This window comes from Mobula birostris, chromosome 6, assembly GCF_030028105.1.
Source record: "Mobula birostris isolate sMobBir1 chromosome 6, sMobBir1.hap1, whole genome shotgun sequence".
Lineage (NCBI taxonomy): Eukaryota > Metazoa > Chordata > Chondrichthyes > Myliobatiformes > Myliobatidae > Mobula > Mobula birostris.
Window position 1 is genome coordinate 44025978 of NC_092375.1, and position 72089 is coordinate 44098066.

The window sequence follows — 72089 nt, forward strand, 5'->3', positions numbered from 1 at the left end:
CAAACTGTGCGGTCTGAAGGCCAAAAGTCCTGGAGACAGGGTGTGAGCCCACGATTCACACTGCTTCTCACCAATCTCATCGAGGAAAAATGAAATTATCTAGGCGAGAGTGGAAAGTGAGCAGGTTCAGCTCCATCTACCAGCTTCTTGCTTGGTGCTGCCAGAGCAAGGTGTCTGCATGTGACAATTCTCTCTCTCACCCTCTCATCCGCTGCTCCCAGAGGGAGGTCCCGGCATTCAAATGGTCTCTCTCTCACCCTCTCATCCGCTGCTCCCAGAGGGAGGTCCTGGCATTCAAATGGTTTCTCTCTCACCCTCTCATCCGCTGCTCCCAGAGGGAGGTCCCTGCATTCGAATGGTCTCGCTCTCACCCTCTCATCCGCTGCTCCCAGAGGGAGGTCCCTGCATTCGAATGGTCTCTTTCTCTCACCCTCTCATCTGCTGCTCCCAGAGGGAGGTCCTGGCATTCAAATGGTCTCTCTCTCACCCTCTCATCCGCTGCTCCCAGAGGGAGGTCCCTGCATTCGAATGGTCTCGCTCTCACCCTCTCATCCGCTGCTCCCAGAGGGAGGTCCCTGCATTCGAATGGTCTCTTTCTCTCACCCTCTCATCTGCTGCTCCCAGAGGGAGGTCCTGGCATTCAAATGGTCTCTCTCTCACCCTCTCATCCGCTGCTCCCAGAGGGAGGTCCCTGCATTCGAATGGTCTCGCTCTCACCCTCTCATCCGCTGCTCCCAGAGGGAGGTCCCTGCATTCGAATGGTCTCTCTCTCACCCTCTCATCCGCTGCTCCCAGAGGGAGGTCCCTGCATTCGAATGGTCTTGCTCTCACCCTCTCATCCGCTGCTCCCAGAGGGAGGTCCCTGCATTCGAATGGTGTCGCTCTCCCTCTCCATCAAAGCTGCTGGGAGATGGTGCTGGCATCCTGGTCTTGGGCAAGGTTTAACTGATGCGTTTTGTGAATTGGACTCTGTAGATCACGTTACGATGTGTTCCTGGTTTCTGGTCGCACTTTTTTTGTTGCTATTTTGATTGGAGTGGACCAGCTCTGCAACCTGAAGTTAACGGGCAACACAGAGCTGGATTGAACTGAACTGAGCTGAACTGAATATGTCTGGACTGGTTGGATGATTTGTAGTTTGGTGTTTTATATTCTGTGTTTTCACTTGTTTTCTTTTTTGCTGTTTGTTTGATGTGTTCTTTTTTTTGCATGTTGGGAGTTTGATGTTTTTCTTTGTGTGGATCCATGGTTATTCTTTGTTTTGTGGTTACCTGTAGGAAGACAAATCTCAGGGTTGTATATTGCACACATTCTTTGATAATAAATGTACCTTGAATCTTGAATCTTTGAATTTATGGTTGGAAGTCTGTCAAAGAATCATACGCTGCAGAGTTGTGCACTCACACGCCATGTGTTGTGGTGCAAGATCAGCAGTGGTGCAGATAATAGAGCTGTTGCCTTACAATTTAACTAACTAGGTTTATTCCTGACTTCTAGTACTGCCTACATGGAGGTTGCATGTTCTCCCCGTGACTGTGCATGTTTACTCTGGATTTCTCCCATATCCCAGACGAGTTGCTGGTTAGGTTAAATGACTTCTGTGTACCTGCTCCTGGTGTACAGGTGAGTTGTAGAATCTCAGGAGAGTTAACAGGGATGTGAGCACGATAAAACTTTGCATAAACACAGAAATAGTGTAAATGGGTGTTTGATGTGCAGGGGATTCAGGCATGGCGAAGACACTATGATACAGATATATACTCAGTGGTCACTTTATTGGTACAGGAGGTGCCTACTAAAGTGGCCACTGATTGAATGTCCATGGTCTTCTGTTGCTATAGCCCATCCACTTCGAAGTTTGACTTGCTGTGTGTTCAGAAATGCTCTTCTGCACACCACTTTTGAGTTATTTGAGTTACTGTCACCTTCCCATCAATTTGAACCAGTCTGGCCATTCTCCTCTGACCTCCATCACTAGCAAGGCATTTTTGCTTACAGATCTCCCTTCACTGGATGTTTTTTTTAAAAAAATATTTGTTTCTTTTTTGCACCATTCTCTGTAAACTTTGAACTCTTAAACTCTAAGAGCCTGTGTATAGAAACATAGAAAATAGGTGCAGGAGTAGGCCATTCGGCCCTTCGAGCCTGCACCGCCATTTATTATGATCATGGCTGATCATCCAACTCAGAACCCCGCCCCAGCCTTCCCTCCATACCCTCTGATCCCCGTAGCCACAAGGGCCATATCTAACTCCCTCTGAAATATAGCCAATGAACTGGCCTCAACTGTTTCCTGTGGCAGAGAATTCCACAGATTCACCACTCTCTGTGTGAAGAAGTTTTCCCTAATCTCGGTCCTAAAAGGCTTCCCCTTTATCCTCAAACTGTGACCCCTTGTTCTGGACTTCCCCAACATCGGGAACAATCTTCCTGCATCTAGCCTGTCCAATCCCTTTAGGATTTTATACGTTTCAATCAGATCCCCCCTCAATCTTCTAAATTCCAACGAGTACAAGCCCAGTTCATCCAGTCTTTCTTCATATGAAAGTCCTGCCATCCCAGGAATCAATCTGGTGAACTTTCTTTGTACTCCCTCTATGGCAAGGATGTCTTTCCTCAGATTAGGGGACCAAAACTGCACACAATACTCCAGGTGTGGTCTCACCAAGGCCTTGTACAACTGCAGTAGTACCTCCCTGCTCCTGTACTCGAATCCTCTCACTATAAATGCCAGCATACCATTCGCCTTTTTCACCACCTGCTGTACCTGCATGCCCACTTTCAATGACTGGTGTATAATGATGTGCATGAAAATCCCAGGAGATCAGCAGTTTCTGAGATGTTCAAAGTATCTCACCTGGCATGAACAATCATTCTATGGACAAAATCACTTAGATCATATTAATTCCCCATTCTGATGTTGGTCTGAGCAACAACTGAACACCTTGACCTCGTCTGCATGCTTTTATGCACTGAGTGGCTGCCACAATTGACATTAATGAGCAGGTGTACTGGTGTACCTAACAAACTGGCCACTGAGAGTAAGCGGCAAGACAAACAGAGACAAGAAATTTGCATCCATACATTCTGATAGAGAGGTTTCCAATCTAATTTGTTTCTATTATCATCTTTTGCTCTGATAAGTATACAATTTCTCATAGTCTACAAAATGGTCTGCATCCCACAGTGCTTCAGGAAGTAGCCCAAGAAATAGTGGATGCATTAGTGATAATTTTTCAAAACTCTTTAGATTCTGGACTAGTTCCTGAGGATTGGAGGGTGGCTAATGTAACCCCACTTTTTAAAAAAGGAGAGAGAAACCAGGGAATTATAGACCAGTTAGCCTAACATCGGTGGTGGGGAAAATGCTAGAGTCAGTTATCAGAGATGTGACAACAGCACATTTGGAAAGCGGTGAAATCATCGGACAAAGTCAGCATGGATTTGTGAAAGGAAAATCATGTTGACGAATCTCAGAATTTTTTGAGGATGTAACTAGTAGAGTGGATAGGGGAGAACCAGTGGATGTGGTATATATTTGGATTTTCGATAGGCTTTTGACAAGGTCCCACACAGGAGATTAGTGTGCAAACTTAAAGCACACGGTATTGGGGGTATGGTATTGATGTGGATAGAGAATTGGTTGGCAGACGGGAAGCAAAGAGTGGGAATAAACGGGACCTTTTCAGAATGGCAGGCAGTGACTAGTGGGGTACCGCAAGGCTCAGTGCTGGGACCCCAGTTGTTTACAATATATATTAATGACTTAGACGAGGGAATTAAATGCAGCATCTCCAAGTTTGCGGATGACACAAAGCTGGGCAGCAGTGTTAGCTGTGAGGAGGATGCAGGGTGACTTGGATAGGTTAGGTGAGTGGGCAAATTCATGGCAGATGCAATTTACTGTGGATAAATGTGAGGTTATCTACTTTGGTGGCAAGAACAGGAAAACAGATTATTATCTGAATGGTGGCCGATTAGGAAAAGGGGAGGTGCAACGAGACCTGGGTGTCATTGTACACCAGTCATTGAAAGTGGGCATGCAGGTACAGCAGGCAGTGAAAAAGGCGAATCGTATGCTGGCATTCATAGCAAGAGGATTAGAGTACAGGAGCAGGGAGGTTCTACTGCAGTTGTACAAGGCCTTGGTGAGACCACACCTGGAGTATTGTGTGCAGTTTTGGTCCCCTAATCTGAGGAAAGACATTCTTGCCATAGAGGGAGTACAAAGAAGGTTCACCAGATTGATTCCTGGGATGGCAGGACTTTCATATGAAGAAAGACTGGATGAACTGGGCTTGTACTCGTTGGAATTTAGAAGATTGAGGGGGGATCTGATTGAAATGTATAAAATTCTAAAGGGATTGGACAGGCTAGATGCAGGGAGATTATTCCCGATGTTGGGGAAGTCCAGAACGAGGGGTCACAGTTTGAGGATAAAGGGGAAGCCTTTTAGGATCGAGATGAGGAAAAACTTCTTCACACAGAGAGTGGTGAATCTGTGGAATTCTCTGCCACAGGAAACAGTTGAGGCCAGTTCATTGGCTATATTTAAGAGGGAGTTAGATATGGCCCTTGTGGCTAAAGGGATCAGGGTGTACGGAGAGGAGGCAGGTACAGGGTTCCGAGTAGGACGATCAGCCATGATCATACTGAATGGCGGTGCAGCCTCAAAGGGCCGAATGGCCTACTCCTGCACCTATTTTCTATGTTTCTAAAAAAGTAATTTTGTATCTGCAGTTGTGAATGCCTTGGACCACATCTAATAAACCAATGTATAAAGAACGTCTTGAAATGTGTCTGTCTTCATCTTTACTGACAGAGTGGTAAGCTTGGTCACCTTTCATCAGACAACATCTTATTAAACAGGAGGAGGCAGGAGAACACTGGTTTGCGTGGCCAAAGTAGAACCCTGGGTTAAATTTAAAAACAGCTGAGAGTTGAATCAATGAATGCACAGTTGAAAGAAGTTATACTTACTATAAATTCTGATGTAAAATTGCTTGATTTACCTACCACACAGGACATGCTGTCTTCACGCTGCTGCCTTCAGGAAGAAAGTACCTCAGGACTCACATCACCAGGTTCAGGAACAGGTATTACTCCACAACCACCCCTTGACCCAAAGGGAATAACTTCACTTGCCCCATCATTGAAACGTTCCCACAACCAATGCCACACTTTCACGACTTTTCATCTCACATTCCCGATATTTATTGCTTTTTGATCATTTTTAAATTATCATTATTATTTCTCTCTACCTACATTTGCACAGTTCATTGTCTTTTGCACATTGGTTGAAAGGCCAATTTGGCGCAGTCTTGTTTCTATTATGGTTATTATTCAATGGATATTCTGGGTATGCCTGCAAGAAAATGAATCTCAGGGTTGTAAATGTACTTCATTAACAAATTTACTTTCAACTTCAAAGACCAATGTTTAGATTTTATATTATTCTACAGCTGAGTCTTGCTAAAATGTGATTTTCTTGAATTGAGGAAGATGGAATCATCAAGAACCAGGTTGACTTTGTAAGTGATTAGATACGATCTAAGAGATAAAAGGTAATTAAACCCTTTTATTTATTGGTTGGAGAAAGCAGCGTTCACTGTTTGTTTTCCATGCTGCATGCCAAATAATTGCAAAGTTCCCAGCCTGGGTCATTTTTCCCCTTTGGGGTGTGAATCGGAAAATTTTAATCTGAGTAATATTCTGCAGTGATGACCAGTACCCAAAGGGATATCCCTTGTTACTAAGGAGACAGCTGGATTATTTCCTTCTTCCTAAAACAAGCTAGAATGCTGACATTCTTTAAAATGTAATGGGAGCTTTCTGTAATATGTAAAATAATACATTGCTGGTTACTCACCTGGGAAATGCTGGAAGTCCAGAATTCCTTGTGATTTATAAAATGCACTGTGACCTGGGAGTCTATTCAGCTCGAATTTATATCGTGACCTAAGAGTTCACGAGTCAAGTTCATCCACTTTGATCAGTAACAAAATCTATTATTACATAGGTATTTTCCTTCTATTTTACTCTCTCTGCATCCTGTTGGTTGTGTGTAGAAAATTCTTTAAGTATTCTATAAAAGCCAGATAGCTTGGCTGTAAACAGGCCAGATTGAGTTTATACTTGAGCAGATTCTAGGTCAGGGATTTCCCTTGTGATGGTGAAAACATTTCATGATCCTGTCATTCATTTAACAACCGGCTCCATGTATCCATGGTGTCAATTATGGACAGCAGCAGTAGTTCAGGCTCATCCATGGGACGAAATTCGATGGCAATATATTCAGAATGAACTTGAGCATTGCTTGAGAGTCTTCAGGAGTTGAATTACAGATACAAGAACACAGCTGCAGTCCTTTTCTTCAGGGCTGTTTTCATAGAAACCAATGGCTGGTTCTCTCAATGTCCTTGGATTTTTTCAACCTGTCTTTCACAGCCTGAATGTCAATCTCAGTGATATGAAATATGGTTTGCAAAGTAAGTTCACTGTATCTTTCCTGCATTGGTGTTCTTTGACATTTTGTTTTAGCTCCAGTTACAGTATTCAGTGCCTACTTAACATTGTTCCCTGGTTCTAAGTGTTCACTAAGCTGCTTCTCCCGTGAGGAACATATGTGATTCCATTTCAAAGTGGCTTATTGTAACTATCAAATAATGGAGATGATGATCAGATTCTGATGTATTTTTCTTTATTCATTTATATGATGAAGGCATTAGTGACAAAGATCAACGTTTACTGCAACACTAACTACTTTTGAAAAGGTACTCTTCTAGTTAGGGTTTATGCTGGTAAAAAGAGATTGTAGGCAAGATCATCATCCAGAAAACTGCACAATGGATTTATGGGCATTTGTGTATACATGCTCAGTCTACAACATTAAGGATGTACTTATGTACTGCTCTCTAAAGCAAGAAAATCTCAGTGCCTGCTTCAGATATTGAACATTCCAGAAACTAGACTTTGCAATGATAATACAGGAGGAATTAAATCATCAGGGTGGTGTGCAACCTGCCTTTTCAAAATTCCCTCTCTTAATACATGAGGGTTTTGCATTTGGACCTGGAGATTTTCATGTAATTGAAGACATTAATCAAAATAACACCTGATCCTTGTATTAATCATTTCACAATCCTATTCAATTAATTAATTCAATTATTTTTATTAATCACTTAAATACAGGAAAAGAGGAAAGGAATTAAAATGAAGTAAAATAAAATGCCTCATGTTTGCATCTTTGCAAATAATTGTAGACTGAACTTTCTTCAGTAATAATCGTAGAAACAGTATACAGCATATAGCTATGGCTATGTACACTTGTACATACCACCAAGCAGTATTTTTACTTGCTCTTACCTAACAGTCTTCAGATATACACAAATCACAATACTTGATTCACAGAGTTGGTTCCAACCCGAAAAATTTACCCCACTTTAGAGACCACTCACTGACCATGATTCAAATGAGTGGTCTTCCTGAAAATCTATCACCTCTTCCAGTTTTGTTTTCATCTACCAGAGATATAAAATCACATTGCTCTAATTTTGGTTAATTACAGTCACTTATAGTAGGAACACTACAGCACAGAGACATGTCCTTCAGCCTATCTAGACCAGACCAATTTATTCTGTCTAGTCCCATCAATGTGCCATGGCCCTCCGTGCACCTCCCATCTATACACATATACAAAATTCACCTAAATATTGAAACCAAACCTACATCTACCAATTCCACTAGCAGTGGTAATTCCTTAATCCCTTACTCCAATGCTGCAACAACACCTCTAAGGGTCTTACTATGTGACCATAAAATCCAGCAAGAAAACTAGTTTTAGTTCAACCTTAACATATATTGGATTAGCCATTTTGATTAACAAAGCTGCAAATGTTTTTAAACCAAAAAACCAGAAATAAGAAAACAGTAAGTCAAATAATATCACTGAGCAGAGAGACATATCCAGCCATCCCTATTAAGGTTCCAAAACCGGAAAAAATAACAAACTAAGCAGAGAGTGGAGAGAAGGGAGGGGCAGACAGGGTGGAGAGAAGGAAGGGGCAGGCAGGGTGGAGAGGAGGGAGGGGCAGGCAGGGTGGAGAGAAAGGGAGGGGCAGGCAGGGTGGAGAGAAGGGAGGGACAGGCAGGGTGGAGAGGAGGGAGGGGCAGGCAGGGTGGAGTGGAATGTCCATGGTAGGTTGGAGACAAAAGTTGCTCACGTAACAACTAACTTTTTAAAAAGGGCTGTTGGAGACAAAAAGGAAGTAAGTTGAATCAGTAAGATCCCAGCTGCAGAGAGAAAGGGTAAGTAAGGTTGGCCAGGGTTAAAATCTCTTCCTTTAATGTATCAAAAGAAGTAGTAACTGGTGGGAGAAATTCAACTTATGATCTGTAGACCACAAGTTCTCTGCATGTTGCTCTTTGCCTGTCTGAAATTCAAGCATCATTAAAACGGACAAGCTCCAGAGTATGAAGAGTTTACAGTCATCCCTCAGTATCCGCAGGGGACTGGTTCCAGGACCACACTACCCCCCCCCCCCCCACCCCAGCTAGCCATCCCTTACTAGCCTTAAACTCCTTCCTCTCACTCACTACACAAGTAGCAAAACAAACGAGACGCAGAGTAAACAGTGCACAACTGAGTGCTGGACAGAGACTGAGGATCTGTGAAATGGCAGAAGGCTACAGCAGGGCATATCACTTCATTCACGTGGATTCGCATAATGCTCGGTGCGCAGCAAATTCAAATTTTGCTTTTTGGAACTTTCTGGAATTTTTTTCGAGTATTTTCAATCCACGGTTGGTTGAGTCCGCGTATGCGGAACCTGCGGATACGGAGGGCCGAATGTACTCTGAATCAAGTTTAGGTAAAAGATGGACATTCCTTGTTACATTTCTCCCTTGTTACATTTCCCCCAAATTCAGCCTTAGATACATCCAACCACCGAAAGGATTTATTATAGTTAAGAAGCAATAAACTTTGGAAGTTTTGCTGCGAGCGTATGACTGTTTCGAGAAACACATCTTTTCAATTATAAATCTGATGGCTTCTCTCCATTATCCACACGGATAAGGTGTTTTCCATCTGAAAATACAAATGGGAACAAAAGTCAACATTTATTCTGCTAATACTGTGTATACATCAGCAGGGCTATCATAATGAAATAATCTTAAATTGATTGTAATTCTGTATCTTTTATTTAGCCTTAGATTATTTCATATTCAGGTTTAAAATAAGCATTGATCATTCTAAAACACAGTACAACAATTGCACTCAATTTTACACTGTGCACTTCCTCAGTTTTCTGCATTCCTACCAACAAAATCGTTACCTTACCTGAAAATTCTCAGTGATGGAAACCACTTGGTTAGTGAAAACCAGAAAACAGTTGTCAGTCATTCTGCATTACTAACAATTTCTAAAGTTTCTCATGATCTACAACCAGATAATTGTGCCAAATTTAGTTAATCCATCTCTGCAGTACTGTATTCAAGTGGAATTATTTTCCCAAAATAGGTTCATTTGTATTTACTCAAAGTTCTATATATGCTTAATTTAATGTACCAAGTCAAAATGGTGCCAAGCAATGATGTCTGTCAAGTTGTGGCTCAGACTTATTCCTTTGAGGCTAAGGAATGGTTTTGGGGACATTGAGCAATTACAGGTCAGGTTTGGGTTTCGGGGCATAGATGCCGGGGAGATAAAGGTTAGGGCCTGTAAATGAAGAGTGAGGGCAGGAGTTGGTGGTCATAGTCCAGGCTGAAGCACTGAGGATGAAGATCAGCTATCCCCATGGTCAAGGACTGTGGTTGGCTGGTCCCAAAGATGTAGGGTTGGTGACCCTCCCAGGCCGCCAAGCCCTGGGTTCGGAAGTCCATGCGAGTCTGGAGGTCTATGCTCAGAGTTGAACATCCCATGTGATTGGTCAACCCTGGGGTCAACACCAAAGGTCAAAGAGCAAAATCAGCGAGTTCAAAAATTGGGGCCTGAAGGTTGAAGCCCTGAAATTTGAAGCCCCTTGATCAGTGTGTTCGGAAGTTGCTGGCTCAACATTCGTGAGTCTAGGCTAGGGACTAGGGTTAGAGGCACAATGTCTATGCCTGCTGAGTGTTCGAGGCCAAGGACTGGGGTCAAAGGCTCAGAGGTGGCCAGTCCTGGGGTTGGAGGGGGGTGTGTGTGTGTGTGTGTGTGTATTGATAGGTGAGAAAGGGACTTCTCTTGCTGTGTTTTTTTGCTTTGTTGTTGGTGTTGTTGCTTGGGTTGTTCTGCTGATCATAGTGAACATACTATATTGGTGCCGGAATGTGTGGCAACACTTGTGGGCTGCCCCAACACAACCTTGGGTCGTGTTGGTTGTTAACACAAACGACAAATTTCATTGTATGCTTCGATGTACATGTGATAAATAAATTAATCTGAATCTGAATGTACTTCTTGTTTCTTGATGTTCCTCCTCCAAAACTGTTAGAGCGTGCAACAGTTTAATCTCAGCATGCAAAAAAATCTAGTTTTTAAATTATAATTAGAAATAACAAATAAGCTTTCTAACTCAATACAAAATAAAAACAGCAAGTGCCAGAAATGTGCTGCAGATCAGGAAAGTGGAAAAAGGATTAATATATAATTGTGAAGACCCTTTGTTGGAACTGGAGAAGGGGAGAACACAGTTTGGTGTCAAGGTATGGGATAAGTGACAGAGGGATGAACAGAACAAAGGGAGTATATAGGGTAAGAGGAGGCCAGGGTAAGATGATTCAATGGGTGCAGTTAGGAAGAGATAACAAAGTCTTCTGCTCAAAATAACCCAATGCATGATTAGGGAGCAACACCTCATCTTCTATCTGGGCATGTGCCGACTCAAAATTGAATCCTACCACTTTGGGTAACACACTTTATCCATGTAAAATCAGGCCAGGTGGCTCTGGGATATTGGTTCATTTTCTTTTGTCTGTCCATAAGCCTGACCTAGGCTTGTTCTATTGGATGGCATCTCCTTTGTGTTCTCACATTCCAACGGCTCCCATATTGTAGCTTTTATGCCATTTTCTTTGTTTTTGTTCCAACCAATACTGGGTAACAGAACACCTTCAATAGCAGCATTATAACCAAATTCCCATGATTATCTAATTGTGAACTTGTAGTGATGCTCATTGAAGCTGCACTTATTGCGCTAGCATACCCTCATCATTCACAAGAATGATGTCCTAAAAAATATTTTCTCTTTAGGTCACGCTAAGAGCTTCATAAAGCCTGAACCATAGTTAAATTTACAAAGTGTGCTTCTGTCAATCATGTTCACCCGCCAGAAATGGAAGGCAGCGTCCAGACTGCTATGTGGGAAACTGGAAAAGAACAAAAACTGAGTGTGTAACAGAGGCATGTTCAGCAATGGTAAAAGCTGGAATACCTGTGAATGAATGAGGATGGTCATTTCGGACAAATCAAGTTACAACACTGGAAAATGACATTGCAATATTAACCTACAAGTGCAAATTCCAACAGAAAGTCTGGTTACAAATTCCTGATGTAATGCAATGCAATGTAACCTGGAAACAATCACTAATATACTCAGCACAAAATTAAATCTATGTTCAATAACACTGTGCTGTTTTTCTAATGATTTACTTGAACTTAAGCCAGCTCTGCACTGACTTTAAATAACTATTGTAATTAAACATTAATCCAGTTACTTGTGAAATTGTCAAGAATTCTCCCAAAACTATCACTTAATTCTTAATAAGCATTATTTAATTTGCCCTTTTCTTAACATTTCAAGCTGGGCTTTAATTTCTGATTTAAAAATCTATGGAATGCAATTTCTAGTGATTGTACTAAAAGGTTATGATTAAATAACACAACATTACTTAAAATATTTCCAGATTTCCTCTATTTTCAGCCTTGCTCAGTTTCTACACTTTTGTTCTTCCTTTGTTTCTCCTTGTACAATGGGTTCCATTAATTGGGGCACATCACGATCAGTACATTTTAGCCCAATTAACCTGCTGCCCCAATTAGCCGAGGTTTCATGGAAATCATTAAAAAGGTGTAAAAAACACAAACTGAGTAACAAATTATGTATTTAACTGAAATATGGAACAAATTGGAAGACTACCAATGCTACTACAGTACTATAAAACTCTGTATTGGTTCTTAATAGTTATCAACAGAGGAATTCATTCAGTGTATGCAATGAACAAAATCAGTGCGGACACCTACTGCAGATGATGAACTGCCTTCATACAATGTTTTTGCTGAATGGATACTCCAAATCTTCATTTGCATTGTAACATTCAAGATGACTGCCCATACCTTCAAATTCTCAGTAGTTCCTAACTTGTTGAAGTAATGAAATAATTTCATTTTTCACTCCCACCATTTCTTGCTTGACACCTCACTGATCAAAATAGTTCTGAATTGCCTGACTGCTTATTTCTTGACAACTATCAGTGACAAAAATCACTGATTTTTGAACACAAACACACAAAACTGATGCTATTTAAAAACAGTTCACCCTTAAGCATGATGTAGCGTCTAACAACCACACAAGTGCTAGTTAGAACCTGTTCAGCAAGTCTCCTGTCCTAATTAAGGGGCATGGTGTCACAAATAAACAAAGGGTACCTGGCTATTTTCTCAATTAGTTTTTGGTCTTAATAGTTGTCCTAAATAAACAGCTGCCCTAGTTAACTGAAAGCCCAATTAACTAGAATCCACTGTATAATTTTATAAGATGTACTGATATACTTACTGCTTATTATGTTCATTTAACACTTTCAAAAGTAACAATTTTAGAAATAAACCTACCTGAGAATATCACTCGAGTCTGCGTAGGCTTGACCATCCATCGATGAGTCATGGAGCAGATATAGTGATTCACCTTATCAATTACTTTCAAATCATTTGTCACGTTGAAATATCCATCACTTTCCCTCAATTTTATTTCATTATGCACTGCCAATGCATTCCCACGCTGGTCCCTCCACGTAACTTCTGGAGCAGGGTACCACCCTGAAGACCGGCATGACAGCACATCTGAATCGGAATCCCAGAAAACATGGATGCCATCTGTACTAGCTACCAAGATAAAAGTAACACAAATTACAGCTAGTCAACAAGAACACAAATCACACAGAAATGCTTCAATACAAAATGTTACAGTTTTTAGAAAAGCAATAACCCTCTGCAAAATTATATATTTAAGATATTCCCTATACTTTGCTGATAATCAAGATCTGTATATTCTGGAGAAAATAAATATCTATTGGAATGAGTTGAAAGTTACCCAAAATGTGCAACAAAATAAGACAATGGTCTGACTCCTTTCCATTGGCTTACTTTGTTTTCATAAACACATTGTTCCGTGAGCATCGTAGGTACATAAAGTTTATAAATAAATAAGATGGCACTTTTTCTATATTGATTCCACATGCATTCTCAGGCAGATTTTCTTGATAGAGGAATTAAGTTTAAATAAACTGGGCTGCAACTGAAAATAACCTGCACATCTTAGCTTCCTTCTTATAACAAATGAAGCAATGACTGAGCAAGCACCTTCATTGGTGAATAATCCTCCAAACTCTTTTCTTCTGTGCTGTGCTGAAGTGATCCGATGCATTCAGCACACACAGGAAAATAATAATCTTGCCAAGTAAGTATGCAGATACCAGTTTAGAATAACATTAAGCTATACTTCATCCCTTGTAATAGTTTAAATGAATGAAATTGAGCTTTCAACATTCACCTGGGCCAACTTGGAAGATTCACTTGTCAGGTCCTACTGAAGAAACTGACCATGAGTTATCAGAAAACAACAGGAATTCTGCAGATGCTGGAAATTCAAGCAACACACATCAAAGTTGCTGGTGAACGCAGCAGGCCAGGCAGCATCTCTAGGAAGACGTCAGGACGTCCTGACGAAGGGTCTCGGCCTGAAACGTCGACTGCACCTCTTCCTAGAGATGCTGCCTGGCCTGCTGCGTTCACCAGCAACTTTGATGTGTGTTGCATGAGTTATCAGAAGAGTGTTCGATGTATTTGAGCCAGGATCACTCACAAGATGTTCAAGGAACATTTCATCAATTTTTTTTTAAGACTCCTCGTCAAGTAGCCATACTAAATAGCCAGTTCAAATAGAAATGGAAGTTATACAATATACAAATCAGTAATAGTCACTAGATGCAGTGCCAGGGAATAGTTGGTGCCATGTGGGTTCCAGTCAAACCAAACAGTGAATTCTGCAATCACCATTCCTTCGGGACTAGAGACTAGCAATAGTTGTTCTATAAAAGGCTGTTATGTGATGGTGTTATAAATAAATTTAATAGCTACTGGGCAGAACTCCATCTTTGTCGTCACTTCATATCTGATCTGGTACTGCTATAATATTAAATACTGCATTTTCACACCTTTAGCTAGAAGCCTTAGCTATTCGTATATTGTTTAACAGTTTTGGTTTTCCATCCATTGCCATCAAACCAAAATATAGTTCTATTTTTACTCATAAAACTATTTCTAAGTGTGTTTTTCTTGTAGAAATGCTACTAATGCCAAGGTATCAGGGAAGAGTCATAAGCTTTACAGAATTATGTGATTGTTCTTATACCGTTCAGTCTATGGGGAAATGTTTGTCACTTTATTACCTAAAGATGATAGGGTGTAATTTCTGCAAATGTCTCTCCACTTTGCCCTCAGCTGCGGTAGAGAGCCTGGGATTTGGCATATTTACCATCATTGCCCATCAACTTAATTGAATGAAGAAATGAATGAAAATAACCGAAGACTAGTTTACAGATGGTAAAGACCTCAAGAGGAGGCAGAGAAGAATCATACACGTGCTATTTCAGAAGATGACCGTAGATGGTTCAGTATTGTCTTTGGTCTTCACAGTTGCCTTCTCATCAAGGATGGTGATATTCATGATGTATGATGTAAAACTACAAAGACTTTTACTTATCTCAGAAAAAGGCCATTCAGCCCCACTGGTCCATGCTGACCAATATGCTCCCTCCAAGCTAAACCAGTTTTGTCTTTGGTCCATAAACTTCTAAACCTTTCCAATCTGTGCACCTGTCCAACTGTTTCTGAAGAGATATAACTGTGTTCTATCAAGTGATAACTTAATACTGTCTGTAGCATATGACCTAGCCCACATTCCTATATTGTATTTTCACCTGATGGATGTTTCCTTTTGAGCTCTACCTAATAATATTCTGGGATGTCCATATCCATCACTCACTGAACATAGGTTGGTCCTTAGGTTAAAATACAACGTTACTGATTCTGGTGGAACATAATCCTAGCACTCTGAAAGCTGGCAGTGCTTACAACTGGGCAGATTTGAACTGTGGTAACACAAACAAGAGACAATCTGCACATGCTGGAAATCCAAGCATCGCACACACAATGCTGGAGGAACTCAGCAGGCCAGGCAGCATCTATGGGAAAGAGAAAAAAAAGAGTACAGTTGACATTTTGGGCCCAGGACCTTCATCAGGATTGAAGGGTCTGGCCCCAAAACGTCGACTAGGTGCTGCCTGGCCTGCTGGGTTTCACCAGCATTTTGTGTGTGTTGCTTGAACTGTGCTAAGGCTGCCCAATTTAATGTTATAGAACTACGGAACATGCAACATAATTGTATCCTCAATCTGAACACAGGGCTTTGTCACCAACAGCTTATAAACTGTATCAGCAACAAATAGACTGGTTACAGGAAGGTCAGGTGGGTTGCTCACTTGACCTGCAAAAGATCTAGTAACTATGTCTGTCAGGACTTGATTAGCTCTGTCAGCTATGATGCCACTGCATCAGTCTAGATGATAAGACCCGTAAGATATAGGAGCAGAAATAGGACATCAAGTCAGCTCCGCCATTCCAGCATACAACATCCATTTCCCAGTATCCCTTCATGCACTGACTAATCTATCAACCTCTACCTTGACTATACCCAATGATGGCATTGATAAACTCAGGAAAAATGTGTTTTACTGCTACAAGTGATGTTTTTTTTAATTGCCAGAGCCTAACAGCAGAGTGCTGCTACTTTTTCCAACACTGTGCAATTGAAAATTGATTTAACAAGGAGTAAATTGCATTTGGTACTATTTCCAGGAAAAACCACGCTGACCTTCAACTGATAATTCTGGCCAAGTCACCCTATTTCAAATTCAGAGACTTGGTTACAATGAGCTTTAATGCAACACAATGCTTTAATATTTTTAGGCTGCTGTCTTCTGTAAAAGGTAGTGTTAATCAGTAAAACATACCCTTTTATTTCTTGCCACTATTGTCATTACAATTTAAAAAAATGAAACTAAAGTGTATTTCACCCTCACTGAGAGCAGAGCAAGATATGTGGCATACCCCAAACAGGCAGATGAACAACTGCTTTTCCATATCCACCATCAGTGCTAACAAACAACATGTAATCTCCTTCATCCCAAAGATTAACATTCTTCAATGTAAGAAATGCTTTGCCGTTATTGATTGAATTTTCATCAACTTGAATTCTTTTTGAGTAGTTGGCATGCTGGTTGCTGAAATCACTTTTACTTTCTTTGTACTCATATAAAATTTCAGAGCCAGGATTCTTCTCCCATTTCACTGCTGGAGTACATTGGCCATTGCAATCAAATGAACACTCGAAGGTGACAGATCCTCCAATTTCTGCAGCTGGTTCCTGCTCACACTCAACTCTGAATGCACCTGAATAAAGGATAGAAATAGTTATAAACAAAACCTTCTCGAAAAAAAAAATTCAAATGTTCACTTACGTTTCAGCTGATCAGCTTTTCTATTGTTAACACAAGTCTGAAAAAGGTATATTTTTCCACTTACAAATTGCTTTCAGAAAATTCCTTGCCTGATATTCATCTCACTTTAAGAACTTGGGCAATGGACGAGGATGGTCTGCAGAATTTTCCAGTTTCTCCAATTTGATTGATTCCATTTATCTTTAAAAAGTTAATTGTATCCATCCAACACCTTCTTGTCTAAATATTAGTCTGTACTTTGCTGGGTTTTAACATTACACTGTTGCACTCACATTTATAATTTACAGGATGTTTTCTATGCTACAGAAGAACACTGCTCCCAGCAGATCTAACTTGCACAAAATCATCACTCTGCTTGAACAAAAGTTGGATAAGAATTACTACAAAACCTCATGGCATGATTGGAGTCTGATCTGGAAATTCTAGGACTCTACTGACTTTGAGCCCATGTCCTTGTGCTGACAATTTAAAACTTCACCCAATCAGTTTGTCTGAAAAGGGACCACAAATCCACAGTTTCAATTCACTTGACTGTCCACATCCTTTCGTTTCATTTCTGTCACAGGCTATAATAAAAATCAAACAGGGCAATATTCTGTATTTTCAGTTTGTTAATAACATGGCTTTGCATTGTTGTTATATTTTGCAATTTGTTTTGAGTCATGGCCAGATTTCTTGAGGTATAGTAACATTCCCTATGGGTTTGAGAGTTGGATTCAGAAAGGGTTGAAAAATATGCAGTCTAAGAACATAACCTGTTGTCCTATCAGGTTGGAATGACAATTGACCACTGTTAAAATCCTGATCACTGAATTTTTAGATATTTAGCAATAAAACTAATAATTGTCATGTTAAACTGCTAAGCTTAACAACAAGGATCTCTACCACAGCCTCAATATAAATTGACCCAGTTGATTCCATAAGCTGACAATATGGAAAATAAACTGTTTAAGGTAATGTGGTATTATGATTACAAACTTAACAGTCTATTAGGTAGAAATAAAACCACAGATCTCTTAAAACTCCAACTGAAATTTTCACACATTAACAAAATTTGAATGCTTGCCCTGGGCCTTTCAATACCAGCTTTGGCAGAATTATGTTGTCACTTACTTATTTGCCTCTTTGGCAAAAATTAAAGGTCTTAGAAATGATCTTCAATATTACTGTATGTGATGATTTTACATCCTCACTGGCCACAGGAGTAATGCCAGGAGATTGGAGTATGACAAATGTTATTCCTTTGTTCAAGGAGAAAGTCATAGGGATGACCCTGGGAATTACAGAGCAGTGATTTTACATCAGTGATGGGCAAACTTTTGGAGAGGATTTATAAGCACTTGGAGAAACACAGCCTAATTAGAGATAATTAGCATGGTTTTGTGAGGAACAGGTCATGCTATATGAGCTTGATTGACTTGTTTGAGTCAGCAACAAAACTAATTGTTGAAGTTAGAGCAGTGGACACAGTGTATATGGATTTTAGTACGGAATTCAACAAGATTTCCCATGGTAAGTTCATTCAAAAAGTCAGGAGCATGGGATTCAGGGAATCTTGGCTGCATGGATTTGGAAATGGCTTGTCCACAGAAGGCAGAAGATTGTACATAGAGTGTATCCTGCCTGTAGGTCTGTGACGAATGGTGTTCCACAGGGATCTGATCTGGGACCTCTGCTCTTCAATATTTATAAAAATGACTTAGATGTGGAATTGGAACAGCATGTTAATAAGTTGGTGGTATTGTGCATGGTGTAGAAGGCTGTCACAGGTTACAATGGGAAATTGATACAATGCAAAGCTGGGCTGAGAAGAGGCGGATGAAGTTCAACTTTGGAAGACTGAACTTGAAAGCAAAATATAAGGTTAATGGCAGGATTCTTGATCGTGTGGAGGAATAGATAGATCTTGTGATCCATATCCATAGATCCTTCAAAGTTGCCACACAAGTTGATAGGATAGCTGAGGAGGTCTATGATGTGTTGGCCTTTGTTAGTCAAGGGACTGAGTTTAAGAAGTGATTAGAGGAAAGTCTAAGGGTATGTCTGAGGTGGTTTTTAATTAAACACAAGAGAATTTTAAGTGCATGGAACGCACTGCCCGGTAGGAGCAGATACATTAGGTATATTTTAGATAGGCATATAGATAAAAGAAAAATGAAGGACAATGTGGGTGAGAAAGGACAGATTAATCTTGGAATAGGTTAAAACGTCAGCACATCATCATGGGCTAATGGGCCTGTACTGTTCTTTGTCCTGTGCTCCATGTTGTGGAAATATAGTCTTGAGTAGCAATGCAGCAATGTAAGGAGGCTACTGAAGCATCTAACATCAACCTCATCCAGAGAATAACTTACCAACAGGAACAAGCAACAAGGAACACACCACAGCTGAGATATACATCATCCTGAAAAGAAATTAACAATTGGTTAGAAGAGAGTAAACTGAGCATTTAAAGCATCTACCAAATGGTCAGAGTAAAATAATAACGTTCAAGTGTAAAATTCTAATATTTGCTTCTGCACATTCATATACAAAAATTATTTAGATATAAGACTATCAGATGTATAGAACATGGAACATAGAAAGGTACAATACAGGAATAAGCCCCTTGGTTCACGATGTCTATGCTGACCATAATACTCACCCAAACTAATCCCATCTACCTGCACATGTTCTGCATCTCTCATTTCCTGCCTGTTCACGTGCCTACCTGAATGCCTCACAAATGTTATTGTATCTGCTTCCACCACTTTACTTGGCAGCATGTTCCAGGCATCTACCACTCTCTTGTGTAAAATATTTTCCTTGTAAATCTCCTTTAAGCTTTCCACCTTGCACCTTAAAGCTACGCCCTCTGTTATTTGTAACTTCAACCCTGGGTCAAGGATTTTCATTATCTATCTATACACGCCTTTCATAACCTTATAGATTTCTATCAGGTTGCCTCTCAGCCCTGATGCTCCAAAGAAAACTATCAAAATTTGTTTAACCTCTCCTGTGGCCCAACCATAGTTTCAGACAACTGCAATATGACTTCCCAACTTTTATACTCAACACCCCAACAGATGAAGGCAAGTATCCCAGGTAACTTCTCTTCTACCCCATTTACTTTCAGGAAGCCATGAATTCGCACCCAAGATCCCTCTCAGACCATGTATATTATTGTCCACATTATTATATATTACGGATTTGTTTCTAAGTTTGCAGAGGTCAACATGACATCAAAATAAAATGCAATGTAAATATTTCTGAAAACTAAGACATGCCGCAAGAAAATATTCAAAAGATGGGGCAAAGGCATAAGAATGAACTCTGGGGGCAGTTGGCTCATCCATCTACAAGTTCTGCTCTATCTGCATAGACTGGAATGAAGCTTGTATCCATTGGGCAAGTGTAGGGACTGCAACTCTTCAAACACTAACTCCTGGATCCTCACAGCTGTCCCAACTCAGAGGCATACTTTCTTATCCCCTTGACTGATAAAGTATACAGTAATTAACTAAAGGAGTGTGCACTGTTACCAGGAATGCTCTCATTCTCAAGTGCACCATAGGATCAGAATCTCTGATTCCAGCTCATCATCTCCAAACCAAAATTCGTGTAAACGCAGGCAGATGTAGTCTTAGTATACTACAGCTGCAACATGTCACCTCTTACATATATTCATTACCTTAAATATTTTAAATCTATCGTCACTAGTAGCTTACCGAAAAAACCCAATGCAAATATACACAGTGCTTTTCATTAAGTTCAGAGATTTAAAGTCCATAATATCTGTACTGTACCAATATATATACCCAGCTTCACTCAACTAACTCTAGCTGGTTACTCAGTCAGTTTGGAGACTTAGTTGCCTTGCTTTATATTACTATGATTTGAAACTAAAAAATTAAGAGAATTGAATTGTAAAATTCACTAAAACATTTTAAAATAAAGCAAAACTCATCTAACTCACGAAAAGATGTAATAGATAAAGCAGTAATGAAATGTTATGGTTAAAATGATCTGCACTCCATACCCCACTCCCTTCACAACAACTTAAAATGCATACAGGTGTCCGCTGCTTTTCGAACGTTCGCTTTACGAAACCTCGCTGTTACAAAAGACCTTTATCAGTTACCTGTTTTCGCTAACAGAAGGTGTTTTCACTGTTACGAAGAAAGGCAGCGCGCGCCCCGAGCAGCAAAGCTCCTCTCCCGGAACTGCATTCTAGCCGGCTTTGCTTAAATATGTGCCTCTGAGCAGCCATTAGCAAGATGAGTTCTAAGGTATCGGAAAAGCCTAAAAGAGCTTGTAAGGGTGTTACACTTAGCGTAAAACTAGACATAATTAAGCGTTTCGATCGTGGTGAAAAAAGTAAGAATAAAGTGAGTTTGGCTTGTGGAAGCTGACGAAGATGATGATAAAGACGTTTGGCATCCCATGAGCAAAAACAGATAGATGAAGAGCCGATGCAATTGGAAGAGGAAAGGAAAATAATCGAAACCACATGCAGTAGCGAATGGACCGAAAGTGAAGTTGTCCAGGAACTGAATGTGAGCAACCGCATGAGATTTTCGCCACAATGATTGCAGAATAGTACAACTTTAATTTTGAAAGGGTATGTCGGTTTAGGGCATATTTGCAGGACGGTTTTGAGTGCTTACAAAGAACTGTATGATAGTAAAATGCATGAGGCTAAGCAGTCAAGCATGCCATCATTTTTCAAGCCTTCCACATCAGCCACAGCAGACGATGAACCTCAAACTTCGACATCGAGGCAAGCAAACATAGTAGAAGATGACCTGCCTGCCCTGATGGAAACAGACAACGATGAGATGTCACCCCAGTATCCCACCACCCCAACCACCAGGCCGCGGACCGATACATTGCCACAGGGAATGCAGCGGTAGCCGGGATGCACCCAGCACATCTTTAAGAAAAACACCGAAATAAACAAGCTTTAGGTGCTGCCCGGCACGTAAATGTCGGCCCAGATCAGAGGCCATTGTCAATTACGCTGCCTCTGATCTGGGCCAACATTTACGTGCCGGGCAGCACCTAATTAATTAGCTTGTTTATTTCGGCTTTTTTCTTAAAGATGTGCTGGTGCGTCCCAGCTACAGCTGCATTCTCTGCGGATCGGTATCAGTTCGCCGCCCGGAGGTTGGGGATCACTGCACCACCCCAACCTCCGACGACCCAGCCTAACACACAATCATCAGTGTGCTCGGCGCTGTCTTCTCGATTCCGGTAAGTGATACTGCAGTGTACATACATTATTTCTACTTTATATAGGCTGTGTATTTTTTAAGTGTTATTTGGTATGATTTGGCAGCTTCATAGCTTAAGGGTTACTGGAGAGAGTGTTTCTGCCAAGAGCGCTTGCACCATGTTTCTGCCGAGAGCGCTTGCATGAGATTTTCGCTATGGAGAACAGTGCGGCAATGATTGTAGAAAAGTATTTCTACTTTATATAGGCTGTGTATCTACCATATCATTCCTGCTTTTACTATATGTTACTGTTATTTTAGGTTTCATGTGTTATTTGGCATGATTAGGTAGGTTATTTTCTGGGTCTGCAAACGCTCACAAATTTTTCCCATATAAATAAATGGTAATTGCTTCTTCACTTTACAACATTCCAGCTTATGAACCGTCTCATAGGAACACTCTACCTTTGGATGGCGGGGGAAACATGTACTGTTATGTTTTATAACTCTAAAACTTAAAAACTAATTGAAACAAGGGAATCCAAAATAATGTACCTGAAGTGTATCTTTGTGTTTACTTTAAGTGAAGCATGCACATATCACATGGTGGCATGATGACGTATACTAGTTACATACCTTTACATGCAACTGGTAATAAATTATTTAAGCAAAGAATGATTTATCAACATGTTACTCAAATATTACTGAAATATTAAATACTCAACACATACTTTATAACTTCTCCACCACTATTGTTGGCCAAAGCAAAGATTCTGATGAATTTTAGAGAGACTGAAAATCTGGTTGAGTCACGAGAGCCCTGCTGGCAGCTGATGGAGTATCAACATTTTAGATTACTCCTTCCCTTTTTACCTTATTGTCTCCTACCAGAGTTTTTTTTGAAACCTTATTATAATACTTTAATACTGCTTTACTATGGCTGGGAAAAGAGCAAAAGCTTCTGCAAAAGAAAGAGAAACAGAAGACGATTCCCCAGTCACTTTGGAATCAATCAGTGACTTCCTTAAACGGCAAAAATCTGAATTCTCCAAGGAGTTTCAACAGCTTAATGGCAAATTGGATACAATCCAACAAACTTTAACTGAGCACGAGAACCGAATTCAGGAAAATACTGCAAAACTGGTGACATTTGAAGAGGACGTTGAAGATACATCTAACCTCTGCGAAGAGTTATCCTTAACCAATGAAAAAATTATGAAAAGGATTATCAGTCTAGAAAATAGAAACAGGAGAAATAACTTGCGAATTCTAGGTCTTGAATCAATTGAAGGCACTGACCCTACAAAGTTCTTTGCAAACTTTCCGAAAAAGCTACTCCCTGTTCTACTGACTTCTGAGTTGAAGCTTGATCAAGCTTTTCACTCGCCGACTTCGAAGCCATTGTCGTCGGCTGCGAGACCCAAGTCGGTCACTCTAAGTTTTCATGAATTTCATAATAAAGACCTTTTAATTCGCCATACCCGTCGACAAGGAATGATTGACTTCCATGGTTACAAGGTCAGATTTGTGGAAGATTATTCGCCTGAAGTTACGGCTGATCATATGAAATATAAAGAAGTTATGTCGGAATTTTATAATAAAGGATTTGCACCTTATGAAGGAGGAGAAGATGGAGGCGCGACGCAGCTCGCAGCAGCCACTCCGGTGAATGATATCTGTGCACAATCCTGATTTGATGGAGACAGACGTGACAGCACGGAGGAACATCCGGTGAAACTACTGAAATGCCTGTTTCACTGCTGTTCGCTGCTACCGTGTGATCCAGAATCTCCAGAGGGGAAGGCCCCGAGTCCTCGGATTTGCTTGTTGCTCGACGGCCAGGGCGGGGTTGAAGCACTCGGCAGAGATGGTGCTCGGTGTCGGAGGGCTGGTTGGAGGCTCGAAGTTTTTGGACGGACTCAGAATTGGCTGCAGTCCGGTGCTTCCAACTCATCGGCAAGTTTGCGGCGCTTGGAGGCAGGGAGAGTTTCTCCCTTCTACCCTCAGCATGAGATGATGGGGCTATCGGGACTTGAGCCATTTTTTTTTACCATGCCCATGGTCTGCTCTTCATCAAATTACGGTATTGCTTTGCATTGTTGTAACTATATGTTATAATTATGTTAGTTTTGGTTTGTCCTGTGTTTCTGTGATATCTCTCTGGAGCGACATTGTATCATTTTTTAATGCATGCATTTCTAATTGACAATAAACGAGGACTGAGTGTCCTCATAATCTAATCTAATCTAATCTAAACCATCCCTTCTGTTTCCCACCCATCTGAGTATTGATTTGAAGAAAACAGATTGCGAAAAAGAATAAAGTTGGTTGAAAACGCAAAGGAGTTTCTGAAGGATGAAGCCTAAAACTGTTATATTTCTTAGTTGATCAATTTTCTCCTCTGTTAATATGAATTTGAAATAAGGTTTCAATAAGCCTATGTTTTGGTTGTTCGTATATTGTTTTTTGTTGCATTTTTTTAATACTTTTTTATTATATCCCTTTTTGAGGCTTTATTTTAACACAGCTTTCTTTGAATTTGTTTAAACTAATCCTTTTATATTTCTGAATTCTGAGTTATTTTTCTTTTTATGTTGTGTCTTGGTAGGGACATATTTGACCTTGTAGGATCGGAGTTTCTGTCAACAGGATTTTTTGGGGAGGGAACTTAGTTGTTAGCTCGCTGATTGTCTATTGGTCAGCTTTCTTGCTTTGGGTGGGGGAGGGAGTAGGGCCTATTTCTCCCTGGGAGCTGTGTTGGGTCGGTTATATGACTGCCTCTTTGACTACCTTACCTTACGGTTTGCTTTCTAGTTTTTATAACTTATGGCCAGATATTTTAATTACATAATGATTTCTATTTAAAATGGTTCAAAATACTAACTTATTTAGTTTGAATATGAAAGGGCTGAATCATCCCATTAAACAGAACAAAGTGTTTGCTTATATTAAAAAATTAAAAGCACCCATTATTTTCTTACAAGAAACACAAATACGCAACTGTGAGAGCTTACATTTGTTTACTCGGTGGAAGGGTATGCAGTTCCACTCTTCGTTTGATGGAAAATCACGTGAAGTTTTGATTTTTGTAGATAATAGCTTCCTTTGTTCAGCATACAGTTGTTTTGGATCCTAATGGTCGATTTGTTATTGTATCAGGGAGTTTAGACAGTAAATTGATTGTTTGCCAGATTTGTGTACTTACTGTCTTGTGATGGGAGGAGATTTTAATTGCTGGTTAGATCCAGTATTAGATCACTCATCTGTCAAACCAGCCACACTTAATAAATCAGCTTTGTTTATCCAACCCTTTCTAACTAAATGTGGTATAGTTGATGTTTGGCATTTTCTTCATCCAACGGACAGGGAGTATTCTTTTTTCTCTCATGCCCATCATTCTTATACCAGGATTGATTATTTTTTTATTGACAGTCAAATGATTCCATTGGTTCAATCGATCGAAAATAAAGAGATTGCTATTTCTGACCACTCTCCTGTACTTCTATCTTTAAATCTCCCTGGTTCTATCCCTATGAGTAGATTTTGGCGATTTAATTTAACTCTGCTATCCAATGAGGACTTTTTAAAACTTATGGAAAATCAAATTACTCTTTTTTTTTGAAGAAAATACTTCGGAAGAGACATCTTGTCTTATTATATGGGATACTTTTAAAGCATATATCCAGGGTCAAATTATGTCTTATACTGCAAATATCATTATAAAAGCTAACAAAGAGAGAAACGAACTAGCTATTCAGTTAAAACTGGACCATAAATATGCTTCGATACCCGACCCTGAAACATATAAGAGACGTATTGAAACCAAAACTAAATATGATCTTCTTTTCACCCATCCTATTGAAAGCCAGCTTATAAAAGATAGAAGTCAATTTTATATTCACGGAGATAAAACTGGTAAGCTACCGGTTAATCAATTGAAGCCATTTTTAGCCAAGTGGCAAATTAAAGAAATACCTAAAATTAATGGGGACATTAGTGAGAGTAAGAGTTCAGCACGGACTAGAAGGGCCGAGATGGCCTGTTTCCATGCTGTAATTGTTATATGGTTATACGACAAGTGACCACTCTGAAATTAATGACACTTTGAGGGAATTTTATTTCAAAATGTATAGTTCTGACTCTGTTAAGGATAATATTGCAATGAATAATTTTTTAGATCAAGTGAATATTCCTAATCTTTCAATAGATGATCGTAGGCAATTGGATTAACCCATTTCCCAGGAGGAAATTGCTCAGGCTATTCAAGAATTGCATTCTGGGAAATCCCCAGGATCCGATGGATTCTCTGCAGAGTTTTATAAGGCTTTTTCCTCCCTTATACCACACTTATGTTCTACCCTTACAGATTCCTTTAAGGTAGGAAGATTACCGCAGTCCTTTTTACAAAGCTTCCATTTCGCTTCTTCTCAAAAAGAATAAGAATCCTACTGAATGTTCTTCGTATAGACCTATCTCTTTACTCAGTTTTGATAACTAAAATTTTATCTAAAGTGTTGGATCGCAGACTTGAAAATATTTTATCTTCTATAGTTTCGGATGATCAGACAGGATTTATTAAAAATCGATATTCCAATTTTAATATATGGCCTTTGTTAAATGTTATGCATTCTCCATCTAAGGAAATATCGGAATGTGTGATATCTTTGGATGCAGAGAAAGCCTTTGACAGAGTTGAATAGAATTTACATCCTTAGAAAAAAGTAATTTTGGACCTAATTTTATTCATTGGATTAAATTACTTTATTTATCTCCCTCCGCTCGGGTCCTTACTAATCTTCAGAATTCTAAACCCCTTAAACTCCACTGTGGAACTAGACAAAGTTGTCCTTTGAGCCCTCTGCTTTCTGATTTGGTATTAGAACCCTTAGCAATTGCTTTTCAAGTGTCTAAAGAGATTACTGGTATTTTAAGGAGAGGTACTATCCATAAAGTGTCGCTCTATGCTGATGACTTATTGCTTTTTCTATCTAATGTTATAACCTCCTTACCATTTGTGTTTCGTTTACTGACTAATTTTAGTCAGTTCTCAGGACATAAACTAAATTTACATAAAAGTAAACTGTTTCCTTTAAACAATTTAATACCAACTAATATTAACCTTCCTTTTAAAATTTAACAAAAACAATTTATGTATTTCGGAGTAACAATTACTAAGAAATATAAAGACTTATTAAAGGAAAATTTTTTAACTTTATTGAATTAAGTTAAAAAAGCACTTTCTAGTTGGTCGCCTCTCTATCTATCATTGATTGGCCAAATTAATTCTATTAAAATGAATATCTTACCTAAATTTATATACCTCTTTTCAAGCTGTGCCTGTTTTTATTCCTAAAACTTTTTTTGACTCTTTGGATTCAATTCTTTCTTCTTATAAATGGAAGAATACCAAACCTCTTATAAATAAAGCTCACCTTCAAAAAAAAACAAACAGAATGGTGGCTTTGCCTTACCCAAATTTAGCTTATATTATTGGGCAATTAATATACAAAATATTACGTTCTAGATATATTACATTAACCATGAGAATTGCCCTATATGGGTTTCTTTGGAAGTCAAGTCTATTACGAAATTTTCCATTATTTCTTTACTTGGATCCTCACTTCCTTTATCTTTAAATAAGCTAACTGACAATCTGGTGGTCAAACATACTTTGAGGATTTGGTTACAGTTCAGAAAACATTTTGGTTTATTGAGATTCTCCCTCTCGAGCCTCATCTTTTCTAATTGTTTTTTAAACCATCTTTAATTGACTTATCTTTCAAAGAATGGGATAGATAGGGTATTAAACGATTTTAGCATTTGTTTGATGGAGAGAATCTCTTCTTTTTTGCAACTTTCAACGAAATTTAACCTTCGCAATACCCACTTTTTTCAATATTTACAGCTTAGAGATTTTTAAAGATCTCAATTACATACATTTCCTACAAGTCCAGATAAGGATAATAGATACAATTTTTAATCTGAAACCCTTTGACAACGGTTCAATATCTTACATTTATGGTCTGCTATTGGGACTGAAAAAGGCCTATTTAGACAAAATTAAAGGAGACTGGGAAAAGGATTTACAGATTTTCAAATCTGAAGAGAGCTGAAGATTATTTTAAAATTGATTAATTTTTCATCATTATGTGCTCGTCATTTTCTATTACAATGCAAAGTGGTACATAGAGTTCATATGTCTAAAGACAAGCTCTCTCGTTTCTACGCAAATATTTCCCCTTACTGTGACAGATGTACTAATGGAATGGCCACACTAATTCATACGTTTTGGACATGTCTGAGCCTTGAAAAATTTTGGAAAGATGTATTTCAAACTTTTTCTGTACTCTTCAATGTTACTTTTAAGCCCAATCCTTTGACTGCCATGTTTGGTATTGTCAAGGATAGCGCGACAAAACTGAAGCCATCTAATTTGCGGGTATTGGCCTTTATGTCTCTTATGGCCAGGAGGGTGATCTTGCTCAAGTGGAAGGAGACTGCCCCGCCCACTCATGCTCAATGGTTATCTGATGTTATGTTATGCCTTGATATAGAGAAGATTCATTGTTCGATTTCTGGTTCAAAACGTGATTTTCTAATGTTATGGGGACCCTTTCTGAGTTATTTTCATAATCTTTGAACTGTTATTAAAGTATGGATCTGAGCCATTATATTATTATTATAATATTAATTGTAAAGGTATCTCTTTTTTTCCTTCTCTTTTTTTTTTAACCAACCAGCACATTTTGGTGGTGGGGGTAGATTTTTGTTAATAAAATACAATTATTTTACCTTATTTCATTTCATAATTCAATTTTTTTTCTACGATTGATTTGGAATATGGGATACTGTGTTTTAAATGTAATGCAATTTATATTACTTATTTGTATCCTAATGAATTTTGTATTTGTATTTATGCAATTTATATAATATTAATTAAAATATAGAAAGAGAAAATCCAGTTAAGTGATGCCAAAACACTAGTCCCTCACTCAGCGTCAGCAAAACCTAAGAGCTGATTATCATCTGCAGGAGGATGAAGCTCATTCCGGGAATGGAAGTGGAGAAGGCAGTAGCTTTAAATTTCTTGGCGCTGATATATCAGAGAATATTTCCTGGAACCAGCAACTAAGTGTTATCACAAAGAAGGCACAACAGTGCCCTTACTTTCTTAGAAGTTTATGCATTCCTGGCATGTCACAAAGAATTCCGACAATCTTCTACAGATGCACAGTATAAAGTATCCAAACTAGTTGCATCATGGCTCAGCATGGAAAGTTGTGCCCGGGAATGGTGAAGGTTACAGAAAGTAGTGGATACAGCCCAGTCCATCACAGTCAAAGCCCTTCCCACCATTGAGGATATTTACATGGAATGCTGCGACAAGAAAATAGCATCCATCATTAAAGACTCCCACCAAATGGGCCAGTCTCTTTTCTATACTACCGCTGGGCAGGAGGTACAGAAGCTTAGGCTCCCAGGGACAGTTATTACCCTACTACCATCAGACTCCTGTTCCAGAAAGGATAATTTCAATCACCCCGACTCTGAACTGATTCTATGACTTACAGACTCACTTTCAAGGATCCTTTACAACTCATTTTTATGTGCACAATTCATCATTTGCACATTAGCTGTCAGTTGTTTGTCACTTTGTCTACTCATGAATAATTTTTCATAAAATTCTATTTTTGAATTGAATTGAATTATTTAAATGATACATCCGTCCCGCAACACAAGGGAGTTAAAATCTTCCGTCACAATGTCTAATGGCTTGTAGAAAGAAGCTGTTCCGTAGCCTGTTGGTCCTGGCTTCAATGTTGCGGTACCATTTACCAGACAGAAGCAGCTGAAACAGTTTATGGCTGGGGGTGAGTGGTGTCCCCGATTATCTTCCAAGCCTTCTTTATGCACCTACTGTTATAAATGTCCTCAATGGAGGGAAGTTCACATCCACAGATGCACTAGGCTGTCCGTACCACTCTGCAGTACCCAGCGATCAAGGTTGGTGCAGTTCCCATACCAGGCGGTGATGGAGCCAGACAGAATGCTCTCAATGGGGCCCCTGTAGAAGGTCTTGAGGATTTGGGGGCTCATGCCGAACTTTTTCAGTCGCCTGAGGTGGAAGAGACGCTGCTGTGCTTTTTTTTGCCACACAGCCAGTGTGTACATTCCAGATGAGATCATTGGTGATGTGAATACTGAGGAACTTGAAACTACTCACCCTCTCAACCACAGTCCCATTGGTATCTCCATTCCTCTTGTAATCCACAATCAGCTGTTTTGTTTTTGTTTGGTACGTCTTTTTTTCCCCTGTAAACACCTTCAAGAAAAAGTAATCTCAAGGTAGTATTTGGTAACATATAGTATGTATCAGTCCTGAAGAAGGGTCTCGGCCCAAAACATCAATTGTTTACTCTCTTCCACAGATGCCGCCTGACCTGCTAAGTTCCTCCAGCACTTAGTGAGTGTTGCTAGGGTAACATATAGGTACTTTGATAACTTCACTTTGACTTTGATCTCTGGAAGGAGATGGACAGTTGATATTTCAGGTCAACACTTGTTATCTGGATCCTTCAATCCAATGAATGGTCTTGACTCGAAACATCGACTGTCCATTTCCCTGCACAAATACTACCTGATCCACTGTGATCCGGCAGTCTGACCATACATAGAAGCAGAAGTCGGACATTCAACCAATTAAGTCTGCTCTGCCATTTCATCATGACTAATTTATTATCTCTCTCAATCACATTCCCATGCCTTCTCCTCGTAACATCTGACACCTTGACTCAACCCATCTCCATTTTAAACATAATGACTTGGCCTCCATAGCCACCTGTGGCAATAGATTCCACAGATTCATTTTCCCTCTGGCTAAAGAAATTTCTCTACATCTCTGTTCTAAATGGACGTCCCTTTATTCTGAGGCTGGGACCTCTAGTCCTAGGCTCACTCACGAAAGGAAACTTCCTCTCCAATTCCACTCTAAGCCTTTCAATATTTAATAGCTTTCAATGAGATCTCCCCCTCATTCTTCTAAACTCCAGCAAGTACATGCTCCTCATATGTTAACCCTTTCATTCCCAGAATCATTCCCATGAACCTCCTCTGGAGGAGCACATCTTTTCTTGGATAAGGGGCCCAAAACTGCTCACAATACTCAAAGACCAGTCTGACCAATGCTTTATAAAGCCTCAGGGTCACATCTTTTCTCTTATATTCTAGTCCTCTCCAGATGAATGCAAACATTGTATTCGCCTTCCTTATCACCAACTCACCCTGCAAGTTAACCTTGAGGGAATCCTGCAGCACTCCCAAGTCCCACTGCACCTCTGATTTTTGAATTTTCTCCCCATTTACAAAATAGTCTACGCTTTTATTCCTTCTACCAATGTGCATGACCGTACACTATATTCCATCTATTCTAGCAACTTTTACGTGTGTTGCTATATTCCAACTGCCACTTTTTTGCTCATTGTCCCAAACTGTCTGTCCTTCTGTAGACTCCCTACTTCCTCAACACTATCTGCCCTTGCACTAATCTTTGTATCATCCGCAGTCTTCGCCACAAAGCCATCAATTTCATCATCCAAATTATTGCAATAACATAAAAAGAAGCAGTCCCGATACCGACCCCTGCAGAGCATCGCTAGTCACCAGCTGCCAACCAGAGTAGGCCTCCTTTCTGCCAACTCTTTGCCTCCTGCCAGTCAGCCAATCATCTATTCATGCTAGTATCTTTCTTGTAATACCATGGACTCTTATGAGTCTGATAGTAAGTGTTCCTTATGAAAGCCAGAGCAAAACAATGATTGTAAACTGAGTTGAACATAAGAAACACTAAAAGTGATTCCAACACATTTTCACTTTTAAATCTTACATCCTGTATACTAAGCGTTTAGGAATTCTACACATGGGTATTAAGGAGGCCAAAAAACTATTAGAAGAAATTGCTTCTAAACAAAATGTCTTTGCTGCAATTGGCATTAGATGCTCTCAAATGTCCACAACATGAGATTTCAACCTTTGACTCCATACATTGAATAACCCGAAGTGCATAATCATATTCTTTATCAAAGTACCAAGTGCAGAAAATCTGGCTAGAAAGATTAACATAAATTGCTGCTATTGTGTTTATAAAATATGTGAAGCTCTCAAACTCGTTTACCAAAAAAAAATTCAAAACGGAGACATTATGTTAACTTTATGTAGAAAACGTTGCTTTTACCACACGTGGGAGAACTGTTCTGGGGACCACATGAAAACATCGAGACAGTAAAGAAAATGTTCAAAAACTTAATTATACAGTACCAGGGCGATTTGGTTTCACACTGAGGAAAGGCCATTACTACAAAAACTGTATACCAACTTAACGAAAGCCTCAAAAATATTTTCAAGATTAAGAGTTATCTAAAAATAATTGACTATAAATATCAAGCCATCAAATATTCAAGATCGTCATCCTCCCTAACTAAGATGGGGGGTTGGGCCAAGGGCCTCCGCCATAATGTACTTCCATACTTTCCACCGCCAAAATCAATGTTCAAACCTTTTAAAATCTCTCACATAAAAGTAGATGTTATAAACACTCAGAAGGTCATCGTGGAAAGAGAAAATTAGGGCACATTTCTGGTCGGCAACCTGAAATATTAACTCTGCTACACACATCAAAGTTGCTGGTGAACGCAGCAGGCCAGGCAGCATCTCTAGGAAGAGGTACAGTCGACGTTTCGGGCCGAGACCCTTCGTTAACTCTGCTTCTCTCTCCATGGATGCGACCTGATCTGCTGCGTGTTTCCAATATTTTTCCGATTTGTTACATCTCCGGTATCTGCGGACATTTCTGCTCTTCTATAATCTCTCAACGCCTTGTTAGTACCTATTCCCAATAAAGCACGAACAATATATCGCATTATCACGATCAATAATCTTAGTAGACCTCGTAATATTAAATAGATCAAACATGCTTTCAGCTAGAATAATAACCTGCAAAATATCCTCAAAAACGTAGAATTTACATGTACCTTAGCAGAAAACCCGGTTTCGTCCCGGTCCTACGATCTTCTCAAAACCCCTTTTGCGGTAAAGTGTCTAACCTCTGAACACAAACAAGAAAAAAAACTAGTAGAGAGGAAGGATCTGAGCTGAGCACCAATAAAACGCCGCGCCGAACGTTTCGTCACTAGTTGTTGGGCAGAAAGGAACTGAACAGGTTGCGCTCGCAGCGATGCTCGTCCTTCATACCTTCCGCCGATATAAACGCAGTCGCGAATCTGCCTTTGTTTTTAGGTACCGACATCATGAAGACGATATGCAAAGCCCCGCAATTATTTGAATACTCAAATATTAATGTTTTGTAATGTAGTACATTAATCAAAATACTTAGCTAATGAAAGTGAACTTTGCGGCAGCAGTACATTGCAAAACATGATAAATATAGAAAAAAACCGTGAATAGTGTTAAATAGGTAGTGCAAAAACAGAAATAGAAAAGTAGTGCGGTAGCGTTCGAGGGCTCAATGGCAGAGAGGACGAAGCTGTTCCCGAATCGCTGTGTGTGCGCCTTCAGGAACTGTGTGTACCTCCTTCCTGAAGGTTAACAATGAGAATCGGGCACGTTCGGAGTGGTGGGGTCCTTAATGATGGACGCCACAATATTAATTTGAATATCCGAATTGTTCTTCGGAATTTATTTCAAAATAATTTAGAACGAGTCATCGAAGATCAGTGGCCATAAACGGACCAATTCCGAGTAATAGGAACTGCGTATAAACGGAGAAACGAAACTGAAAGTGAGTGAGTGGAAATTTTGAAAACAATCCCCGCTTCACCCCCAACAGCCCGATCAGCGACCCTCCTATGGTATGATCATTATCGTCCGCAGTTATGTTTTGTATTTCTGTTGCGCGCTCGTATTGAAGAGTATATGGGAACTTAAAAGTGTGCAGATGGCCGTTTTCGACAGCATAGTGACTGCTTCGCCGCCTCAGTGACCAGGGGTGTTGTCTGCACATTCTCCCTTGTGAGTATTTCGGTTTCGTCCCACATCCATGGTAGGTTAACAGGCTACAGTATATAGGTGAGTGGCAGGAGAATCAAGACACAGGCAATAGCTGTAAATAGATAATGGGAAAATAAGAGGGGGGATGGCACTGATGGAAATGCTCTCAGAACCAGAATAGAATTGATGGGCTGAATGGCATTATTCTGTGTGGCTGTAGATATATTAAAAATACACTCGGAGGAAAAAATGTCTGGTAGCAGCTGTAGGAAGAAACAGTTAATGTTTCAGGGCAATTAATTTTATCAGAACCAGGAAAAAAGTTGAAAGATAAAGCAAGGTGCAAAGAAAGGAATAGAAGAGGAAACAGGATTAATAATATTTGTGTTCGAAAAGCATGAACACGTGTGGCTGTGGCTTTTTGTGCTTGTACTGAGAGATTCCCCACAGTCCCTCAGGAAGGATCTCTGCTGGGGTAGTTCCAAAATACTTGCATAGTGATTAGGCACAATGCCTGGAGTTCAATTGCTGCAGCTCAGCTGCCAATATTGGGAACATTATGTCAGCTGTTGGACAGCCTGTACTAGCATTGTACATGATAACCATATTTAAAAATAGGGCCAATGGTCCAATAAGAGGCAATTGGTAACCTATCTTTTTTATTCTCTTTTGTCTTTTCTTTCTTTTAACTGTTCATTCCTCCCTTTTTATACATATTCCTTGCTCATTCATGTTTATCCTCCCTTCTGCCTTTATCCTCCTCCCTCCCTCATCCTCCTTCATCCACTCCACCCTCATTCTACCACCCACTTCCATCCTCCATCTTACCTTACTTTCCCAATTTCTTCCCTTTACTCCTTCCACCTCTCAATCTCTACCTCACTCTAACCTCTCTCCCTCTCCACCATTTCATTTCTCCTCTCCTCTATCAGCAATAGCCATAGGCAATTTGGAAAACTTATCAATACACTGTTATTGGCAAACATCTTTCTCCCCTTTTCACTGATCTATTTCAAGAGACTACCAATAACATCACTGTTGGCAACACCATTGCTGTTGGCAGAACCTCAGATGAAGCTCAGGAGGTGTACAGGAGCAAGATAGATTGGCTGGTTTAGTGGTGAAATCACCCTACATCAGCAAGACCAAGGAATTGCTTGTGGACTTCAAGAAGGGTAAGTTGGGGGAATACACATCAGTCCTCATTGAGGGGTCAGCAATGGAAATGAAGAGCAGCTTCAGTTTCCTGGGCATCAACATCTCAGAGCATCTGTCCTTGACCCAACACATTGATGCAATCATGAAGAAGGAAATCATGAGTGGCTATTCTTCATTGGGAGTTTGGGGAGATTTGGTATGTAATGTGAGCAAGTTTCTGCAAACGTACATTGGAGTGCATTCTGACTGGTTGCATCAACGCCTGGTATAGAGGCTTTGTTCCTACTTCCCTCCTCCCACCTTTCTCCATTGCTGTGTTATCTCTGCCTTCTTAAGCCCATATCCTCTCACCTCCTCCTTCTGTTTCACCTTCTCCTGTACACCCTCCTGTTTCTCCCTTTCTGCTCTCCATCTCCATCACCATCACCTTCTCCCTTCACCTCGACCACCCTCTTCCCTTTGCTCCCACTATTTGCTGCTGAAAAATCTACTAAAACTCTCTCCCTCCTCCCAACCCCTCTTTTCTTTCTCCCATGTGCCTTCACATTCCTCTAATCCTGTATCAACAGATGTCAAAAGTTAGGTTGGTTTAGCCAGTTGTCAAAGATGTTCTGCTCAGAATTTGATGTCAGTGAAGTTTGCAGACCTTTCTTTTACTTTCTTTAAACTTTTTCACTCTCTTCTTTCCTTCCATCCATATCCTTCTTCAGCCTTTCCTGCAATCATCTTTCCTCTCCATTCACTACACTTAGCTCTTCTATCAGTCAGGATTTCAAAGATGTTGACCAGGCAAATGAAAAAGAATGGACATCAAAGTCAGAATGACATGACTTAAAGAAAAATTTGCAAGAGTTGTGCTTCTTACAGTATATCTTTGTTGCCCTTGTGTTTCGAATAGAAACTGTAAGCATATGCGATACTGCTGAAGAAAGCTTAACAAATAGCTGCAATGCATTCTATAGCTGCAGAGTGCAAACAGTCAGGCACACATGTCGTAGACCTTGTTCACTATCAAATCTTGAAACAGAAAGCTAAATGTTTGTTGACCTATTGAAATGTGGTTGTTAAACATCTTTTACCAATTTTGTTTCAATCTCCTGGGACATATTTTTAATAAATACAAGAAAAACTCAGGCTTCACACATTTTGTCACAATAATCAGTAGTATAATCCAAAAGAAGAACTGATGAAATTTGTATGTATATTAATGTAATTAAATGTATTTTTTTCTTTTGTCACACTATCATAAGTGCATTTAAAAATTGGTGTCTAACTAAGGAATTTGACAATTTTGGAATATCATTTAAACGTTTATTGAATATATCAGACTCTGCATTTCCTTTAATTACTAATAATCTGAAAGCAAGAATAATTTCTATTAAGCATGATATATGTACAACAGCTTTAAAAGCAGCCTTTCTCTTGCTGAGAATGTTCCAGAAAAAAACCATCACAGAAGATCAGCTCCATGTGGTTCCAGGTTAGTTAAATGATACGGGTACCATGGTTTCCAGCAAATTTGCCTTCTGGAACTGAAGGTGAAAGGAAAATCATTATTTATAATATCAATTAACATTTTCTCCACAAGTACAACCACATTACAAGTTTTTAAAATTGTTTTTTTTCAACTACAGTTAATCTTACAGTTCCTAAATCCTTGAAGAAAAAGCAATGGAAATTGCAAGGTTTGGTTCCAGTCTCTCAGTGGTGAAAAGAGATATCATTGGTTGCCTATTCTGTTTAAAACAATTCTGAATATTCAGCATGTTTACCCACCAATCCACTTCTCTTCCTTTCCCAGTTCCTCCCCATAAGGTAACTACCTAATAATAGCTCTAAGGTGAGAGGGGCAAGTTTAAAGGATATTTACAAGGCAAGTCTTTTATACAGTTAGGTGCATGCACTGTGGGTAAATGGTGGAAGAGTTATAAGGTGCCTTGACAGGTACATGAACAGGCAGGTCATTTAAAGATGCTGACCATGTGCAGACGATCCATATTGGCATCACAATTAGCACATTGCTTGTTCCTATGTTCTGGAGTTTTAAATGGAACACTCATGAAAGTACTAATTACTTGACATTCCATTATGTGATCTTTGCCCATGTCTTGTACATGTTTTTGTCTTAGTTAATGGTTTCTTGTATCCTTATAGGTACAGCATCTCTCTGCTCCCTATGCCGATACCACCGATGCAGTGATAACGAAGCACAGAGCCCAGATATTCTGATGTTTTGTCATTCTTTGTCCCAAATCAAATTCACCTGTGTAGTAAAAGCCATCATATGCCCTATTTCTCTACAACTGATTTTGTTTTAATAGAAGTCCCCAGCTTCAGATTCCCAGCAATCAAAAGAGCAAAATACTGCAGATGCTGAAAAAAAAAATCAAAATATAAAAAAGTGTTAGAAATGTTCAGAACAGGCATCATCTTTGAAATTGGGAAAAGTTTGTTCTGTTTCTTAAAGAAGTATGCAAAAGAGGAAAGGGAAGAAAGCTATTGTGATATGTTAGAAGACGGGAGAGGAGTACATGCTGAAAGAAATGAAGAAACGAGGAGGTACAAGGTAACAGGTATGATATTCCAGGGGACACAATTGTTGATGCTGGAACTCTGAAACTGGAAGGTGCTGGAAACACTCAGTCCCAGAAATTATTAAATCAGATTAAAACTGGAAGGAATATATAGCAATTGGAGGATGAGGTTCTCTTTCTTGACCTCGCTTTGAGATTCAATTAACAGTACAGTACACAAGGGCATAGGTGTCCAAGTAGGAATGGAATGGAAAATTAGGATGACAGACTGGGATTTTGGGATTGTGTATGCAGGGTGAATGGGGTGTTGTTTAAAGCAGCTACAAAATCAGAAGTTGGCCTTCTCAATATTAGAGAGGGCTGAATCATGAGCAAATATTGAATTTTTAAATTGAAAATGCAAGCAAGTCACTGCCTCACCTGGAAAAAGTATGTATGGTATGTCTGAAGCTTGAGATGGTAGGTGTTGTAGTGCCTGCAGTTGTTTTAGTAATTGCTGAAAATGAAAGAGTAAAGCAGAGCTTCTTAGATAGGAAAAAAACTCTTGATAATGATAAAGTAGAGGATAAAAAGGTATAGCTTTTGGTAACAATTTTGGAATTACTGGAAAGAACTAGTAGATGATCCATAGAAGACTGATAAAATGGAAAGTGAGGACAAAACTAACTGTATTGTAGGTCTGGAAAGGAGGAGTCTGGGTGAGATAAATATGCCCTGTTAACCATGATGGACAAGACTGAGAAAATAAAACACAAAACATCTTTTAAAATTAATTTTCTGGATCGGGATCTCGCAGTTTTTGGTGTCATGCCCAGTTACTCTGGGGAAGACTATAGTAGCCTACCTCCTTGAACTTGTGCAGTGGTTTTAGTAAAGGTTTTCTGCGAGTGCTATTGTATGGGGATATATACCTAGCATTGATAAAGTACCAGCGATATATTTTCAAGATAGGACAGTATGTCATTTTTCTATGCAGATCATGGACATGGTATGCATCTACTGTTCTTGTTCTTCTTGGTAGCAGAGGTCATTGGTTTGGGAGCTGTTGTGAGAGCTGCAAGTTAGATATGTGGACTGGTATACATTGTGTAAGAATGAGGAGGGAATGAATACATGGGATCAAAAAGAGTGCCTATCAAATGGGCTGCTTTGTCTGAGTTTCTTGCGTGTTGTTGGATTGGAAACAAAAGTCAAGGAAGCCTGGCCTGCTGAGTTCTTCTAGCATTTTGTATGCTTGTCTGTTACTCTGGATTTCCAGCATCCACAGAATCTCTTCTGTGTTTGATTTGCTGTTTCATTGCGAAGTCTCTTCGGGGTATGCTTCCCCTGAAGGAATTTAAATCTTCTCTTCGACAGGAATTTGGTGAGACCCTCTCTCACTGCTCCCCCTTTATCTGTGCTGCTCTCTAACTCTTTGCCCCTTCCATCTTGTACTCCTTCTCCTTGCCCCACCTTCTTCCCCCTTCCTTTCCAGGCCCGATGAAGGGTTTCAGCTCACAGCTTCAACTCTTTATTCCTCCCCATAGATGCTGCCTGACCAGTTGAATTCCTCCAGCGTTTTGTGTGTGTTACACAGCAATGTAAAGTTTCATAAGAAATTTGATAAGCTGCTTGTTAAGCAGTTAGCACTCATTGGTTGTAGTGTGTGTGGGGGGTGGATAGCATAGGCAAGAATAATTTAAGCATGAATTGTGGAACAATTGCTTGACAGAATGCAGAATCGCTGTTTGGGTTTACATTACCAATAGGTTGCAGCAAGGATTTGTCCTTGACTTCATAGAAAAAAACAGCTTCAACTATTTACTAGCAGATTAAATGAGGGCAGGTGATATTTATAAGTTTACTGGTGAAAGAAAGTTAAATGGAAAATTAACTCTGAGGATGCAGATGCTGTAAGTGGTATTGATTAATTAAGTAAGGAGGTAACATCAAAGTGCCAGAAGTAGTTAGCCAAAATCACCGAACAGTCCAACACAGTTAACATTTCAGGCCATTGTCCTTCATCTTTTTAAGTGCAGCTAAGTGTGGAGAAATACAGAAATATCCACTTTGATAGGAAAAATAAGAAGCAGTTTACTTTGAAGTGATGAGAGGCTTTCATGAACAAAAAGGCTCAGCAGAGGATGTACTTCTTGCAAAAGATGATAAAACTACACCTTCACAATAAAGTATAAAGTACAACATTCTGCACTGTCACAACAGAGAATATCCTCACGTCAGCTATAAATTTCTGGTTGGTTCATCATTCTCTCACAATATATGAAAACTACAGCGAACTGTCAGGTCAGCTGAAAAGGTCAGTGATTGTCTACGATCACTGCAGGACTTGTATGTGGCCAAAGCAAGGAAGTAGATAAGAAAAATTATTGCAGACACTACCCACCCACAAAATGCCTTTTCCAAAACTCCCTTCCACAGAGCTCTTTAGCTCAATTTTTTTGAAAAAAAACACATTTTAAAAGTTTTTCCACCAAGAATTCAATCTGTTAAGCTATTCTATTTAGCCACCCCATGCCCCCTCTATTTATTACCTCAGTCATTGCACTGTAAACACTTTAAGCCACCTTTTATAGAGCTGTTTACTTTGTAAATACATGCTGGTATTGTGTATCTATGCACATTTTATTCCATATCTGTAACCTCTATGTTTATTTTTTTATAATTCTTTATTTCTGTAATGGTTGAATGTTCTTGTGTTTTGTTGCATGTCATGCCAATACACCACAACAAATTCCTAATGCAAAATACTGGAGATGGTCAAGCAACAACTATGGAAATGAATAAACAGTAGGTATTCCAGGCCGAGAATCTTCTTCCAGACTGGAAAGTAAGGGGGGGCGATGCCTGAATAAAATGGTAGGGGGAGGGAGAAGAAGGATTAAGCTGGAATGTATAGGTGAAGCCAAATGAATGGGAACAATAAAGAGCTGGAGAAGAAGGAATCTGACAGGAGAGGAGAATGGACTATGGGAGAAAGAGAAAAAGGAGGGGCATCGGGGGGAGATGATATACAGGTGAGGAGAAGAGGTAAGAGGCCAGAGTAAGGAATAGGAGAAGAGGGAAGGGGGAGGTGAAATTTTACTGTAAGGAGAAATTGATGGTCATGCCATCCTAGATGGAATATGAGGTGTGCTCCTCCACCCTGAGGGTGGTCTCATCATGGCAAAATGAGGAAGCCATGCACTGACATGTCAGAATGGGAATAGGGATAGAAATTAAAATGGTTGGCCACCGGGAAATTCCAATTTTAGCAGATAGAGTGGAGGTGCTTGACAAAGCGTTCCCCCAATTTATCTCGGGTTTCAGCAATGTAGAGGAGGCTGCATCAGGAGCACTGTATACAATAGATGACCCCAGCAGGATGGATGGGGGAGGAAGGGAGCAATACAGATATGTTAGGTGGTAGGATCCTATTGAAGATGGTGGAAATTTTGGAGAATGATGTGTTGAATACGGAGGCTCATGAGGTAGTAGTTGAGGACAAGAGGCACTTAATCCCTGTTAAGGTGGTGGGAAGATGGAGTGAGTGTGGATGTGCAGGAAATGGAGATGTAGGTGAAGGTAGCATCAATGGTGGAAGAAGGGAAACCTTGCTCTTTGAAAAAGAGAACATCTCAAGAGTTACTCTTGTCTTCATCCCATGAGACTCCGCATCCAAGACGTCATTCTCCACATATTCCACCATCTTCAACCAGCAAACCAAAACAGATCTTTATCTCTCCTCATTCTCCACTCTTCACAGGGAGCATCCTTTCGTCCCTCTCCACTAAGTTCCCTCTGAGCACATGTCCCTGCAAATGACAAATGTTACACCTGTCCATTCACCTCATCCCATACCTCTATTCAGGTCCCCAAGCAGTTCCTTTGGGCGAGGCAACACTTCACCCGTGAATCTGTTGAGGTCATCTATATTATCCAAAGTTCACCTAGCACATTCTAGCCAATCCTCCCTACCTTCCCCCCCACTTTCTTATTCTGATAATCTTCCCCCCCACATCCAGTCCTGCAATAGAGTCTCAGCCCGAAATGTTGACTGTTTATTCATTTCCATTGAAGCTACCTGACCTGCTGTGTTTCTCCAGCATTTTGTGGGTGTTGCTCCAGATTTCCAGGATCTGCAGAATCTTTTGTATTTATAAATTCCTAATACATGTAAATGTATATGGAGAATAAAGTTGAAGCTCAATCCTTGATTGGTTAGTCTACTATTTGAAAGGCTAGTTAGTCTACTTTTCAGAAGTATTTGGGGAGCCTTTGTATTTGATATAAAGAAATGTAACTTTTAGGAGTGAAAACTTCGCAATATACAAGCACAAATTTCAAAACCTTGCAAGACATACCTCTGTTTTGGGTTTAGAAGAATTTCTCAACACAAATGAAATAACACAAGAGCAGGACAAATAAACTGTAGCGGAGGATTGTCAATAAGTAACGCAAATTGGTTCCTATTTCTGGAATACAATAGATAAATGATCAGTCAGCATGTTTAGTATTTTGACATTCCATGTTGTTACAACCTACACTCAGAAGCCACTCCATTAGGTGCACGTACACTTGCACATTAATGCAAATATCTAATCAGCCAATCGTGTGGCAGCAACTCAGTGAATAAAAGCAGACATACATGGCCAAGAGATTCAGTTGTCGTTCAGACTAAACATCAGAAGGGGAAAGAAATGTGACTTTGACCCTGTTGATGCGAGACGGGGTAGTTTGGGTATTTCAGAAACTGCTGGCCTGCTGGGATTTTCACACACAAGTCTCTAGAGTTTACAAAGAATGGTGAAAAGGAGAATCCAGCGAGTGGCAGTTCTGTGAGTAAAAATGCCTTCTTAATGAGAGAGTTCAGAGGAGGATGGCTAGACTGGTTCAAGCTGACGGGGTGGTGACAGTAATTCAGATAACCACACGTTATAACAGTGGGGTGCAGGAGAGCATCCCTGAATACACAACATGTCAAACCTTGAGGTGGAGGAGATCAGGAACATAAACTCAGTGACTACTTTATTAGGTACAAGAGGTACATAATGATGTGACCACTGAGTGTACAGTCGGCCTTGATCATATCCTAATTGGAAGAGGGTCATAAGTATACGTACTGACATGGATAGAAAATTGGTTGGCAGACAGGCCCCCAACCAATACATAACTCTACTCTCCCCTCCTACCCTCCTCACAGCCCCCCACCCTGCTCTCATGACTACACCCCTTCCCCACATGAACCCACCACGGTGGGCTTCACAGCTGAACAGGTGAGAAGACAATTGAAACGTATCCATCCAAACAAGGCTGCAGGCCTGGATGGTGTCAGCACCGGGGTGCTCAAAGCCTGTGCTCCCCAGCTATGTGGAGTACTCCACCATGTCTTCAACCTGAGCCTGAGTCTCCAGAGGGTTCCTGTGCTGTGGAAGACGTCCTGCCTCGTCCCTGTGCCGAAGATGCCGCGTCCCAGTGGCTTCAATGACTACAGACCGGTAGCATTGACCTCCCACATCATGAAGACCCCGGAGAGGCTTGTTCTAGAGCAGCTCCGGCCTGTGGTTAGACCACACTTAGATCCCCTCCAGTTCGCCTACCAGCCCCGACTAGGAGTTGAGGATGCCATCGTCTTCCTGCTGAATCGTGTCTATGTCCACCTGGACAAGCCAGCGAGCACTGTGAGGGTCATGTTTTTTGACTTCTCCAGTGCGTTCAACACCATCCACCCTGCTCTGCTGGGGGAGAAGCTGACAGCGATGCATGTGGATGCTTCCCTGGTATCATGGATTCTTGATTACCTGACTGGCAGACCACAGTACGTGTGCTTGCAACACTGTGTGTCAGACAGAGTGGTCAGCAGCACTGGGGCGCCACAGGAGACTGTCTTCTCTCCCTTTCTCTTCACCATTTACACCTCAGACTTCAACTACTACACAGAGTCTTGCCATCTTCAGAAGTTTTCTGATGACTCTGCCATAGTTGGATGAATCAGCAAGGGAGATGAGGTTGAGTACAAGGCTACGGTGGGAAACTTGTGTCACATGGTGTGAGCAGAATTATCTGCAGCTTAATGTGAAAAAGACTAAGGAGCTGGTGGTGGACCTGAGGAGGGCTAAGGCACCAGTGAGCCCTGTTTCCATCCAAGGGGTCAGTGTGGACATGGTGGAGGATTACAAATGCCTGGGAATAAGAATTGACAATAAACTGGACTGGTCAAAGAACCCTGAGGCAGTCTACAAGAAGGGTCAGAGCCGTCTCTATTTCCTGAGGAGACTGAGGTCCTTTACCATCTGTCAGATGATGCTGAGGATGTTCTACGGGTCTGTGGTGGCCAGTGCTATCAGGTTTGCAGTTGTGTGCTGGGGCAGCAGGCTGAGGGTAGCAGACACCAACAGAATCAACAAACTCATTTGTAAGGCCAGTGATGTTGTGGGGATGGAACTGGACTCTCTGACGGTGGTGTCTGAAAAGAGGATGTTGTCCAAGTTGCCTGCCATCTTGGACAATGTCTCCCATCCTCTACATAATGTACTGGGTGGGCACAGGAGTACATTTAGCCAGAGACTCATTCCACCGAGATGCAACACTGAGCATCATAGGAAGTCATTCCTGCCTGTGGCTATCAAACTATACAACTCCTTCCTTGGAGGTCAGACACCCTGAGCCAATTGTCTGGTCCTGGACTTATTTCCATCTGGCATAATTTACATATTATTATTTAATTATTTATGGTTTTATATTGCTATATTTATACTCTACTCTTGGTTGGTGCAACTGTAACGAAATCCAATTTCCCTCGGAATCAATAAAGTATGTCTATTTGTCTATCTATCTGTCTATGAAACAAAGAGTAGGGATTAATGGGTCCTTTTCAGAATGGCAAGCAGTGACTAGTGGGGTACTGCAAGGCTTGGTGCTGGGACGGCAGCTATTTACAATATACATTAATGATTTAGATGAAGGAATTAAAAGCAACATTAGCAAATTTGCAGATGACACAAAGCTGGGTGGCAGTGTGAAATGTGAGGAGGATGTTATGAGAATGCAGGGTGACTTGGACAGGTTGGGTGAGTGGGCAGATGCAGTTTAATGTGCATAAATGTGAGGTTATCCACTTTGGTGGCAAGAACAGAAAGGTAGATTACTATCTGAATGGTGTCAAGTTAGGAAAAGGGGAAGTACAACGAGATCTAGGGGTCCTTCTTCATCAGTCACTGAAAGTAAGCATGCAGATACAGCAGACAGTGAAGAAAGCTAATGGCATGTTGGCCTTCATAAGAAAGGGAATTGACTATAGGAGCAAAGAGGTCCTTCTGCAGTTGTACAGGGCCCTCATGAGGCCACACCTGGAGTATTGTGTACAGTTTTGGTCTCCAATTTGAAGAAGGACATTCTAGCTATTGAGGGAGTGCAGCGTAGGTTCACGAGGTTAATTCCCAGGATGTTGGGACTGTCATATGTTGAAAGATTGGGGCGACTGCGTTTGTATACACTGGAATTTAGAAGGATGAGAGGGTATCTGATTGAAACATATAAGACTATTAAGGGATTGGACACACTAGAGGCAGGAAACATGTTCCCAATGTTGGGGGAGTCCAGAACCAGAGGCCACAGTTTAAGAGTAAGGGGTAGACCATTTAGAACGGAGTTGAGGAAAAACTTCTTCACACAGAGGGTTGTGGTTCTGTGGAATGCTCTGCCTCAGAAGGCAGTGGAGGCCAATTCTCTGGATTCTTTCCAGAAAGAGTTAGATAGAGCTCTTAAAGATAGTGGAGTCAAGGGATATGCGGAGAAGGCAGGAAAAGTGTACTGATTGTGGATGATCAGCCATGATCACAGTGAATGGTGGTGCTGGCTTGAAGGGCTGAATGGCCTACTCCTACACCTATTGTCTATATCATGAGTCATTATTGTTTAATTGGACCAAAATCTCACATAGTAAATACGAAAACACAATTTTCAGGCTACGTTGAGGGTATTTCCCTCATTGTCTTGAGTTTGGAGATATTTTCTTTCAAAGCCTGTGAGTTCTATTTCTTCTTTCCATATCACAAATATTCCTGCAAGTTCCCAGTCATCTAATGTTTTTTGTGGGGATATGTGGGCAGTGGAGTGAGCCAAAATGGTAAAATGTAAAAATATACCATTGAGAACATCATCCTCTGGAATAAAGTCTGTTAAAAAAAAAAGAAATAGAATCATTAATTATTTAGAAATAAACTTACAGTAATAAGTATTTGACAGGTTTGATCACTGCCAGGATTTTCATTTCAGCACTGAATTCACCAGCTTTTACTAGAACGGGCCGATTCTGATGTGCAGACATCTGCCTCAACTCCACTTATATCTCTCAGCAGATGCAGCTTGGTCTGCTGGGTCTTTTAACGATGCAGATTTCCACACAAGATGTCCTTTGCCTCCAAAAGACCCAGCACAGTATTTTGTTTCCTATTCTTTCTCTCCTTATTTTCCATCGTTCTCCCATTATTAAACCACTCAGAAAGCATTGAATGACTTGCATACCCTTGGTCTCCACTATTTCACGGATGTTCTCTCTACCCACCCCTACTCTCAGATTTAAAACATACTTGTCTTCCAACTTCTCTGGTCCTCTCTACAGAATCCAATCTGGCCTACTGAGCATTTCCGGCATTTTCTGTTACTACGTGGATTTCATTATTGTGGTAAATGCAGGAGAGTTTGATACTGCATGTTCACACTAACAGTCTTAAGCTGATCTTTCAAACAAAAATAAAACTACAAGCTAGATAATTGATATTGGACACAAGACAAACTATAGTTTTGAAGAAAGAACAAATGCAGTTTCAGCTGGATAATAATGCAGCTCAGAAGTATCTCTACCACTTAGGTCATACTCAATTGAATTTGTAAATTCGATTGCCACTAGGTGAAAATCCCCACTAACTGCACAATCGGAGTCCCTTCACGAGAAGGTTCAGACTGCCTGGACATAACCTTCTCATGAGCACTTAAAGGACGGGTAACCATTGCCGATCTTTCTGGAAACCCATATCCTGATTTTGATAAACAACACCGAAAGATCAGATTAGAAACATAGAAAACCTACAGCACAGTACAGGTCCTTCAGCTCACAGTGCTGGGCCGAACATGTACTTACTTTAGAAATTACCTAGGGTTACCCATAGCCCTCTATTTTTCTAAACTCCATGTACATTCCAGGAGTCTCTTAAAAGACCCTATTGTATCTGCCTCCACCACAGTCGCCAAGTACCCATTCCATGCACTCACCACGATCTGTGTAAAAAACTTACCACTGACATCCCTTCTGTGCCTGCTTCCAAGCACCTTAAAATTGTCCCTTCTCTATTAGTATTTTCAGCCCAGGGAAAAAGCCTCTGACTATCCACACGATCAATGCCTCTCATCATCTTATACACCTCTATCAGGACACCTCTCATCCTCCGTCGTTCCAAGGAGAAAAGGTAAGTTCACTCAACCTATTCTCATAAGGCATGCTCCCCAGTCCAGGCAATATCCTTGTAAATCTCCTCTGCACCCTTTCTATAGTTTCCACATCCTTCCTGTAGTGAGGTGACCAGAATTGAGTGCAGTACTCCAAGTGGGATCTGAGCAGGGTCCTATATAGCTGTAGCATTACCTCTCGGATCTTGAACTTAATCCCACGGTAGATGAAGGCCTATACACCCTATGTCTTCGTAACCACAAAGACACCCTGTGCAACAGCTTTGAGTGCCCTATGGACTGGGAACCCAAGATCCCTCTAATCCTCCACACAGCCAAGAGTTTTACTGTTAATACTATATTTTGCCATCAGATTTGACCTACCAAAATTAACCACCTCACAATTATCTGGGTTGAGCTCCATCTGCTACTTCTCAGCCCAGTTTTGCATCCTATTGATGTCCCATTGTAAACTCTTGACAGCTGTCCACACTGTCCACAGCACCCCCAACCTTTGTATCATCTGCAAATTTACTAACCCATCCCTCCACTATCCTCATCCAGGTCATTTACAAAAATCACAAAGAGAAGTGGTCCCAGAACAGATCCCTGAGGCACACCACTGGTCACCGGCCTCCATGCAGAATATGTCTGCTCTACCACCACTCTTTGCCTTCTGAGGGCAAGCCAGTTCTGGATCCACAAAGCAAGGTCCCTTTGGATCCCATACCTCCTTCCTTTCTCCATAAGCCTCGCATGGGGTACCTTATCAAATGCCCTGCTGAAATCCATATACACTACATCTACTGCTCTACCTTCATCAATGTGTTTAGTCACATCCTCAAAAAATTCAAGAAGACTTGTAAGGCACGACCTACCTTTGACAAAGCCATGCTGACTATTCCTAATCATATTCTGCCCCTCCAAATGTTCATAAAATCTGCCTCTCAGGATCTTCTGCATCAACTTACCAACCACTGAAGTAAGACTCACTGGTCTATAACTTCCAGGGCTATCTCTACTCCCTTTCTTGAATAAGGAAACAAGATCTGCAACCTTCCAATCCTCCAGAACCTCTCCCATCCCCATGATGATGCAAAGATCATTGCAATCTCCTCCCTCGCCTCCCACAGTAACCTAGAGTATATCTCATCCGGTCCCAGTGACTTAGCCAACCTGATGCTTTCCAAAAGCTCCAGCACATCCTCTTTCTTAATATCTATATGCTCAAGCTTTTCAGTTCACTGTAAGTCATCCCTACAATTGCGAATGTCTTTTTCCGTAGTGAATACTGAAGCAAAGTACCTCCGTTACCTCCTCCGGTTCTATACACACTTTTCCACTGTCACATTTGAATGGTCCTATTCTTTCACGTCTTATCCTCTTGCTCTTTACATACTTGTAGGATGCCTTGGGGTTTTCCTTAATCCTGCCCGCCAAGGCCTTCTCATGGACCCTTCTGGCTCTCCTAATTTCATTCTTAAGCTCCTTCATGCCAGCCTTATAATCTTCTAGATCTCTATCATTACCTAGTTTTTTGAACCTTCCGTAAGCTTTTCCTTTCTTCTTGACTAGATTTTCTACAGCCTTTGTACACTATGGTTCCTATACCCTACCATTTTTACCCTGTCTCATTGGAACGTACCTATGCAGAATGCCATGCAAATACCCACTGAACATTTGCCACATTTCTGCCGTACATTTCCCTGATAACATCTGTTCCCAATTTATGCTTCCAAGTTCCTGTCTGAGAGCTTCATATTTCCCTTTACTCCAATTAAACGTTTTCCTAACTTGTCTGCTCCTATCCCTCTCCAATTTTATGATAAAGCATAGAGAATTGTGATCACTATCTCCGAAATGCTCTCCCACTGAGAGACCTGACACCTGACCAGGTTCATTTCCCAATAACAGATCAGTGCAGCTTCTCCTCTTGTAGGCTTATCTACATATTGTATCAGGAAACCTTCCTGAAGACACCTAACAAACTCCACCCCATCTAAACCCCTTGCTCTAGGGAGATGTCAATCAATATTTGGGAAATTGAAATTTCCCACCACAACAACCTTGTTATTATTACACCTTTTCAGAATCTGCTTCCCTATCTGCTCCTCGATGTCCCTGTTACTATTGGATGATCTATAAAAAACACCCAGTAGAGTTATTGGCTCTTTCCTGTTTCTAACTTCCACCCACAGTGACTCAGTAGACAGTCCCTTCATGACTTCCTCCTTTTCTGCAGCTGCAACACTATCACTGATCAACAGTGCAACGCCCCCACCTCTTTTGCCTCACCCCCCCGTTCTTTATGAAACATCTAAAGTAGCCATTCCTGCCCCTGAGTCATCCAAGTCTCTGTAATGGCCACAACATCATAGCTCCAAGTACTGATCCACGCTGTAAGCTCATCTGCTCTGTTCATGATACTCCTTGCATTAAAATACACATCTCAAACCATCAGTCTGAGTGCATACACATCTCAAACCATCAGTCTGAGTGCATCCCTTCTCTATCACCTGCCTATCCTCCCTCTCACACTGCCTACAAGCTTTCTCTATTTGTGAGCCAACCACCCCTTCCTCCGTCTCTTCAGTTCAGTTCCCACCTTCCAGCAAATCTAGTTTAAACTCTCCCCAATAGCCTTAGCAAACCTCCCTGCTTGGATATTAGTCCCCCTCGGATTCAAGTGTAACCCATCCTTATTGTGCAGGTCACGCCTGTCCCAAAAGAGGTCCCAATGCTACAGAGATCCGAATCCCTGCCCCTTGCTCCAATCCCTCAGCAATGTATTTATCCTCCACCTCACTCCAGGAGTTGACTATAGGAGCAAAGAGGTCCTTCTGCAGTTGTACAGGGCCCTCGTGAGGCCACACCTGGAGTATTGTGTACAGTTTTGGTCTCCAAATTTGAAGAAGGACATTCTAGCTATTGAGGGAGTGCAGCGTAGGTTCACGAGCTTAATTCCCGGGATGGCGGGACTGTCATATGTTGAAAGAGTGGGGCGACTGGGTTTGTATACACTGGAATTTAGAAGGATGAGAGGGTATCTGATTGAAACATATAAGATTATTAAGGGATTGGACACACTAGAGGCAGGAAACATGTTCCCAATGTTGGGGGAGTCCAGAACCAGAGGCCACAGTTTAAGAATAAGGAGTAGACCATTTAGAACGGAGTGGAGGAAAAACTTCTTCACACAGAGGGTTGTGGTTCTGTGGAATGCTCTGCCTCAGAAGGCAGTGGAGGCCAATTCTCTGGATTCTTTCCAGAAAGAGTTAGATAGAGCTCTTAAAGATAGTGGAGTCAAGGGATATGGGGAGAAGGCAGGAAAAGTGTACTGATTGAGGATGATCAGCCATGATCACAGTGAATGGTGGTGCTGGCTTGAAGGGCTGAATGGCCTACTCCTGCACCTATTGTCTATATCATGAGTCATTATTGTTTAATTGGACCAAAATCTCACATAGTAAATACGAAAACACAATTTTCAGGCTACGTTGAGGGTATTTCCCTCATTGTCTTGAGTTTGGAGATATTTTCTTTCAAAGTCTGTGAGTTCTATTTCTTCTTTCCACGTCACTAATATTCCTGCAAGTTCCCAGTCATCTAATGTTTTTTGTGGGGATATGTGGGCAGTGGAGTGAGCCAAAATGGTAAAATGTAAAAATATACCATTGAGAACATCATCCTCTGGAATAAAGTCTGTTAAAAAAAAAGAAATAGAATCATTAATTATTTAGAAATAAACTTACAGTAATAAGTATTTGACAGGTTTGATCATTGCCAGGATTTTCATTTCAGCACTGAATTCACCAGCTTTTACTCCTTGTGTTAGAACTGGCCGATTCTGATGTGCAGACATCTGCTTCAACTCTACTTATATCTCTCAGCAGATGCAGCTTGGTCTGCTGGGTCTTTTAACGATGCAGATTTCCACACAAGATGTCCTTTGCCTCCAAAAGACCCAGCACAGTATTTTGTTTCCTATTCTTTCTCTCCTTATTTTCCATCGTTCTCCCATTATTAAACCACTCAGAAAGCATTGAATGACTTGCATACCCTTGGTCTCTACTATTTCATGGATGTTCTCTCTACCCACCCCTACTCTCAGATTTAAAACATACTTGTCTTCCAACTTCTCTGGTCCTCTCTACAGAATCCAATCTGGCCTACTGAGCATTTCCGGCATTTTCTGTTACTACGTGGATTTCATTATTGTGGTAAATGCAGGAGAGTTTGATACTGCATGTTCACACTAACAGTCTTAAGCTGATCTTTCAAACAAAAATAAAACTACAAGCTAGATAATTGATATTGGACACAAGACAAACTATAGTTTTGAAGAAAGAACAAATGCAGTTTCAGCTGGATAATAATGCAGCTCAGAAGTATCTCTACCACTTAGGTCATACTCAATTGAATTTGTAAATTCGATTGCCACTAGGTGAAAATCCCCACTAACTGCACAATTGGAGTCCCTTCACGAGAAGGTTCAGACTGCCTCGACATAACCTTCTCATGAGCACTTAAAGGACGGGTAACCATTGCCGATCTTTCTGGAAACCCATATCCTGATTTTGATAAACAACACCGAAAGATCAGATTAGAAACATAGAAAACCTACAGCACAGTACAGGTCCTTCAGCTCACAGTGCTGGGCCGAACATGTACTTACTTTAGAAATTACCTAGGGTTACCCATAGCCCTCTATTTTTCTAAACTCCATGTACATTCCAGGAGTCTCTTAAAAGACCCTATTGTATCTGCCTCCACCACAGTCGCCAAGTACCCATTCCATGCACTCACCACGATCTGTGTAAAAAACTTACCACTGACATCCCTTCTGTACGTACTTCCAAGCACCTTAAAATTGTGCCTTCTCTATTAGTATTTTCAGCCCAGGGAAAAAGCCTCTGACTATCCACACGATCAATGCCTCTCATCATCTTATACACCTCTATCAGGACACCTCTCATCCTCCGTCGTTCCAAGGAGAAAAGGTAAGTTCACTCAACCAATTCTCATAAGGCATGCTCCCCAGTCCAGGCAATATCCTTGTAAATCTCCTCTGCACCCTTTCTATAGTTTCCACATCCTTCCTGTAGTGAGGTGACCAGAATTGAGTGCAGTACTCCAAGTGGGATCTGAGCAGGGTCCTATATAGCTGTAGCATTACCTCTCGGATCTTGAACTTAATCCCACGGTAGATGAAGGCCTATACACCCTATGTCTTCGTAACCACAAAGACAACCTGTGCAACAGCTTTGAGTGCCCTATGGACTGGGAACCCAAGATCCCTCTAATCCTCCACACAGCCAAGAGTTTTACTGTTAATACTATATTTTGCCATCAGATTTGACCTACCAAAATTAACCACCTCACAATTATCTGGGTTGAGCTCCATCTGCTACTTCTCAGCCCAGTTTTGCATCCTATCGATTTCCCATTGTAAACTCTTGACAGCTGTCCACACTGTCCACAACACCCCCAACCTTTGTATCATCTGCAAATTTACTAACCCATCCCTCCACTTCTTCATCCAGGTCATTTACAAAAATCACAAAGAGAAGTGGTCCCAGAACAGATCCCTGAGGCACACCACTGGTCACCGGCCTCCATGCAGAATATGTCTGCTCTACCACCACTCTTTGCCTTCTGAGGGCAAGCCAGTTCTGGATCCACAAAGCAAGGTTCCTTTGGATCCCATACCTCCTTCCTTTCTCCATAAGCCTCGCATGGGGTACCTTATCAAATGCCCAGCTGAAATCCATATACACTACATCTACTGCTCTACCTTCATCAATGTGTTTAGTCACATCCTCAAAAAATTCAAGAAGACTTGTAAGGCACGACCTACCTTTGACAAAGCCATGCTGACTATTCCTAATCATATTCTGCCCCTCCAAATGTTCATAAAATCTGCCTCTCAGGATCTTCTGCATCAACTTACCAACCACTGAAGTAAGACTCACTGGTCTATAACTTCCAGGGCTATCTCTACTCCCTTTCTTGAATAAGGAAACAAGATCTGCAACCTTCCAATCCTCCAGAACCTCTCCCATCCCCATGATGATGCAAAGATCATTGCAATCTCCTCCCTCGCCTCCCACAGTAACCTAGGGTATATCTCATCCGGTCCCAGTGACTTAGCCAACCTGATGCTTTCCAAAAGCTCCAGCACATCCTCTTTCTTAATATCTATATGCTCAAGCTTTTCAGTTCACTGTAAGTCATCCCTACAATTGCGAATGTCTTTTTCCGTAGTGAATACTGAAGCAAAGTACCTCCGTTACCTCCTCCGGTTCTATACACACTTTTCCACTGTCACATTTGAATGGTCCTATTCTTTCACGTCTTATCCTCTTGCTCTTTACATACTTGTAGGATGCCTTGGGGTTTTCCTTAATCCTGCCCGCCAAGGCCTTCTCATGGACCCTTCTGGCTCTCCTAATTTCATTCTTAAGCTCCTTCATGCCAGCCTTATAATCTTCTAGATCTCTATCATTACCTAGTTTTTTGAACCTTCTGTAAGCTTTTCCTTTCTTCTTGACTAGATTTTCTACAGCCTTTGTACACTATGGTTCCTATACCCTACCATTTTTACCCTGTCTCATTGGAACGTACCTATGCAGAATGCCATGCAAATACCCACTGAACATTTGCCACATTTCTGCCGTACATTTCCCTGATAACATCTGTTCCCAATTTATGCTTCCAAGTTCCTGTCTGAGAGCTTCATATTTCCCTTTACTCCAATTAAACGTTTTCCTAACTTGTCTGCTCCTATCCCTCTCCAATTTTATGATAAAGCATAGAGAATTGTGATCACTATCTCCGAAATGCTCTCCCACTGAGAGACCTGACACCTGACCAGGTTCATTTCCCAATAACAGATCAGTGCAGCTTCTCCTCTTGTAGGCTTATCTACATATTGTATCAGGAAACCTTCCTGAAGACACCTAACAAACTCCACCCCATCTAAACCCCTTGCTCTAGGGAGATGTCAATCAATATTTGGGAAATTGAAATTTCCCACCACAACAACCTTGTTATTATTACACCTTTTCAGAATCTGCTTCCCTATCTGCTCCTCGATGTCCCTGTTACTATTGGATGATCTATAAAAAACACCCAGTAGAGTTATTGGCTCTTTCCTGTTTCTAACTTCCACCCACAGTGACTCAGTAGACAGTCCCTTCATGACTTCCTCCTTTTCTGCAGCTGCAACACTATCACTGATCAACAGTGCAACGCCCCCACCTCTTTTGCCTCACCCCCCCGTTCTTTATGAAACATCTAAAGTAGCCATTCCTGCCCCTGAGTCATCCAAGTCTCTGTAATGGCCACAACATCATAGCTCCAAGTACTGATCCACGCTGTAAGCTCATCTGCTCTGTTCATGATACTCCTTGCATTAAAATACACATCTCAAACCATCAGTCTGAGTGCATACACATCTCAAACCATCAGTCTGAGTGCATCCCTTCTCTATCACCTGCCTATCCTCCCTCTCACACTGCCTACAAGCTTTCTCTATTTGTGAGCCAACCACCCCTTCCTCCGTCTCTTCAGTTCAGTTCCCACCTTCCAGCAAATCTAGTTTAAACTCTCCCCAATAGCCTTAGCAAACCTCCCTGCTTGGATATTAGTCCCCCTCGGATTCAAGTGTAACCCATCCTTATTGTGCAGGTCACGCCTGTCCCAAAAGAGGTCCCAATGCTACAGAGATCCGAATCCCTGCCCCTTGCTCCAATCCCTCAGCAATGTATTTATCCTCCACCTCACTCCAGGAGTTGACTATAGGAGCAAAGAGGTCCTTCTGCAGTTGTACAGGGCCCTCGTGAGGCCACACCTGGAGTATTGTGTACAGTTTTGGTCTCCAAATTTGAAGAAGGACATTCTAGCTATTGAGGGAGTGCAGCGTAGGTTCACGAGCTTAATTCCCGGGATGGCGGGACTGTCATATGTTGAAAGAGTGGGGCGACTGGGTTTGTATACACTGGAATTTAGAAGGATGAGAGGGTATCTGATTGAAACATATAAGATTATTAAGGGATTGGACACACTAGAGGCAGGAAACATGTTCCCAATGTTGGGGGAGTCCAGAACCAGAGGCCACAGTTTAAGAATAAGGAGTAGACCATTTAGAACGGAGTGGAGGAAAAACTTCTTCACACAGAGGGTTGTGGTTCTGTGGAATGCTCTGCCTCAGAAGGCAGTGGAGGCCAATTCTCTGGATTCTTTCCAGAAAGAGTTAGATAGAGCTCTTAAAGATAGTGGAGTCAAGGGATATGGGGAGAAGGCAGGAAAAGTGTACTGATTGAGGATGATCAGCCATGATCACAGTGAATGGTGGTGCTGGCTTGAAGGGCTGAATGGCCTACTCCTGCACCTATTGTCTATATCATGAGTCATTATTGTTTAATTGGACCAAAATCTCACATAGTAAATATGAAAACACAATTTTCAGGCTACGTTGAGGGTATTTCCCTCATTGTCTTGAGTTTGGAGATATTTTCTTTCAAAGTCTGTGAGTTCTATTTCTTCTTTCCACGTCACTAATATTCCTGCAAGTTCCCAGTCATCTAATGTTTTTTGTGGGGATATGTGGGCAGTGGAGTGAGCCAAAATGGTAAAATGTAAAAATATACCATTGAGAACATCATCCTCTGGAATAAAGTCTGTTAAAAAAAAAGAAATAGAATCATTAATTATTTAGAAATAAACTTACAGTAATAAGTATTTGACAGGTTTGATCATTGCCAGGATTTTCATTTCAGCACTGAATTCACCAGCTTTTACTCCTTGTGTTAGAACTGGCCGATTCTGATGTGCAGACATCTGCTTCAACTCTACTTATATCTCTCAGCAGATGCAGCTTGGTCTGCTGGGTCTTTTAACGATGCAGATTTCCACACAAGATGTCCTTTGCCTCCAAAAGACCCAGCACAGTATTTTGTTTCCTATTCTTTCTCTCCTTATTTTCCATCGTTCTCCCATTATTAAACCACTCAGAAAGCATTGAATGACTTGCATACCCTTGGTCTCTACTATTTCATGGATGTTCTCTCTACCCACCCCTACTCTCAGATTTAAAACATAGTTGTCTTCCAACTTCTCTGGTTCTCTCTACAGATTGCAACCTGGCCTACTGAGCATTTCCGGCATTTTCTGTTACTACGTGGATTTCATTATTGTGGTAAATGCAGGAGAGTTTGATACTGCATGTTCACACTAACAGCCTTAAGCTGATCTTTCAAACAAAAATAAAACTACAAGCTAGATAATTGATATTGGACACAAGACAAACTATAGTTTTGAAGAAAGAACAAATGCAGTTTCAGCTGGATAATAATGCAGCTCAGAAGTATCTCTACCACTTAGGTCATACTCAATTGAATTTGTAAATTCGATTGCCACTAGGTGAAAATCCCCACTAACTGCACAATCGGAGTCCCTTCACGAGAAGGTTCAGACTGCCTCGACATAACCTTCTCATGAGCACTTAAAGGACGGGTAACCATTGCCGATCTTTCTGGAAACCCATATCCTGATTTTGATAAACAACACCGAAAGATCAGATTAGAAACATAGAAAACCTACAGCACAGTACAGGTCCTTCAGCTCACAGTGCTGTGCCGAACATGTACTTACTTTAGAAATTACCTAGGGTTACCCATAGCCCTCTATTTTTCTAAGCTCCATGTACCCATCCAGGAGTCTCTTAAAAGACCCTATTGTATCTGCATCCACCACAGTCGCCAAGTACCCATTCCATGCACTCACCACAATCTGTGTAAAAAACTTACCACTGACATCCCTTCTGTACCTACTTACAAGCACCTTAAAATTGTGCCTTCTCTATTAGTATTTTCAGCCCAGGGAAAAAGCCTCTGACTATCCACACGATCAATGCCTCTCATCATCTTATACACCTCTATCAGGACACCTCTCATCCTCTGTCGTTCCAAGGAGAAAGGGTAAGTTCACTCAACCAATTCTTGTAAGGCATGCTCCCCAGTCCAGGCAATATCCTTGTAAATCTCCTCTGCACCCTTTCTATAGTTTCCACATCCTTCCTGTAGTGAGGTGACCAGAATTGAGTGCAGTACTCCAAGTGGGATCTGAGCAGGGTCCTATATAGCTGTAGCATTACCTCTCGGATCTTGAACTTAATCCCACGGTAGATGAAGGCCTATACACCCTATGTCTTCGTAACCACAAAGATAACCTGTGCAACAGCTTTGAGTGTCCTATGGACTGGGAACCCAAGATCCCTCTAATCCACCACACAGCCAAGAGTTTTACTGTTATTACTATATTCTGCCATCAGATTTGACCTACCAAAATTAACCACCTCACAATTATCTGGGTTGAGTTCCATCTGCTACTTCTCAGCCCAGTTTTGCATCCTATCGATGTCCCATTGTAAACTCTTGACAGCTGTCCACACTGTCCACAGCACCCCCAACCTTTGTGTCATCTGCAAATTTACTAACCCATCCCTCCACTTCCTCATCCAGGTCATTTACAAAAATCACAAAGAGAAGGGTTCCCAGAACAGATCCCTGAGGCACACCACTGGTCACCAGCCTCCATGCAGAATATGATCCATCTACAACCACTCTTTGCCTTCTGCGGGCAAGCCAGTTCTGGATCCACAAAGCAAGGTCCCTTTGGATCCCATACCTCCTTCCTTTCTCCATAAGCCTTTAATGGGGTACCTTATCAAATGCCCTGCTGAAATCCATATACACTACATCTACTGTTCTACCTTCATCAATGTGTTTAGTCACATCCTCACAAAATTCAAAAAGACTTGTAAGGCATGACCTACCTTTGACAAAGCCATGCTGACTATTCCTAATCATATTCTGCCCCTCCAAATGTTCATAAATCCTGCCTCTCAGGATCTTCTCCATCAACTTACCAACCACTGAAGTAAGACTCACTGGTCTATAACTTCCAGGGCTATCTCTACTCCCTTTCTTGAATAAGGGAACAAGATCTGCAACCTTCCAATCCTCCAGAACCTCTCCCATCCCCATGATGATGCAAAGATCATTGCAATCTCCTCCCTCGCCTCCCACAGTAACCTAGGGTATATCTCATCCGGTCCCAGTGACTTAGCCAACCTGATGCTTTCCAAAAGCTCCAGCACATCCTCTTTCTTACTATCTATATGCTCAAGCTTTTCAGTTCAGTCTAAGTCATCCCTACAATTGCCAATGTCTTTTTCCATAGTGAATACTGAAGCAAAAATACCTCCGTTACCTCCTTCAGTTCTATACACACTTTTTCACTGTCACATTTGATTGGTCCTATTCTTTCACATCTTATCCTCTTGCTCTTTACATACTTGTAGGATGCCTTGGGGTTTTCCTTAATCCTGCCCGCCAAGGCCTTCTCATGGACCCTTCTGGCTCTCCTAATTTCATTCTTAAGCACCATCATGACAGCCTTATAATTGTCTAGATCTCTATCATTACCTAGTTTTTTGAACCTTCCGTAAGCTTTTCCTTTCTTCTTGACTAGATTTTCTACAGCCTTTGTACACTATGGGTCCTATACCCTACCATTTTTACCCTGTCTCATTGGAACGTACCTATGCAGAATGCCATGCAAATATCCACTGAACATTTGCCACATTTCTGCCGTACATTTCCCTAATAACATCTGTTCCCAATTTATGTTTCCAAGTTCCTGCCTGAGAGCTTCATATTTCCCTTTACTCCAATTAAATGTTGTCCTAACTTGTCTGCTCCTATCCCTCTCCAATGTTATGGTAAAACAGAGAATTGTAATCACTATCTCCAAAATGCTCTCCCACTGAGAGACCTGACACCTGACCAGGTTCATTTCCCAATAACAGATCAAGTACAGCCTCTCCTCTTGTAGGCTTATCTACATATTGTATCAGGAAACCTTCCTGAAGACACCTAACGAACTCCACCCCATCTAAACCCCTTGCTCTAGGGAGAAGTCAATCAATATTTGGGAAATTGAAATTTCCCACCACAACAACCTTGTTATTATTACACCTTTCCAGAATCTGCTTCCCTATCTGCTCCTCGATGTCCCTGTTACTATTGGGTGGTCTATAAGAAAACACCCAGTAGAGTTATTGACTCTTTCCTGTTTCTAACTTCCACCCACAGTGGATCAGTAGACAGTCCCTTCATGACTTCCTCCTTTTCTGCGGCTGTAACACTATCTCTGATCAACAGTGCAACGCTCCCACCTCTTTTGCCTCCCCCCCCCCGTTCTTTTGAAACATCTAAAGTCTGGCCCCCTAAGTAGCCATTCCTGCCCCTGAGTCATCCAAGTCTCTGTAATGGCCTCAACATTATAGCTCCAAATACTGATCCACGCTGTAAGTTCATCTGCTCTGTTCATGATACTCCTTGCATTAAAATACACATCTCAAACCATCAGTCTGAGTGCATCCCTTCTCTATCACCTGCCTATCCTCCCTCTCACACTGCCTACAAGCTTTCTCTATTTGTGAACCAACCACCCCTTCCTCGGTCTTTTCAGTTCGGTTCCCACCCTCCAGCAAATCTATTTTAAACTCTCCCCAATAGCCTTAGCAAACCTCCCTGCTTGGATATTAGTCCCCCTCGGATTCAAGTGTAACCCATCCTTATTGTGCAGGTCATGCCTGTCCCAAAAGAGGTCCCAAAGCTACAGAAATCCGAATCCCTGCCCCTTGCTCCAATCCCTCAGCACCTGAGAGGCAAATTACCATCCGTGTTTCTCGCCTGCATCCACAGAATCGTTTGTCTGAACCCCTAACTATACAGTCCCCTGTCGCTGCTGCCATTCTCTTCCTTTCTCTGCCCTTCTGAGCCACAGGGCCAGACTCTGTGCCAGAGGTGCGGCCACTATTGCTTCCCCCAGGTAGGTCCCCCCCCCCAACTGTACTCAGACAGAGGTATTTATTGTCAAGGGGGTGCAGCCACAGGGGTACTCTATAGTACCTGACTCTTACCCTTCCCTCTCCCAACTGTTACCCACTTATCTGTCTCCCGAGTCCCCCGTGTGACTACTTGCCTGTAGCTCCTCTCTATCACCTCCTCACTCAGACGAAAGTCATCGAACTGCATCTCCAGTTCCCTAACCCGGTCCCTAAGGAGCTGCAGCTCAACACACCTCGGGCAGATGTGGCCATCCGGGAGGCTGGGAGTCTCCCGGGCATCTCACATTCGACACCGAGAACAGAACACCGGCCTCGCAGACATACTTCCCGTTTCTGTACTACACAAGTAACTTACCTCGCCTCGACCCGTTATCCCCGAAGCCCGGTTGAGCCAAAGCTCTCCTACTCTGGCACCCGTTCTATTAAGCTATTAGATTTGAAACTATTTCATAAACTTACCAGCCAGAAATATTCTGCAGATGCTGGAAATATTGATCAACAGCACAGAAATTAAGGGAGGAATTTGGCAAATTCAAGTTTGCCAGAGCTGTTGGGGAGGATTTAAACTCATTTGGCAGGGGTAATGAGAACCGGAGGGATCGGGATGAAAATGGGGCAGTTGGTATACAAGTCGATGCAGTGTGTAATAAGAATGCGAGGAAGGACAGGCAAATGATAGGGCAAAATTACAGTCAGTGGGTGAGTTGCCCTATAACATGGAAGCAAAATCAGAAAATGTGACCAATAGAGGGCACAGCCGAAGGATGTTGGCCCAAAATGTCCACTGTACTTTTTTCCATAGATACTGCCTGGCCAGCTGAGTTCCTCCAGCTTTTTGTATCTGTTGCTCGGGTTTCCGGCATCTGCAGATGAGGGTTAACTTATGAGGAGCGTTTGATGGCTCTGGCCCTGTACTTGCCGGAGTTTAGAAGAGGGGCGGGGGTGCGGTGGGGATCTCATTGAAACGTAATGAATATCGAAAGATTTAGACAGAGTGGATGTGGAATGGAGGTTTCCTAAGGTGGGTGTGTGTAGGACCAAAGGCCACAGCCTCAAAAGAGAGGGACGTCCATTTAGAACGGAGATGAGGAGGAATTTCTTTAGCCAGCGGGTGGTGAATCTGTGAAGGCCAAGTCAAGATTATATTTAAAGAAGTTCTTGATTAGTCAGGGCGTCAAAAGTAACGGGGAAAAGACAGGATGAATGAGGTTGAGAGGGATAATAAATCAGCCACGATGTAATGGCGGAACAGACTCGATGGCGTTAATTCTGCCTCTATGTTTTTATGGTCCTAAGTCAGGCAGGATCTATGGAAAGGAATGAACAGTCAACTCTTCGCGCCGAGACGCTGCATCGGGACTGCAAAGGATGGAGGCATTTATGTGTTGATCATAGACTCTTGGTTATAAGCAAGTATCACGAGGGTCGGGAACCCGGGAACGATAGAAATTAGGACACTGGCAGCGGTGATATCTGGAAAGAAAGGAGGTCATGCCTAGTTTACAATGTGCCCTCTCGTGCTTGAAGGTAATAAAATACTAGTCTGATATGTGATTTACAAAAATTATATGGGGCTTTTAGTCGCCATTCTACCCTACCTGCAACCGCAACAGTCAGCTGAGTTCCGAAGCCCTGAATATTCTTGGAGAACGAAGTGATAGCGTTGCAATAATATGTCCCGCTGTCTGCAAACTCAAGGTTATTAATCGTCAAGGTGCTATTGAAACTTGAAGAATTAGTTCCAAACACACTGATGCGACCATCTCCACTCTTGGTGCTGATGTTTCTCGCGTACAAATCACCAGAGATCTCTTTAGTAAAATGCCAATAAAAGCTGCCGTTTACCAACTCTCCCTTGTCTTGTAAAGTACAGCTGAAGGAGGCAGAATCCCCTACCAGCAGCCGGAGCGATCGGGGAGTTTGCTGCAAATCCAGTCCGGTGGCAGCACCTATCACAATACAGCTCGTTAAAGTTGCAAGTAGCAAACAGCAAACATAATAATTACACATTAAGTGTGAACAATTGTGTGTCGCTTTGAATCTATTATACTTACAGATTGCTACCAGGACCAGAATGGTGATCATAATTTTTCTTCGAAAGGCTGAAGCTCAAGAATAACTGTTCCAAACAATTCGCTTCTATTGTCAGTTCTCGTTTCATCATTTCCTTTTTAAAGCAATGTGACTGGTCATCATCTTCTCTGACTTGGATAATTTGAATTATGTAGTAAAATCGATTTTTCTCAATACATGAGGACATGGCTTTAAGGTAAGTGGTGGGAAGTTCAAGGGGGATATTAGAGGAAGGTTTTTCACTCAGAGTGTGATTGGTGTGTGGAATGCACGGCCTGAGTCAGTGGTGGAGGCAGATACACTAGTGAAGTTTAAGAGACTACTAGACAGGTATACGGAGGAATTTAAGGTGGGGGCTTATATGGGAGGCAGGGTTTAAGGGTCGGCACAACATTGTGGGCCGAAGGGCCTGTACCGTACTGTACTGTTCTATGTTCTATGTTTTATCTCTAGTTCATCGTCACAGCAACCGGTTTCCGGGACAGACCACGCTCTTAGGTGCCATGCACAAGTCACTGACGGGGAGCGCAACAATCCAGCCCGTGACAGAGTCTGCACATCCTACAGGGCATTATGGAGCAACAAATGAATTGCAGGACAACCTTGGGGAGTCCAGCTTCACCTGTGGGGTGGAAGCTGTTGGTGCTTCTGGTGGAACCCCTGTATCAGTATACAGAGCCAAGGTAGTCGGTATAAAGAAGAACAAGGGAGTGGCGAGCCAGGCAGATGAGAGTGGTGGACGGGGGAAGGATAAAGGATAAAAGATTAAGCCAAGTATAGAGAAAATAGGATGGAGTTAGCAGACAAAGCCAGGTGAGGGATGACAAAAAAGGAAGATGCTGAAAGGAGGGAGAGATGGAGTGAAAAAGGACGCAGCTTCTGAAGAGAAATAACCAGGAACTCTATATCTGGTCACAACATACTGATGCAGCTATAAAGAAAGCAAGACGGCGGCTATGTTTCTTCAGGAGTTTGCAATTTGGTTTATTACCTTTGGTCACCTAAAGCACTCGAAAACTTCTACAGATGTATCTCGGAGAGCATTCAGACTGAATACATCACCGTCCGGTATGGGGGTGGGGGGCGGCTACTGCACAGGATCGAAGTAAGCTGCAGAGGGTTGTAAAATTAGACAGCTTCATCATGGGCACTAGCCTCCATAGTCTCCAATACATCTTCGAGGAGCGGTGCCTCACAATGGTGGCATCCATCATTAGGGACCCCGTCACCCAGGACATACCCTCTTCTCATTGTTATTATCGGGAAGGAGGTACGGAAGCAGGGGCGGCACTGAGGTGGTGCTAGCTGGGGCTATAGCCCCAGCAGAAATTGCAATAGCACCAGCGTAGCACCACCAAGAAATTAACTGAAATTTCACATACAAATTGCAGCTGCATTTATTTCTCTGTATAGTTTTGAATACAGCTTGTTTCTCCAGTTGATCAAGTGAAACGGCGCCCCCAATTACCATAGCACCCACGCAGCAATAAAATTATAAACTCTATCAGATCCACTCTACACTTCTGCTTATTTGTTCGTTGTCAATGTCTCGCCGTTGCTGCGCTCAGATCAGTTAGGCTGATCTAAGATTACTTAAGGTGGTGATGTCACTCACTCTCACTCACGCGTTGATAGTATACATCCAGTCGCAGATCCGTGGTCTCGCGAACTAACGGATCCCCCCCCCCACCCCCGCCCCCCCCCCACACACACAGTGCTTTTGCAAGCGAGCGTCAACCTCGCACGTGCATTATTTTGGCCGGCGTGAAAAATGGATCAACTTTTAGTGAGAAAACGACCTCCTCCAGAGGAATCAGTGGTGTCTCAGCCTGAGCATATCTTAATTGAAAGTGACATGCAGAAAGTAGGGATGAAGACGACAGCAGTTCGTCGAAGGAGTGTGAGGGCGAAGCAGAGGAACAAGAAATGGAGCGGGATTCACAAGAGAACGTGGATGAAGCTGCTCTTACTGCTGGTGGGAATACTGTTAGCGATGTTAGCCAGCAGCCTGAGGAAGGACCCCGTCGGCCAGCATTGAAAATAGTCATAGTCATACTTTATTGATCCCGAGGGAAGCACCGTTCGCTGCTCGCAACAGTTTGGCAATCAGCAAGGGAGTTTTATTCGTGGCTGGTTTGACTGACCGGAATATTCGAGCACGAAAGGTACTACGTTTTGCTTCGCATGCAGGCATTACCTGTCTGGAGGACATGGGTTCTATTCTGAGTCTACCTTCACTGTCACCGGTTACCGCAACAGGCGGAAAGCTAGAACAGCTTTCAAAACCCACCATGTAAATGCAGCTCATAAGTTTGCTATGGAGGCACGGGCCGAATTCAGATTGAGAAAACAAGCGGTTCAAGATTGGGACATAAGCTTGACAAAGGACATGCAAAGATTGTCCAAGAAAATCGTGAGTATATGAGAGCTGTGGTTGAGTCTCTAGCAAGGACAGACATTGATTGACACAGTGGAATTTCTAGCTCCAATGAGTCCCTACCGCGATGCATTTATAGATTTATACAAATTGATCTGCATGTCACTGACTCTACCTGTGACATCTGCCTCGTGCAAACGGAGTTTCTCTTGCCTCAGACCGCTCAAAAACTACCTAAGGAATAACAGTGAAGATACTCAGAACAGCAACTTGGCCCTGTTGGCCATAAACAGGCAAAGGACCAAAGCACTTGACATCCAGAAAATCATTGATGCTTTCAGCACCAATCACAACAGACAGATTGTGCTTCTCTGAAAACATCAATGGTGAGTGCAGTTGATTTTTTTTTAAAAATTCGGCCAAGACTAATGCTGATTATTATTATTATTTTGTGGTGGATATCCCATAGTCTTTATGTTTCCTGAAAATCCTAAACTATTACATTTACTGCTATTAAGCCTACTGGTTTTGCTTAGACTTCCAAGCAGTGATTCTGTTGATTTTTGTTTTAAATTCATTAGCCGAATTTGGCAGTTTTGGCAGTTGGTCTGTGCAATCAAGTCAATCAAGATTTGAATAGTTCAGCAGAAAGCCGTTCATTAGACAATCAAGATTTGAATAGCTCAGACTCAGCAGAAAGCAGCTGATTGGGCAATCGAAGTCAGGTGACCAAGCATTTTGAAAAGCTCAGATAAATAGAGGGGTAGATCAAGCGGAGCGGCCAGTGAGTGAGTGGGCCAGTGAAGGAGTGGAGCTTTGAGGCTTTGACACGAGAGGCTTCCACGAGAAGAGGCGGAGGACAAGCTTGTTCCCGGTTATTCTTTAATGTCTCCTGAGACGGTAATGTGCTTCTCATGTGGGATGTGGCAGTCTTGGGGGAACTCCCCTCTCCCGCAGAGTCACATCTGCCAGAAGTGCATATGGCTGGGCCATCTGGAAGACCATGTAAGGAACCTGGAGCAGCACCTGGATGACCTTCGACTCATAAGGGAGAATGAGGCAGTCATAGATGAGAGCTACAGGGAGGTAGTCACACCTAGGCTGAGGGAAGCAGGTCGTTGGGTGACAGTCAGAGGGGGGAAAGCGAAGGTGAGCAGACAGGTAGTGCAGAGCACCACTGTAGCCATTCCCCTGAATAATAAGTTTACCATTCTGGATACTGTTGGTGGGGTTGACCAACCAGGTGTGAGCCACGGTGGCAGGGCCTCCGGCACAGAGTCTGAGCTGGTGGAGCAGAAGCGTGGGATGGAGAAGAGGACAGCTGTTGTCATTGGAGATTCTATAGTCAGGGGAGCAGACAGGAGATTTTGTGGACGTGAGAAGGACACCTGCATGGTTTGTTGCATCCCAGGTGCCAGGGTCCGGGATGTCTCTGACTGGGTGCACGACATCCTGGTACGAGAGGGAAAGCAACCAGAAGTCGTGATACATGTTGGGACCGACGACATAGGCAGGAAGAGGGATGAGGTCCTGAAGTGTGAGTTTCGGGAAATAGGCAGAAGGCTGAAGAACAGGACCTCAAGGGTGGCGTTCTCAGGATTGCTGCTAGGGCTACGTGACAATGATGGTAAGAATTGGAGGAGATGGCAGTTGAATGCGTGGCTGAGGAGTTGGTGCAGGGAGCAGGATTTTAGATTTTTGGATCATTGGGATCATTTTTGACTTCTGCAGTGCGTTCAACACCATCCGCCCTGCTCTGCTGGGGGAGAAGCTGACAGCGATGCAGGTGGATACTTCCCTAGTATCATGGATTCTTGATTACCTGACTGGCAGACCACAGTACATGTGCTTGCAACGCTGTGTGTCGGACAGAGTGATCAGCAGCACTGGGGCTCCACAGGGGACTGTCTTGTCTCCCTTTCTCTTCACCATTCACACCTCAGACTTCAACTACTGCACGGAGTCTTGTCGTCTTCAGAAGTTTTCGGATGACTCTGCCATAGTTCGATGCATCAGCAAGGGAGATGAGGCTGAGAACAGGGCTATGGTAGGAAACTTTGTCACATGGTGTGAGCAGAATTATCTGCAGCTTAATGTGAAAAAGACTGAGGAGCTGGTGGTAGACCTGAGGAGAGCTAAGGTAGCAGTGACCCCTGTTTCCATCCAGGGGGTCAGTGTGGACATGGTGGAGGTTTACAAATACCTGGGGATACGAATTGACAATAAGCTGGACTGGTCAAAGAACACTGAGGCTGTCTACAAGAAGGGCCAGAGCCGTCTCTATTTCCTGAGGAGACTGAGGTCCTTTAACATCTGCTGTACGATGCTGAGGATGTTCTACGAGTCTGTGGTGGCCAGTGCTATCATGTTTGCTGTTGTGTGCTTGGGCAGCAGGCTGAGGGTGGCAGACACCAAGAGAACCAACAAACTCATTCGTAAGGCCAGTGATGTTGTGGGGATGGAACTGGACTCTCTCATGGTGGTGGCTGAAAAGAGGATGCTGTCTAAGTTGCATGCCATCTTGGTCAATGTCTCCCATCCACTACATAATGTACTGGTTGGGCACAGGAGTACATTCAGCCAGAGACTCATTCCACCGAGATGCAGCACTGAGCGTCATAGGAAGTCATTACTGCCTGTGGCCATCAAACTTTACAACTCCTCCCTTGGGGGGTCAGACATCCTGAGCCAATAGGCTGGTCCTGGACTTATTTCATAATTTACTAGCATAATTTACTTATTACTATTTAACTATATATGGTTCTATTACTATTTATTATTTATGGAGCAACTGTAACGAAAACCAATTTCCCCCGGGATTAATAAAGTATGACTATGACTATTTAAGGTAAGGGGTGGGAAGTTCTAGGGGGATATTAAAGGAAGGTTTTTTACTCAGAGTGTGGTTGGTGCGTGGAATGCACTGCCTGAGTCAGTGGTGGAGGCAAATACACTACTGAAGTTTAAGAGACTACTAGACAGGTATATGGAGGAATTTAAGGTGAGGCTTATATGGGAGGCAGGGTTTGAGGGTCGGCACAACATTGTGGGCCGAAGGGCCTGTACTGTGCTGTACTATTCTATGTTCTATGAATTAGTTGAGGTGTTGCATGGTCAGAGTATGATTTCTCCAACTCCTGGTAAAGCCTTGCATCTGTTGTTTGACAGTTTGCCTTTAATAACAGTGTATCTTTTGGCATTGTCAGTCTATGTAATGCGAATAGCAGTGGACATTGTGGGTGAGTGTTGTGTTTTTCAGTTGAAAAGCATGCATTTGACGCTGATTGCGGGATTGGTGTGTGATTCACGTTGTGCGCTGTGAATCGGATGCTCTGTTGGTTTGTTTGTTTGTGCTCTATGTAGCCCGGGTTGTCTCTGATGCTGTTGACACTGTCACAGTTCACTTCTATATTATATTTATCAAATGCTGTTGCTTGTGAATCAACAGAGGCATTTATAGCAGGCACATAATGCTTGAAACTGACTTTTGAACGCCACGCGTCTGGCCTTGCGAATACATATTACCATACAGTACATTCCTCAGCACCATCACTGAATAACTGAGCCCCACTGTAGCACCAGCAAGAAAGAATCTCTGGCGCCGCCACTGTACGGAAGCCTGAAGGCGCGCACACGCACCGATTCAGGAACAGCTTCTTCCCTGCCATCTGATTTCTAAGTGGACATTGACCTCATAAACACTTCTTCATTACACACATGAGGCTGCTTAACAAGATAAAATGCTGTTGTGTTACAGAAAAGATACTGGCATGGGTAGAGGAATAGCTGGCAGGCAGGAGGCAGCGAGTGGGAATAAAAGAGGCCTTTTCTGAATGTCTACCAGTAAACAGTGGTGTTCCTCAGGGGTCAGTATAGGGACTGCTACTTTTCACATTGTTTGTTAATGATTTGGATAATGGAATTGATGATTTTGTGGCAAAGTTTTCTGATGATAGCTGGAGGAGTAGGTAGTGCTGAGGAAGCAATGCGATTGCAGCAGGACAGACAAATTGGAAGAATGGGCAAAATAGAGGCAGGTGGAATACAGTGTTGGGAAATGTATGAAAATGCATTTTGGTAAAAGGAACAATAGTGCGGACTATCATCTAAATGGGGAGAAGGTTCAAACATCAAAGGTGCAAAGGGACTTAGGAGTCCTCTTGCAAGCACCCCGGAAGGTGAATTTATAGCTTGGCTCTGTGGTAAAGAAGGCAAATGCAATGTTAGCATTTATTTCAAGGGAAATAGAATATAAAAGCGAGGAGATAACACTGAGGATTTATGAGACACTAGTCAGGCAGCACATGGAGTATTGTCAACTGTTCTGGGCCCCATATCTCAGAAAGGAAGTTTTGTCATTGGAGAGAGTCCAGAGGAGGTTCACGAGGATGATTCTGGGAATTTCTCCCTCCTATTCACCTCCCCACTCATCCACGTACACACACAGTCCTCTAATCCCATGATAAGTCATCTCTGCACTCCAGTGGACTCATGGATTCATATGCACAATAGACCCAAGTTCATATTTTCCTTTATGTGAACCCCCTTCATTTATTACTTTATATTATATTTATAAGAACAGCATTTTTGGATAGAGGACTAATTCCCTTTCAGTTCCCCAAGCTGGAAGCAAAGCCATAGGAATCAGTCAAAGCCAAAAGAAAGAATCTTTGTCCATTAATGGCTTCAACTTATTTTGGACCTCTTATATAAGAAAGGATGTCCTTGCATGGTGAAGGAAGCGTCGGGACAGGAATCACCCAGCTCTGATGGTCATTTTATAATGTGTAAAATCGCTGCAGAATTTGTGGCGGTTTCACTTCAGTGCGTCACGTGTGGCAGACTGGCGGAAAGTATAATTTAAAAACTCTTCAATCATTCCAAACATTGGCCGTCTTGCACTGACAACTGATGAAATAGGCAAACGAGAAGCTGGAATTTGTAAATAACCACTGAAAATATTTTCTGAAAAGCTAGCAGATGCACTTAAATAAAAAGGAAAAAATGTTGGCAACGTTCAGCAGGTCAGAGAGCATCCAGAGAAAAAAAAATAAGAGAAAAAATTTTTATCATTTCTGAGAGAAAGTGTGATTCAAGAGACTCAGGGGTAATGATGTGCTGGAAGAACAAGGTGAATGAGCAGCATCTGTGGGAGGGAAGTTCGCATGGAGACGCTGCATCGGTACTGAGTTATCATTTCATTTAGACATGAAACAGAAAAGCAGAAAATATGTCGCTGCCGGACTTGCTGAGAGGGGCATCTTAAGTTCTCATTTCAGCAAATGATCACCTGCTTTAAGAGATCGATCACTCAAGCGAGGTGAGGACTTGTCCGCTGTGAATGGTTGGTATCGAGAAATACCGGCTGAGTCTTAGAGTCACGGAACAATAGGGCCCGAACGCAGCGCCGTCGGTTCAATCAGCCCACGCAGACCACGTTATCCATCTCTAGCCAGTTCCAATTTCCTGCATTCAGCCCATATTCCTCCAGGCCCCTTCCCTCAAGTGGTTCTTACATAATACTATTGCACATGAATTTTGCACTATTTAGAAATTTTATGTCTTATCACTGTACCGCTGCCACAAATTCTGCGACATATTTCAATATTAATAAACCTGATTCTCATTCTGATACTGGTTCTTCCTCAACTACTTCTTCTGGCAGCTTGTTCCCTATACTCATCACCCTCTGCGTGGGAAAAGTTGTCCCTGGGATCCCTTTTAAATCTTCCCCCTCGTCCTAAATTTATGCCTGTCATAAGGGGGGCGCTGGGAGCGGACCCAAATGCAAGACACAGACACTGAAGTACTAGGAACCGGACTAGAGTTAGGGACGGGACTGGATGCAGACTAGGAGCTGGGACAAGAACACAGACTTGGGCTAGGACTTGACTAGGAAAGCGGGACCTGGACGAGGAACTAGGAACTTGGAAACTGGACAAGGGCTCCGAGCCAGAGACTGGACAAGGACGCGAAACCTGAGTCTTGACTCGGGTTCGGACCCCGGATCCAAGCAAGGAGATGACGTGGCTACAGGACTGGACGACACACATGGACAGGACGAGAACACAAAGCCTGACTTGGACAGGACTTGGACTAGACGAGGTTCTTGGACGTGGCCAGGACTAGACGAGGTTCTTGGACAGGACGAGAGACTCCAGCACAGGATGAAGGAACTCCAGCACCGGGCTGGGCGAGAACACGAAACCTTGATTTGGTCGACGGAAAGACAGGAACGCAGAGCCTTGGTCGAGGGAGAGACAGGAACGCAGAGCCTTGGTCGAGGGAGAGTGGAACATGGAACACAGAGCCGGGACCCCTCCTTGGGAACAGGACGTAGGGCCAGGACTCATACACAGAATGCAGAACATGACGAGATGTTTCTCAACACTAGGTAGCCGCAAACGGCCAGACCTACCTAGCGAAGGTGTGGACACAGAGACAGTTCAAAACAACGATAGACAGTTCCTTATTTTGCTCTGGTGGTTGAATCTGACAGTGGTGCAGGCGAGGGTTACAGGTGAAGGAAGGCTTCAGGCGAGGTTTGGTAAGGCTTCAGGCAGGGCTTAGTCATAGTCATACTTTATTAATCCCAGGGGGAAATTGGTTTTCGTTACAGTTGCACCATAAATAATAAATAGTAATAGAACCATAAATAGTTAAATAGTAATATGTAAATTATGCCAGTAAATTATGAAATAAGTCCGCAACCAGCCTATCGGCACAGGGTGTCTGACCCTCCAAGGGCGGAGTTGTAAAGTTTGATGGCCACAGGCAGGAATGACTTCCTATGACACTCTGTGCTGCATCTTGGAGGAATGAGTCTCTGGCTGAATGTACTCCTGTGCCCACCCAGTACATTATGTAGTGGATGGGAGACATTGACCAAGATGGCCTGCAACTTAGACAGCATCCTCTTTTCAGAACCACCATGAGAGAGTCCACGGGAGGAAGGGGAGGGGAAGGGAACAGTCCAGCAAATGAAGCTGACCCCAGGAGCTATTTATGTAGCCAGCCCAAAATCAGATTCATATGCTTCAATTAAGGCACACAACAGGACCAGGGAAAACCGGAAAACCTGGAGTACAGATCGATGGACCGGACCATGAACCGGAATGTGGATTTTACGGACCGGACCGTGACATTGTCCTCTGATTTGGGTTTCCCTTCCCAGGGAAAAGACTGCTTCCATTCCCCATTATCCATGCCTCCCATAATTTAAAATGCTTCTATAAGATTGTCTACCATTCTCTTACACTCTAAGTAATAAGGATCCAGAGTGACCAGACTTTTTTCATAACTCAGACCCTCTAGACCCAGCAATACCCTCATTTTTGTACTCTTTCCAATTTAACTGCAGTTTTTCTATAATAAAGTGACCTAAACTGTACACCAAACTGTCATGGTCGGGTCTGTGAAGCCCACTTTCCAGTTCATGGTCCGGTCCATAGTTCCTTATTCCAGATTTTCTAGTTTTCCCTTGTCCTATTGTGTGCCTTAATTGAGGCACATGATTCTCATTTTGGGCTGGCTACATACACAGCTCCTTGGTTCAGCTTCAGTTGCTGGATTGTTCCCTTCTCTTCCTTCTGAAGCCTCGCCTGCTACCTTCGCCAGTGTCCTTGCCTATAATGTTG

At 42.0% G+C, this 72089-nt stretch overlaps 1 protein-coding gene across 2 annotated transcripts; it reads right to left on the reverse strand.

Annotated features, from left to right (window-relative positions):
* Window positions 1-7155: 7155 nt before the first annotated feature.
* Window positions 7156-33098, reverse strand: LOC140199000 (V-set domain-containing T-cell activation inhibitor 1-like). Of its 2 annotated transcripts, XM_072260369.1 has the most exons (6): window positions 32993-33097; window positions 30190-30288; window positions 19128-19177; window positions 16364-16705; window positions 12809-13078; window positions 7156-9088 (listed from the first exon to the last, which is right to left on the reverse strand). In XM_072260369.1, the coding sequence occupies exons 2-6, from the start codon at window positions 30219-30221 to the stop codon at window positions 9036-9038; spliced, it is 747 nt and encodes a 248-aa protein (XP_072116470.1). In that variant the 5' UTR covers window positions 30222-30288; window positions 32993-33097; the 3' UTR covers window positions 7156-9035. The 2 variants fall into 2 exon arrangements, with proteins under 2 accessions (XP_072116470.1, XP_072116471.1); XM_072260370.1 differs by lacking the exon at window positions 30190-30288 and having other exon boundaries at window positions 32993-33098.
* Window positions 33099-72089: the final 38991 nt, after the last annotated feature.

Coding starts and splice junctions, on each gene's coding strand:
- LOC140199000 (XM_072260369.1), bottom strand. CDS start 30,221: ATGGAGATACCAATGGGACTGTGGTTGAGAGG. Junction 19,178..30,189: donor ATGGGACTGTGGTTGAGAGG/GTGAGTAGTTTC, acceptor ATTTCTTTTCAG/GATGATGTATATCTCAGCTG. Junction 9,089..12,808: donor GACTCGAGTGATATTCTCAG/GTAGGTTTATTT, acceptor TTGTATTTTCAG/ATGGAAAACACCTTATCCGT.